Genomic DNA, 69,841 nt, shown 5'->3' with positions numbered 1-69,841 from the left:
CTGAGGCTCCGAGATGCAGAAACATCGATGGCAGCTGCAGAAATGAAGGGCTGCGTTGAATTGTCGAGAAGCAAGAACATAGCCAGCGCCTAAGTGTCTGGGAGTCAGCAGCTGCTGGACTTTTGCGATTGCCTTCACTGTGCACTGAATGCCACGACGGCATGGGCACGTTAAAACAACGAGCTGAGCAAGAGTCCCCGAAAGATCACGGCCGTCAGAAAGCAGCTTATATATTGCCCTGGAAAGAGCAGTGTTTTAGGAGTGTGCAGTAAAATCGTGTTTCTGGACAAGGGAGGCATAAGTGCGCTGCGCTCCTAAGCTATCTCCCTGCGAGACACACTGCCAAAGCTTTTCGCTATCATGCAGTCTAGTGCAGACGCACACTACGGCTATCGGCTGCTGTCCGAAGCGAAGCGCCAGTCGCCGGCGTCTTTCGGCTGAAGCAGCGCTTCGGAGCGTACGGCTGTTGTGTGCGCGAAGCAGCCGCTTCTCCTGCTCCGGGAGTCGGAGAGAGCGGTAGCTTGTACGAGGGCGAAGAACGAAGCCGCAGAGCACCGGACTTGTGTGCACAGCCTACGGGCTGCTAGAGGAAGGTGGCTGCACCTCCCTAACCTATCAATTCACAGCTGGCATGCTCTTTGGAGCTGGTCCAGGACAACTTTCATTGCTTATGGGTTCGTCCTGATACAGCCCCTCCTGGAAAACTCGTGCTCGTCCTCTGAGGCTCCGAGATGCAGAAACATCGATGGCAGCTGCAGAAATGAAGGGCTGCGTTGAGTTGTCGAGAAGCAAGAACATAGCCAGCGCCAAAGTGTCTGGGAGTCAGCAGCTGCTGCACTTTTGCGATTGCCTTCACTGTGCACTGATTGCCGAGACATGTGCACGCTAAAAAAACAAGGTGGGCAAGAGGAGGAAGAGAGTACGGGCATCAGAGAGCATCTGGCATCTTGTCCTGGAAACTGCAGTGTTTTTGGAGAGTACAGCAAATCCGTGTTTCTGGACAAGGGAGGCATAAGTGCGCTGCGCTCCTAAGCTATCTCCCTGCGAGACACACTGCCAAAGCTTTTCGCTATCATGCAGTCTAGTGCAGACGCACACTCCGGCTCTCCGGAGCTGTCCGAAGCCAAGCGCCGGTGGCCGGCGTCTTTCGGCTGAAGCTGCGCTTCGGAGCGTACGGCTGCCGCTCCGCTGTTGTGTGCGCGAAGCAGCCGCTTCTCCTGCTCCGGGAGCCGGACAGAGCGGTAGCTTGTACGAGGGCGAAGAACGAAGCCGCAGAGCACCGGGCTTCTGCGCGCACCCTAAGGACTGCTAGAGGACCGTGGTGGACACTCGCCTGCGTCTTCAATTCCATTCTAGCATCCTTATGGAAGGTGTTCCAGGACAATTTTCCTGAGTTTTGAATTCCTCCTGATGCAGCCCCTCCTGGGAAACTCGTGCTCGTCCTCTGAGGCTCCGAGTGCAGAGACCTCGATGGCAACTGCAGAAATGAAGCACTCCGTTGAGTTGTCGAGAAGCAAGAACATAGCCAGCGCCTTGTGTTTGGGAGTCAGCAGCTGCTGCACTTTTGCGATTGCCTTCACTGTGCACTGAATGCCACGACGGCATGGGCACGTTAAAACAACGAGCTGAGCAAGAGTCCCCGAAAGATCACGGCCGTCAGAAAGCAGCTTATATATTGCCCTGGAAAGAGCAGTGTTTTAGGAGTGTGCAGTAAAATCGTGTTTCTGGACAAGGGAGGCATAAGTGCGCTGCGCTCCTAAGCTATCTCCCTGCGAGACACACTGCCAAAGCTTTTCGCTATCATGCAGTCTAGTGCAGACGCACACTACGGCTATCGGCTGCTGTCCGAAGCGAAGCGCCAGTCGCCGGCGTCTTTCGGCTGAAGCAGCGCTTCGGAGCGTACGGCTGTTGTGTGCGCGAAGCAGCCGCTTCTCCTGCTCCGGGAGTCGGAGAGAGCGGTAGCTTGTACGAGGGCGAAGAACGAAGCTGCAGAGCACCGGACTTGTGTGCACAGCCTACGGGCTGCTAGAGGAAGGTGGCTGCACCTCCCTAACCTATCAATTCACAGCTGGCATGCTCTTTGGAGCTGGTCCAGGACAACTTTCATTGCTTATGGGTTCGTCCTGATAGAGCCCCTCCTGGAAAACTCGTGCTCGTCCTCTGAGGCTCCGAGATGCAGAAACATCGATGGCAGCTGCAGAAATGAAGGGCTGCGTTGAATTGTCGAGAAGCAAGAACATAGCCAGCGCCTAAGTGTCTGGGAGTCAGCAGCTGCTGCACTTTTGCGATTGCCTTCACTGTGCACTGAATGCCACGACGGCATGGGCACGTTAAAACAACGAGCTGAGCAAGAGTCCCCGAAAGATCACGGCCGTCAGAAAGCAGCTTATATATTGCCCTGGAAAGAGCAGTGTTTTAGGAGTGTGCAGTAAAATCGTGTTTCTGGACAAGGGAGGCATAAGTGCGCTGCGCTCCTAAGCTATCTCCCTGCGAGACACACTGCCAAAGCTTTTCGCTATCATGCAGTCTAGTGCAGACGCACACTACAGCTATCGGCTGCTGTCCGAAGCCAAGCGCCAGTCGCCGGCGTCTTTCGGCTGAAGCAGCGCTTCGGAGCGTACGGCTGTTGTGTGCGCGAAGCAGCCGCTTCTCCTGCTCCGGGAGTCGGAGAGAGCGGTAGCTTGTACGAGGGCGAAGAACGAAGCCGCAGAGCACCGGACTTGTGTGCACAGCCTACGGGCTGCTAGAGGAAGGTGGCTGCACCTCCCTAACCTATCAATTCACAGCTGGCATGCTCTTTGGAGCTGGTCCAGGACAACTTTCATTGCTTATGGGTTCGTCCTGATACAGCCCCTCCTGGAAAACTCGTGCTCGTCCTCTGAGGCTCCGAGATGCAGAAACATCGATGGCAGCTGCAGAAATGAAGGGCTGCGTTGAGTTGTCGAGAAGCAAGAACATAGCCAGCGCCAAAGTGTCTGGGAGTCAGCAGCTGCTGCACTTTTGCGATTGCCTTCACTGTGCACTGATTGCCGAGACATGTGCACGCTAAAAAAACAAGGTGGGCAAGAGGAGGAAGAGAGTACGGGCATCAGAGAGCATCTGGCATCTTGTCCTGGAAACTGCAGTGTTTTTGGAGAGTACAGCAAATCCGTGTTTCTGGACAAGGGAGGCATAAGTGCGCTGCGCTCCTAAGCTATCTCCCTGCGAGACACACTGCCAAAGCTTTTCGCTATCATGCAGTCTAGTGCAGACGCACACTCCGGCTCTCCGGAGCTGTCCGAAGCCAAGCGCCGGTGGCCGGCGTCTTTCGGCTGAAGCTGCGCTTCGGAGCGTACGGCTGCCGCTCCGCTGTTGTGTGCGCGAAGCAGCCGCTTCTCCTGCTCCGGGAGCCGGACAGAGCGGTAGCTTGTACGAGGGCGAAGAACGAAGCCGCAGAGCACCGGCCTTCTGCGCGCACCCTAAGGACTGCTAGAGGACCGTGGTGGACACTCGCCTGCGTCTTCAATTCCATTCTAGCATCCTTATGGAAGGTGTTCCAGGACAATTTTCCTGAATTTTGAATTCGTCCTGATGCAGCCCCTCCTGGGAAACTCGTGCTCGTCCTCTGAGGCTCCGAGTGCAGAGACCTCGATGGCAACTGCAGAAATGAAGCACTCCGTTGAGTTGTCGAGAAGCAAGAACATAGCCAGCGCCTTGTGTTTGGGAGTCAGCAGCTGCTGGACTTTTGCGATTGCCTTCACTGTGCACTGAATGCCACGACGGCATGGGCACGTTAAAACAACGCGCTGAGCAAGAGTCCCCGAAAGATCACGGCCGTCAGAAAGCAGCTTATATATTGCCCTGGAAAGAGCAGTGTTTTAGGAGTGTGCAGTAAAATCGTGTTTCTGGACAAGGGAGGCATAAGTGCGCTGCGCTCCTAAGCTATCTCCCTGCGAGACACACTGCCAAAGCTTTTCGTTATCCTGCAGTCTAGTGCAGACGCACACTACGGCTCTGGGCTGCTGTCCGAAGCCAAGCGCCGGTCGCCGGCGTCTTTCGGCTGAAGCAGCGCTTCGGAGCGTACGGCTGCCGCTCCGCTGCTGTGTGCGCGAAGCAGCCGCTTCTCCTGCTCCGGGAGCCGGACAGAGCGGTAGCTTGTACGAGGGCGAAGAACGAAGCCGCAGAGCACCGGCCTTCTGCGCGCACCCTAAGGACTGCGAGAGGACCGTGGTGGACACTCGCCTGCGTCTTCAATTCCATTCTAGCATCCTTATGGAAGGTGTTCCAGGATAATTTTCCTGAGTTTTGAATTCGTCCTGATGCAGCCCCTCCTGGGAAACTCCTGCTCGTCCTCTGAGGCTCCGAGTGCAGAGACCTCGATGGCAACTGCAGAAATGAAGCACTCCGTTGAGTTGTCGAGAAGCAAGAACATAGCCAGCGCCTTGTGTTTGGGAGTCAGCAGCTGCTGGACTTTTGCGATTGCCTTCACTGTGCACTGAATGCCACGACGGCATGGGCACGTTAAAACAACGAGCTGAGCAAGAGTCCCCGAAAGATCACGGCCGTCAGAAAGCAGCTTATATATTGCCCTGGAAAGAGCAGTGTTTTTGGAGTGTGCAGTAAAATCGTGTTTCTGGACAAGGGAGGCATAAGTGCGCTGCGCTCCTAAGCTATCTCCCTGCGAGACACACTGCCAAAGCTTTTCGCTATCATGCAGTCTAGTGCAGACGCACACTACGGCTATCGGCTGCTGTCCGAAGCGAAGCGCCGGTCGCCGGCGTCTTTCGGCTGAAGCAGCGCTTCAGAGCGTACGGCTGTTGTGTGCGCGAAGCAGCCGCTTCTCCTGCTCCGGGAGTCGGAGAGAGCGGTAGCTTGTACGAGGGCGAAGAACGAAGCTGCAGAGCACCGGACTTGTGTGCACAGCCTACGGGCTGCTAGAGGAAGGTGGCTGCACCTCCCTAACCTATCAATTCACAGCTGGCATGCTCTTTGGAGCTGGTCCAGGACAACTTTCATTGCTTATGGGTTCGTCCTGATACAGCCCCTCCTGGAAAACTCGTGCTCGTCCTCTGAGGCTCCGAGATGCAGAAACATCGATGGCAGCTGCAGAAATGAAGGGCTGCGTTGAATTGTCGAGAAGCAAGAACATAGCCAGCGCCTAAGTGTCTGGGAGTCAGCAGCTGCTGGACTTTTGCGATTGCCTTCACTGTGCACTGAATGCCACGACGGCATGGGCACGTTAAAACAACGAGCTGAGCAAGAGTCCCCGAAAGATCACGGCCGTCAGAAAGCAGCTTATATATTGCCCTGGAAAGAGCAGTGTTTTTGGAGTGTGCAGTAAAATCGTGTTTCTGGACAAGGGAGGCATAAGTGCGCTGCGCTCCTAAGCTATCTCCCTGCGAGACACACTGCCAAAGCTTTTCGCTATCATGCAGTCTAGTGCAGACGCACACTACGGCTATCGGCTGCTGTCCGAAGCGAAGCGCCGGTCGCCGGCGTCTTTCGGCTGAAGCAGCGCTTCGGAGCGTACGGCTGTTGTGTGCGCGAAGCAGACGCTTCTCCTGCTCCGGGAGCCGGACAGAGCGGTAGCTTGTACGAGGGCGAAGAACGAAGCTGCAGAGCACCGGACTTGTGTGCACAGCCTACGGGCTGCTAGAGGAAGGTGGCTGCACCTCCCTAACCTATCAATTCACAGCTGGCATGCTCTATGGAGCTGTTCCAGGACAACTTTCATTGCTTATGGGTTCGTCCTGATACAGCCCCTCCTGGGAAACTCGTGCTCGTCCCCTGAGGCTCCGAGATGCAGAAACATCGATGGCAGCTGCAGAAATGAAGGGCTGCGTTGAGTTGTCGAGAAGCAAGAACATAGCCAGCGCCTAAGTGTCTGGGAGTCAGCAGCTGCTGCACTTTTGCGATTGCCTTCACTGTGCACTGATTGCCGAGACATGTGCACGCTAAAAAAACAAGGTGGGCAAGAGGAGGAAGAGAGTACGGTCATCAGAGAGCATCTGGCATCTTGTCCTGGAAACTGCAGTGTTTTTGGAGAGTACAGCAAATCCGTGTTTCTGGACAAGGGAGGCATAAGTGCGCTGCGCTCCTAAGCTATCTCCCTGCGAGACACACTGCCAAAGCTTTTCGCTATCATGCAGTCTAGTGCAGACGCACACTCCGGCTCTCCGGAGCTGTCCGAAGCCAAGCGCCGGTGGCCGGCGTCTTTCGGCTGAAGCTGCGCTTCGGAGCGTACGGCTGCCGCTCCGCTGTTGTGTGCGCGAAGCAGCCGCTTCTCCTGCTCCGGGAGCCGGACAGAGCGGTAGCTTGTACGAGGGCGAAGAACGAAGCCGCAGAGCACCGGCCTTCTGCGCGCACCCTAAGGACTGCTAGAGGACCGTGGTGGACACTCGCCTGCGTCTTCAATTCCATTCTAGCATCCTTATGGAAGGTGTTCCAGGACAATTTTCCTGAGTTTTGAATTCGTCCTGATGCAGCCCCTCCTGGGAAACTCGTGCTCGTCCTCTGAGGCTCCGAGTGCAGAGACCTCGATGGCAACTGCAGAAATGAAGCACTCCGTTGAGTTGTCGAGAAGCAAGAACATAGCCAGCGCCTTGTGTTTGGGAGTCAGCAGCTGCTGCACTTTTGCGATTGCCTTCACTGTGCACTGAATGCCACGACGGCATGGGCACGTTAAAACAACGAGCTGAGCAAGAGTCCCCGAAAGATCACGGCCGTCAGAAAGCAGCTTATATATTGCCCTGGAAAGAGCAGTGTTTTAGGAGTGTGCAGTAAAATCGTGTTTCTGGACAAGGGAGGCATAAGTGCGCTGCGCTCCTAAGCTATCTCCCTGCGAGACACACTGCCAAAGCTTTTCGCTATCATGCAGTCTAGTGCAGACGCACACTACGGCTATCGGCTGCTGTCCGAAGCGAAGCGCCAGTCGCCGGCGTCTTTCGGCTGAAGCAGCGCTTCGGAGCGTACGGCTGTTGTGTGCGCGAAGCAGCCGCTTCTCCTGCTCCGGGAGTCGGAGAGAGCGGTAGCTTGTACGAGGGCGAAGAACGAAGCCGCAGAGCACCGGACTTGTGTGCACAGCCTACGGGCTGCTAGAGGAAGGTGGCTGCACCTCCCTAACCTATCAATTCACAGCTGGCATGCTCTTTGGAGCTGGTCCAGGACAACTTTCATTGCTTATGGGTTCGTCCTGATACAGCCCCTCCTGGAAAACTCGTGCTCGTCCTCTGAGGCTCCGAGATGCAGAAACATCGATGGCAGCTGCAGAAATGAAGGGCTGCGTTGAATTGTCGAGAAGCAAGAACATAGCCAGCGCCTAAGTGTCTGGGAGTCAGCAGCTGCTGCACTTTTGCAATTGCCTTCACTGTGCACTGAATGCCACGACGGCATGGGCACGTTAAAACAACGAGCTGAGCAAGAGTCCCCGAAAGATCACGGCCGTCAGAAAGCAGCTTATATATTGCCCTGGAAAGAGCAGTGTTTTAGGAGTGTGCAGTAAAATCGTGTTTCTGGACAAGGGAGGCATAAGTGCGCTGCGCTCCTAAGCTATCTCCCTGCGAGACACACTGCCAAAGCTTTTCGCTATCATGCAGTCTAGTGCAGACGCACACTACGGCTATCGGCTGCTGTCCGAAGCGAAGCGCCAGTCGCCGGCGTCTTTCGGCTGAAGCAGCGCTTCGGAGCGTACGGCTGTTGTGTGCGCGAAGCAGCCGCTTCTCCTGCTCCGGGAGTCGGAGAGAGCGGTAGCTTGTACGAGGGCGAAGAACGAAGCCGCAGAGCACCGGACTTGTGTGCACAGCCTACGGGCTGCTAGAGGAAGGTGGCTGCACCTCCCTAACCTATCAATTCACAGCTGGCATGCTCTTTGGAGCTGGTCCAGGACAACTTTCATTGCTTATGGGTTCGTCCTGATACAGCCCCTCCTGGAAAACTCGTGCTCGTCCTCTGAGGCTCCGAGATGCAGAAACATCGATGGCAGCTGCAGAAATGAAGGGCTGCGTTGAGTTGTCGAGAAGCAAGAACATAGCCAGCGCCAAAGTGTCTGGGAGTCAGCAGCTGCTGCACTTTTGCGATTGCCTTCACTGTGCACTGATTGCCGAGACATGTGCACGCTAAAAAAACAAGGTGGGCAAGAGGAGGAAGAGAGTACGGGCATCAGAGAGCATCTGGCATCTTGTCCTGGAAACTGCAGTGTTTTTGGAGAGTACAGCAAATCCGTGTTTCTGGACAAGGGAGGCATAAGTGCGCTGCGCTCCTAAGCTATCTCCCTGCGAGACACACTGCCAAAGCTTTTCGCTATCATGCAGTCTAGTGCAGACGCACACTCCGGCTCTCCGGAGCTGTCCGAAGCCAAGCGCCGGTGGCCGGCGTCTTTCGGCTGAAGCTGCGCTTCGGAGCGTACGGCTGCCGCTCCGCTGTTGTGTGCGCGAAGCAGCCGCTTCTCCTGCTCCGGGAGCCGGACAGAGCGGTAGCTTGTACGAGGGCGAAGAACGAAGCCGCAGAGCACCGGCCTTCTGCGCGCACCCTAAGGACTGCTAGAGGACCGTGGTGGACACTCGCCTGCGTCTTCAATTCCATTCTAGCATCCTTATGGAAGGTGTTCCAGGACAATTTTCCTGAATTTTGAATTCGTCCTGATGCAGCCCCTCCTGGGAAACTCGTGCTCGTCCTCTGAGGCTCCGAGTGCAGAGACCTCGATGGCAACTGCAGAAATGAAGCACTCCGTTGAGTTGTCGAGAAGCAAGAACATAGCCAGCGCCTTGTGTTTGGGAGTCAGCAGCTGCTGGACTTTTGCGATTGCCTTCACTGTGCACTGAATGCCACGACGGCATGGGCACGTTAAAACAACGCGCTGAGCAAGAGTCCCCGAAAGATCACGGCCGTCAGAAAGCAGCTTATATATTGCCCTGGAAAGAGCAGTGTTTTAGGAGTGTGCAGTAAAATCGTGTTTCTGGACAAGGGAGGCATAAGTGCGCTGCGCTCCTAAGCTATCTCCCTGCGAGACACACTGCCAAAGCTTTTCGTTATCCTGCAGTCTAGTGCAGACGCACACTACGGCTCTGGGCTGCTGTCCGAAGCCAAGCGCCGGTCGCCGGCGTCTTTCGGCTGAAGCAGCGCTTCGGAGCGTACGGCTGCCGCTCCGCTGCTGTGTGCGCGAAGCAGCCGCTTCTCCTGCTCCGGGAGCCGGACAGAGCGGTAGCTTGTACGAGGGCGAAGAACGAAGCCGCAGAGCACCGGCCTTCTGCGCGCACCCTAAGGACTGCGAGAGGACCGTGGTGGACACTCGCCTGCGTCTTCAATTCCATTCTAGCATCCTTATGGAAGGTGTTCCAGGATAATTTTCCTGAGTTTTGAATTCGTCCTGATGCAGCCCCTCCTGGGAAACTCCTGCTCGTCCTCTGAGGCTCCGAGTGCAGAGACCTCGATGGCAACTGCAGAAATGAAGCACTCCGTTGAGTTGTCGAGAAGCAAGAACATAGCCAGCGCCTTGTGTTTGGGAGTCAGCAGCTGCTGGACTTTTGCGATTGCCTTCACTGTGCACTGAATGCCACGACGGCATGGGCACGTTAAAACAACGAGCTGAGCAAGAGTCCCCGAAAGATCACGGCCGTCAGAAAGCAGCTTATATATTGCCCTGGAAAGAGCAGTGTTTTTGGAGTGTGCAGTAAAATCGTGTTTCTGGACAAGGGAGGCATAAGTGCGCTGCGCTCCTAAGCTATCTCCCTGCGAGACACACTGCCAAAGCTTTTCGCTATCATGCAGTCTAGTGCAGACGCACACTACGGCTATCGGCTGCTGTCCGAAGCGAAGCGCCGGTCGCCGGCGTCTTTCGGCTGAAGCAGCGCTTCGGAGCGTACGGCTGTTGTGTGCGCGAAGCAGCCGCTTCTCCTGCTCCGGGAGCCGGACAGAGCGGTAGCTTGTACGAGGGCGAAGAACGAAGCCGCAGAGCACCGGACTTGTGTGCACAGCCTACGGGCTGCTAGAGGAAGGTGGCTGCACCTCCCTAACCTATCAATTCACAGCTGGCATGCTCTTTGGAGCTGGTCCAGGACAACTTTCATTGCTTATGGGTTCGTCCTGATACAGCCCCTCCTGGGAAACTCGTGCTCGTCCCCTGAGGCTCCGAGATGCAGAAACATCGATGGCAGCTGCAGAAATGAAGGGCTGCGTTGAGTTGTCGAGAAGCAAGAACATAGCCAGCGCCAAAGTGTCTGGGAGTCAGCAGCTACTGCTCTTTTGCGATTGCCTTCACTGTGCACTGATTGCCGAGACATGTGCACGCTAAAAAAACAAGGTGGGCAAGAGGAGGAAGAGAGTACGGTCATCAGAGAGCATCTGGCATCTTGTCCTGGAAACTGCAGTGTTTTTGGAGAGTACAGCAAATCCGTGTTTCTGGACAAGGGAGGCATAAGTGCGCTGCGCTCCTAAGCTATCTCCCTGCGAGACACACTGCCAAAGCTTTTCGCTATCATGCAGTCTAGTGCAGACGCACACTCCGGCTCTCCGGAGCTGTCCGAAGCCAAGCGCCGGTGGCCGGCGTCTTTCGGCTGAAGCTGCGCTTCGGAGCGTACGGCTGCCGCTCCGCTGTTGTGTGCGCGAAGCAGCCGCTTCTCCTGCTCCGGGAGCCGGACAGAGCGGTAGCTTGTACGAGGGCGAAGAACGAAGCCGCAGAGCACCGGGCTTCTGCGCGCACCCTAAGGACTGCTAGAGGACCGTGGTGGACACTCGCCTGCGTCTTCAATTCCATTCTAGCATCCTTATGGAAGGTGTTCCAGGACAATTTTCCTGAATTTTGAATTCGTCCTGATGCAGCCCCTCCTGGGAAACTCGTGCTCGTCCTCTGAGGCTCCGAGTGCAGAGACCTCGATGGCAACTGCAGAAATGAAGCACTCCGTTGAGTTGTCGAGAAGCAGGAACATAGCCAGCGCCTTGTGTTTGGGAGTCAGCAGCTGCTGCACTTTTGCGATTGCCTTCACTGTGCACTGAATGCCACGACGGCATGGGCACGTTAAAACAACGAGCTGAGCAAGAGTCCCCGAAAGATCACGGCCGTCAGAAAGCAGCTTATATATTGCCCTGGAAAGAGCAGTGTTTTAGGAGTGTGCAGTAAAATCGTGTTTCTGGACAAGGGAGGCATAAGTGCGCTGCGCTCCTAAGCTATCTCCCTGCGAGACACACTGCCAAAGCTTTTCGCTATCATGCAGTCTAGTGCAGACGCACACTACGGCTATCGGCTGCTGTCCGAAGCGAAGCGCCAGTCGCCGGCGTCTTTCGGCTGAAGCAGCGCTTCGGAGCGTACGGCTGTTGTGTGCGCGAAGCAGCCGCTTCTCCTGCTCCGGGAGTCGGAGAGAGCGGTAGCTTGTACGAGGGCGAAGAACGAAGCCGCAGAGCACCGGACTTGTGTGCACAGCCTACGGGCTGCTAGAGGAAGGTGGCTGCACCTCCCTAACCTATCAATTCACAGCTGGCATGCTCTTTGGAGCTGGTCCAGGACAACTTTCATTGCTTATGGGTTCGTCCTGATACAGCCCCTCCTGGAAAACTCGTGCTCGTCCTCTGAGGCTCCGAGATGCAGAAACATCTATGGCAGCTGCAGAAATGAAGGGCTGCGTTGAATTGTCGAAAAGCAAGAACATAGCCAGCGCCTAAGTGTCTGGGAGTCAGCAGCTGCTGCACTTTTGCAATTGCCTTCACTGTGCACTGAATGCCACGACGGCATGGGCACGTTAAAACAACGAGCTGAGCAAGAGTCCCCGAAAGATCACGGCCGTCAGAAAGCAGCTTATATATTGCCCTGGAAAGAGCAGTGTTTTAGGAGTGTGCAGTAAAATCGTGTTTCTGGACAAGGGAGGCATAAGTGCGCTGCGCTCCTAAGCTATCTCCCTGCGAGACACACTGCCAAAGCTTTTCGCTATCATGCAGTCTAGTGCAGACGCACACTACGGCTATCGGCTGCTGTCCGAAGCGAAGCGCCAGTCGCCGGCGTCTTTCGGCTGAAGCAGCGCTTCGGAGCGTACGGCTGTTGTGTGCGCGAAGCAGCCGCTTCTCCTGCTCCGGGAGTCGGAGAGAGCGGTAGCTTGTACGAGGGCGAAGAACGAAGCCGCAGAGCACCGGACTTGTGTGCACAGCCTACGGGCTGCTAGAGGAAGGTGGCTGCACCTCCCTAACCTATCAATTCACAGCTGGCATGCTCTTTGGAGCTGTTCCAGGACAACTTTCATTGCTTATGGGTTCGTCCTGATACAGCCCCTCCTGGAAAACACGTGCTCGTCCTCTGAGGCTCCGAGATGCAGAAACATCGATGGCAGCTGCAGAAATGAAGGGCTGCGTTGAGTTGTCGAGAAGCAAGAACATAGCCAGCGCCAAAGTGTCTGGGAGTCAGCAGCTGCTGCACTTTTGCGATTGCCTTCACTGTGCACTGATTGCCGAGACATGTGCACGCTAAAAAAACAAGGTGGGCAAGAGGAGGAAGAGAGTACGGTCATCAGAGAGCATCTGGCATCTTGTCCTGGAAACTGCAGTGTTTTTGGAGAGTACAGCAAATCCGTGTTTCTGGACAAGGGAGGCATAAGTGCGCTGCGCTCCTAAGCTATCTCCCTGCGAGACACACTGCCAAAGCTTTTCGCTATCATGCAGTCTAGTGCAGACGCACACTCCGGCTCTCCGGAGCTGTCCGAAGCCAAGCGCCGGTGGCCGGCGTCTTTCGGCTGAAGCAGCGCTTCGGAGCGTAGGGCTGCCGCTCCGCTGTTGTGTGCGCGAAGCAGCCGCTTCTCCTGCTCCGGGAGCCGGACAGAGCGGTAGCTTGTACGAGGGCGAAGAACGAAGCCGCAGAGCACCGGGCTTCTGCGCGCACCCTAAGGACTGCTAGAGGACCGTGGTGGACACTCGCCTGCGTCTTCAATTCCATTCTAGCATCCTTATGGAAGGTGTTCCAGGACAATTTTCCTGAATTTTGAATTCGTCCTGATGCAGCCCCTCCTGGGAAACTCCTGCTCGTCCTCTGAGGCTCCGAGTGCAGAGACCTCGATGGCAACTGCAGAAATGAAGCACTCCGTTGAGTTGTCGAGAAGCAAGAACATAGCCAGCGCCAAAGTGTCTGGGAGTCAGCAGCTGCTGCACTTTTGCGATTGCCTTCACTGTGCACTGAATGCCACGACGGCATGGGCACGTTAAAACAACGCGCTGAGCAAGAGTCCCCGAAAGATCACGGCCGTCAGAAAGCAGCTTATATATTGCCCTGGAAAGAGCAGTGTTTTTGGAGTGTGCAGTAAAATCGTGTTTCTGGACAAGGGAGGCATAAGTGCGCTGCGCTCCTAAGCTATCTCCCTGCGAGACACACTGCCAAAGCTTTTCGCTATCATGCAGTCTAGTGCAGACGCACACTACGGCTATCGGCTGCTGTCCGAAGCGAAGCGCCGGTCGCCGGCGTCTTTCGGCTGAAGCAGCGCTTCGGAGCGTACGGCTGTTGTGTGCGCGAAGCAGCCGCTTCTCCTGCTCCGGGAGTCGGAGAGAGCGGTAGCTTGTACGAGGGCGAAGAACGAAGCCGCAGAGCACCGGACTTGTGTGCACAGCCTACGGGCTGCTAGAGGAAGGTGGCTGCACCTCCCTAACCTATCAATTCACAGCTGGCATGCTCTTTGGAGCTGGTCCAGGACAACTTTCATTGCTTATGGGTTCGTCCTGATACAGCCCCTCCTGGAAAACTCGTGCTCGTCCTCTGAGGCTCCGAGATGCAGAAACATCGATGGCAGCTGCAGAAATGAAGGGCTGCGTTGAGTTGTCGAGAAGCAAGAACATAGCCAGCGCCAAAGTGTCTGGGAGTCAGCAGCTGCTGCACTTTTGCGATTGCCTTCACTGTGCACTGATTGCCGAGACATGTGCACGCTAAAAAAACAAGGTGGGCAAGAGGAGGAAGAGAGTACGGTCATCAGAGAGCATCTGGCATCTTGTCCTGGAAACTGCAGTGTTTTTGGAGAGTACAGCAAATCCGTGTTTCTGGACAAGGGAGGCATAAGTGCGCTGCGCTCCTAAGCTATCTCCCTGCGAGACACACTGCCAAAGCTTTTCGCTATCATGCAGTCTAGTGCAGACGCACACTCCGGCTCTCCGGAGCTGTCCGAAGCCAAGCGCCGGTCGCCGGCGTCTTTCGGCTGAAGCAGCGCTTCGGAGCGTAGGGCTGCCGCTCCGCTGTTGTGTGCGCGAAGCAGCCGCTTCTCCTGCTCCGGGAGCCGGACAGAGCGGTAGCTTGTACGAGGGCGAAGAACGAAGCCGCAGAGCACCGGGCTTCTGCGCGCACCCTAAGGACTGCTAGAGGACCGTGGTGGACACTCGCCTGCGTCTTCAATTCCATTCTAGCATCCTTATGGAAGGTGTTCCAGGACAATTTTCCTGAGTTTTGAATTCGTCCTGATGCAGCCCCTCCTGGGAAACTCCTGCTCGTCCTCTGAGGCTCCGAGTGCAGAGACCTCGATGGCAACTGCGGAAATGAAGCACTCCGTTGAGTTGTCGAGAAGCAAGAACATAGCCAGCGCCTTGTGTTTGGGAGTCAGCAGCTGCTGGACTTTTGCGATTGCCTTCACTGTGCACTGAATGCCACGACGGCATGGGCACGTTAAAACAACGCGCTGAGCAAGAGTCCCCGAAAGATCACGGCCGTCAGAAAGCAGCTTATATATTGCCCTGGAAAGAGCAGTGTTTTTGGAGTGTGCAGTAAAATCGTGTTTCTGGACAAGGGAGGCATAAGTGCGCTGCGCTCCTAAGCTATCTCCCTGCGAGACACACTGCCAAAGCTTTTCGCTATCATGCAGTCTAGTGCAGACGCACACTACGGCTATCGGCTGCTGTCCGAAGCGAAGCGCCGGTCGCCGGCGTCTTTCGGCTGAAGCAGCGCTTCGGAGCGTACGGCTGTTGTGTGCGCGAAGCAGCCGCTTCTCCTGCTCCGGGAGCCGGACAGAGCGGTAGCTTGTACGAGGGCGAAGAACGAAGCTGCAGAGCACCGGACTTGTGTGCACAGCCTACGGGCTGCTAGAGGAAGGTGGCTGCACCTCCCTAACCTATCAATTCACAGCTGGCATGCTCTATGGAGCTGTTCCAGGACAACTTTCATTGCTTATGGGTTCGTCCTGATACAGCCCCTCCTGGAAAACTCGTGCTCGTCCCCTGAGGCTCCGAGATGCAGAAACATCGATGGCAGCTGCAGAAATGAAGGGCTGCGTTGAGTTGTCGAGAAGCAAGAACATAGCCAGCGCCAAAGTGTCTGGGAGTCAGCAGCTACTGCACTTTTGCGATTGCCTTCACTGTGCACTGATTGCCGAGACATGTGCACGCTAAAAAAACAAGGTGGGCAAGAGGAGGAAGAGAGTACGGTCATCAGAGAGCATCTGGCATCTTGTCCTGGAAACTGCAGTGTTTTTGGAGAGTACAGCAAATCCGTGTTTCTGGACAAGGGAGGCATAAGTGCGCTGCGCTCCTAAGCTATCTCCCTGCGAGACACACTGCCAAAGCTTTTCGCTATCATGCAGTCTAGTGCAGACGCACACTCCGGCTCTCCGGAGCTGTCCGAAGCCAAGCGCCGGTCGCCGGCGTCTTTCGGCTGAAGCTGCGCTTCGGAGCGTACGGCTGCCGCTCCGCTGTTGTGTGCGCGAAGCAGCCGCTTCTCCTGCTCCGGGAGCCGGACAGAGCGGTAGCTTGTACGAGGGCGAAGAACGAAGCCGCAGAGCACCGGGCTTCTGCGCGCACCCTAAGGACTGCTAGAGGACCGTGGTGGACACTCGCCTGCGTCTTCAATTCCATTCTAGCATCCTTATGGAAGGTGTTCCAGGACAATTTTCCTGAATTTTGAATTCGTCCTGATGCAGCCCCTCCTGGGAAACTCGTGCTCGTCCTCTGAGGCTCCGAGTGCAGAGACCTCGATGGCAACTGCAGAAATGAAGCACTCCGTTGAGTTGTCGAGAAGCAAGAACATAGCCAGCGCCTTGTGTTTGGGAGTCAGCAGCTGCTGCACTTTTGCGATTGCCTTCACTGTGCACTGAATGCCACGACGGCATGGGCACGTTAAAACAACGAGCTGAGCAAGAGTCCCCGAAAGATCACGGCCGTCAGAAAGCAGCTTATATATTGCCCTGGAAAGAGCAGTGTTTTAGGAGTGTGCAGTAAAATCGTGTTTCTGGACAAGGGAGGCATATATGCGCTGCGCTCCTAAGCTATCTCCCTGCGAGACACACTGCCAAAGCTTTTCGCTATCATGCAGTCTAGTGCAGACGCACACTACGGCTATCGGCTGCTGTCCGAAGCGAAGCGCCAGTCGCCGGCGTCTTTCGGCTGAAGCAGCGCTTCGGAGCGTACGGCTGTTGTGTGCGCGAAGCAGCCGCTTCTCCTGCTCCGGGAGTCGGAGAGAGCGGTAGCTTGTACGAGGGCGAAGAACGAAGCCGCAGAGCACCGGACTTGTGTGCACAGCCTACGGGCTGCTAGAGGAAGGTGGCTGCACCTCCCTAACCTATCAATTCACAGCTGGCATGCTCTTTGGAGCTGGTCCAGGACAACTTTCATTGCTTATGGGTTCGTCCTGATACAGCCCCTCCTGGAAAACTCGTGCTCGTCCTCTGAGGCTCCGAGATGCAGAAACATCGATGGCAGCTGCAGAAATGAAGGGCTGCGTTGAGTTGTCGAGAAGCAAGAACATAGCCAGCGCCAAAGTGTCTGGGAGTCAGCAGCTGCTGCACTTTTGCGATTGCCTTCACTGTGCACTGATTGCCGAGACATGTGCACGCTAAAAAAACAAGGTGGGCAAGAGGAGGAAGAGAGTACGGTCATCAGAGAGCATCTGGCATCTTGTCCTGGAAACTGCAGTGTTTTTGGAGAGTACAGCAAATCCGTGTTTCTGGACAAGGGAGGCATAAGTGCGCTGCGCTCCTAAGCTATCTCCCTGCGAGACACACTGCCAAAGCTTTTCGCTATCATGCAGTCTAGTGCAGACGCACACTCCGGCTCTCCGGAGCTGTCCGAAGCCAAGCGCCGGTGGCCGGCGTCTTTCGGCTGAAGCAGCGCTTCGGAGCGTAGGGCTGCCGCTCCGCTGTTGTGTGCGCGAAGCAGCCGCTTCTCCTGCTCCGGGAGCCGGACAGAGCGGTAGCTTGTACGAGGGCGAAGAACGAAGCCGCAGAGCACCGGCCTTCTGCGCGCACCCTAAGGACTGCTAGAGGACCGTGGTGGACACTCGCCTGCGTCTTCAATTCCATTCTAGCATCCTTATGGAAGGTGTTCCAGGACAATTTTCCTGAGTTTTGAATTCGTCCTGATGCAGCCCCTCCTGGGAAACTCCTGCTCGTCCTCTGAGGCTCCGAGTGCAGAGACCTCGATGGCAACTGCAGAAATGAAGCACTCCGTTGAGTTGTCGAGAAGCAAGAACATAGCCAGCGCCTTGTGTTTGGGAGTCAGCAGCTGCTGGACTTTTGCGATTGCCTTCACTGTGCACTGAATGCCACGACGGCATGGGCACGTTAAAACAACGCGCTGAGCAAGAGTCCCCGAAAGATCACGGCCGTCAGAAAGCAGCTTATATATTGCCCTGGAAAGAGCAGTGTTTTTGGAGTGTGCAGTAAAATCGTGTTTCTGGACAAGGGAGGCATAAGTGCGCTGCGCTCCTAAGCTATCTCCCTGCGAGACACACTGCCAAAGCTTTTCGCTATCATGCAGTCTAGTGCAGACGCACACTACGGCTATCGGCTGCTGTCCGAAGCGAAGCGCCGGTCGCCGGCGTCTTTCGGCTGAAGCAGCGCTTCGGAGCGTACGGCTGTTGTGTGCGCGAAGCAGCCGCTTCTCCTGCTCCGGGAGCCGGACAGAGCGGTAGCTTGTACGAGGGCGAAGAACGAAGCTGCAGAGCACCGGACTTGTGTGCACAGCCTACGGGCTGCTAGAGGAAGGTGGCTGCACCTCCCTAACCTATCAATTCACAGCTGGCATGCTCTATGGAGCTGTTCCAGGACAACTTTCATTGCTTATGGGTTCGTCCTGATACAGCCCCTCCTGGAAAACTCGTGCTCGTCCCCTGAGGCTCCGAGATGCAGAAACATCGATGGCAGCTGCAGAAATGAAGGGCTGCGTTGAGTTGTCGAGAAGCAAGAACATAGCCAGCGCCAAAGTGTCTGGGAGTCAGCAGCTACTGCACTTTTGCGATTGCCTTCACTGTGCACTGATTGCCGAGACATGTGCACGCTAAAAAAACAAGGTGGGCAAGAGGAGGAAGAGAGTACGGTCATCAGAGAGCATCTGGCATCTTGTCCTGGAAACTGCAGTGTTTTTGGAGAGTACAGCAAATCCGTGTTTCTGGACAAGGGAGGCATAAGTGCGCTGCGCTCCTAAGCTATCTCCCTGCGAGACACACTGCCAAAGCTTTTCGCTATCATGCAGTCTAGTGCAGACGCACACTCCGGCTCTCCGGAGCTGTCCGAAGCCAAGCGCCGGTCGCCGGCGTCTTTCGGCTGAAGCTGCGCTTCGGAGCGTACGGCTGCCGCTCCGCTGTTGTGTGCGCGAAGCAGCCGCTTCTCCTGCTCCGGGAGCCGGACAGAGCGGTAGCTTGTACGAGGGCGAAGAACGAAGCCGCAGAGCACCGGGCTTCTGCGCGCACCCTAAGGACTGCTAGAGGACCGTGGTGGACACTCGCCTGCGTCTTCAATTCCATTCTAGCATCCTTATGGAAGGTGTTCCAGGACAATTTTCCTGAATTTTGAATTCGTCCTGATGCAGCCCCTCCTGGGAAACTCGTGCTCGTCCTCTGAGGCTCCGAGTGCAGAGACCTCGATGGCAACTGCAGAAATGAAGCACTCCGTTGAGTTGTCGAGAAGCAAGAACATAGCCAGCGCCTTGTGTTTGGGAGTCAGCAGCTGCTGCACTTTTGCGATTGCCTTCACTGTGCACTGAATGCCACGACGGCATGGGCACGTTAAAACAACGAGCTGAGCAAGAGTCCCCGAAAGATCACGGCCGTCAGAAAGCAGCTTATATATTGCCCTGGAAAGAGCAGTGTTTTAGGAGTGTGCAGTAAAATCGTGTTTCTGGACAAGGGAGGCATAAGTGCGCTGCGCTCCTAAGCTATCTCCCTGCGAGACACACTGCCAAAGCTTTTCGCTATCATGCAGTCTAGTGCAGACGCACACTACGGCTATCGGCTGCTGTCCGAAGCGAAGCGCCAGTCGCCGGCGTCTTTCGGCTGAAGCAGCGCTTCGGAGCGTACGGCTGTTGTGTGCGCGAAGCAGCCGCTTCTCCTGCTCCGGGAGTCGGAGAGAGCGGTAGCTTGTACGAGGGCGAAGAACGAAGCCGCAGAGCACCGGACTTGTGTGCACAGCCTACGGGCTGCTAGAGGAAGGTGGCTGCACCTCCCTAACCTATCAATTCACAGCTGGCATGCTCTTTGGAGCTGGTCCAGGACAACTTTCATTGCTTATGGGTTCGTCCTGATACAGCCCCTCCTGGAAAACTCGTGCTCGTCCTCTGAGGCTCCGAGATGCAGAAACATCGATGGCAGCTGCAGAAATGAAGGGCTGCGTTGAGTTGTCGAGAAGCAAGAACATAGCCAGCGCCTAAGTGTCTGGGAGTCAGCAGCTGCTGCACTTTTGCGATTGCCTTCACTGTGCACTGATTGCCGAGACATGTGCACGCTAAAAAAACAAGGTGGGCAAGAGGAGGAAGAGAGTACGGTCATCAGAGAGCATCTGGCATCTTGTCCTGGAAACTGCAGTGTTTTTGGAGAGTACAGCAAATCCGTGTTTCTGGACAAGGGAGGCATAAGTGCGCTGCGCTCCTAAGCTATCTCCCTGCGAGACACACTGCCAAAGCTTTTCGCTATCATGCAGTCTAGTGCAGACGCACACTCCGGCTCTCCGGAGCTGTCCGAAGCCAAGCGCCGGTGGCCGGCGTCTTTCGGCTGAAGCTGCGCTTCGGAGCGTACGGCTGCCGCTCCGCTGTTGTGTGCGCGAAGCAGCCGCTTCTCCTGCTCCGGGAGCCGGACAGAGCGGTAGCTTGTACGAGGGCGAAGAACGAAGCCGCAGAGCACCGGGCTTCTGCGCGCACCCTAAGGACTGCTAGAGGACCGTGGTGGACACTCGCCTGCGTCTTCAATTCCATTCTAGCATCCTTATGGAAGGTGTTCCAGGACAATTTTCCTGAGTTTTGAATTCGTCCTGATGCAGCCCCTCCTGGGAAACTCGTGCTCGTCCTCTGAGGCTCCGAGTGCAGAGACCTCGATGGCAACTGCAGAAATGAAGCACTCCGTTGAGTTGTCGAGAAGCAAGAACATAGCCAGCGCCTTGTGTTTGGGAGTCAGCAGCTGCTGCACTTTTGCGATTGCCTTCACTGTGCACTGAATGCCACGACGGCATGGGCACGTTAAAACAACGCGCTGAGCAAGAGTCCCCGAAAGATCACGGCCGTCAGAAAGCAGCTTATATATTGCCCTGGAAAGAGCAGTGTTTTTGGAGTGTGCAGTAAAATCGTGTTTCTGGACAAGGGAGGCATAAGTGCGCTGCGCTCCTAAGCTATCTCCCTGCGAGACACACTGCCAAAGCTTTTCGCTATCCTGCAGTCTAGTGCAGACGCACACTACGGCTCTGGGCTGCTGTCCGAAGCCAAGCGCCGGTCGCCGGTGTCTTTCGGCTGAAGCAGCGCTTCGGAGCGTACGGCTGCCGCTCCGCTGCTGTGTGCGCGAAGCAGCCGCTTCTCCTGCTCCGGGAGCCGGACAGAGCGGTAGCTTGTACGAGGGCGAAGAACGAAGCCGCAGAGCACCGGGCTTCTGCGCGCACCCTAAGGACTGCTAGAGGACCGTGGTGGACACTCGCCTGCGTCTTCAATTCCATTCTAGCATCCTTATGGAAGGTGTTCCAGGACAATTTTCCTGAGTTTTGAATTCGTCCTGATGCAGCCCCTCCTGGGAAACTCGTGCTCGTCCTCTGAGGCTCCGAGTGCAGAGACCTCGATGGCAACTGCAGAAATGAAGCACTCCGTTGAGTTGTCGAGAAGCAAGAACATAGCCAGCGCCTTGTGTTTGGGAGTCAGCAGCTGCTGGACTTTTGCGATTGCCTTCACTGTGCACTGAATGCCACGACGGCATGGGCACGTTAAAACAACGAGCTGAGCAAGAGTCCCCGAAAGATCACGGCCGTCAGAAAGCAGCTTATATATTGCCCTGGAAAGAGCAGTGTTTTTGGAGTGTGCAGTAAAATCGTGTTTCTGGACAAGGGAGGCATAAGTGCGCTGCGCTCCTAAGCTATCTCCCTGCGAGACACACTGCCAAAGCTTTTCGCTATCATGCAGTCTAGTGCAGACGCACACTACGGCTATCGGCTGCTGTCCGAAGCGAAGCGCCAGTCGCCGGCGTCTTTCGGCTGAAGCAGCGCTTCGGAGCGTACGGCTGTTGTGTGCGCGAAGCAGCCGCTTCTCCTGCTCCGGGAGTCGGAGAGAGCGGTAGCTTGTACGAGGGCGAAGAACGAAGCCGCAGAGCACCGGACTTGTGTGCACAGCCTACGGGCTGCTAGAGGAAGGTGGCTGCACCTCCCTAACCTATCAATTCACAGCTGGCATGCTCTATGGAGCTGTTCCAGGACAACTTTCATTGCTTATGGGTTCGTCCTGATACAGCCCCTCCTGGGAAACTCGTGCTCGTCCCCTGAGGCTCCGAGATGCAGAAACATCGATGGCAGCTGCAGAAATGAAGGGCTGCGTTGAGTTGTCGAGAAGCAAGAACATAGCCAGCGCCTAGTGTCTGGGAGTCAGCAGCTGCTGCACTTTTGCGTTTGCCTTCACTGTGCACTGATTGCCGAGACATGTGCACGCTAAAAAAACAAGGTGGGCAAGAGGAGGAAGAGAGCACGGGCATCAGAGAGCATCTGGCATCTTGCCCTGGAAAGAGCAGTGTTTTTGGAGAGTGCAGCAAATCCGTGTTTCTGGACAAGGGAGGCATAAGTGCGCTGCGCTCCTAAGCTATCTCCCTGCGAGACACACTGCCAAAGCTTTTCGCTATGATGCAGTCTAGTGCAGACGCACACTACGGCTCTCGGCTGCTGTCCGAAGCTAAGCGCCGGGCGCCGGCGTCTTTCGGCTGAAGCAGCGCTTCGGAGCGTACGGCTCCCGCTCCGCTGTTGTGTGCGCGAAGCAGCCGCTTCTCCTGCTCCGGGAGCCGGACAGAGCGGTAGCTTGTACGAGGGCGAAGAACGAAGCCGAAGAGCACCGGGCTTCTGCGCGCACCCTAAGGACTGCTAGAGGACCATGGTGGCCGCTCGCCCGCCTCTTCAATTCCCTTCTAGCATCCTTATGGAAGGTGTTCCAGGACAATTCTCCTGAGTTTTGAATTCGTCCTGATGCAGCCCCTCGTGGGAAACTCCTGCTCGTCCTCTGAAACTCCGACATGCAGAGACCTCGATGGCAACTGCAGAAATGAAGGGCTGCGTTGAGTTGTCGAGACGCAAGAACATAGCCAGCGCCTTGTGTTTGGGAGTCAGCAGCACCTGGACTTTTGCGATTGCTTTCACTGTGCACTGAATGCCACGACGGCATGGGCACGTTAAAACAACGAGCTGAGCAAGAGTCCCCGAAAGATCACGGCCGTCAGAAAGCAGCTTATATATTGCCCTGGAAAGAGCAGTGTTTTAGGAGTGTGCAGTAAAATCGTGTTTCTGGACAAGGGAGGCATAAGTGCGCTGCGCTCCTAAGCTATCTCCCTGCGAGACACACTGCCAAAGCTTTTCGCTATGATGCAGTCTAGTGCAGACGCACACTACGGCTCTCGGCTGCTGTCCGAAGCCAAGCGCCGGTCGCCGGCGTCTTTCGGCTGAAGCAGCGCTTCGGAGCGTACGGCTGCCGCTCCGCTGCTGTGTGCGCGAAGCAGCCGCTTCTCCTGCTCCGGGAGCCGGACAGAGCGGTAGCTTGTACGAGGGCGAAGAACGAAGCCGAAGAGCACCGGGCTTCTGCGCGCACCCTAAGGACTGCTAGAGGACCATGGTGGCCGCTCGCCCGCCTCTTCAATTCCCTTCTAGCATCCTTATGGAAGGTGTTCCAGGACAATTTTCCTGAATTTTGAATTCGTCCTGATGCAGCCCCTCCTGGGAAACTCGTGCTCGTCCTCTGAGGCTCCGACATGCAGAGACCTCGATGGCAACTGCAGAAATGAAGGGCTGCGTTGAGTTGTCGAGAAGCAAGAACATAGCCAGCGCCTTGTGTTTGGGAGTCAGCAGCACCTGGACTTTTTCGATTGCCTTCACTGTGCACTGAATACCACGACGGCATGGGCACGTTAAAACAACGCGCTGAGCAAGAGTCCCGAAAGATCACGGCCGTCAGAAAGCAGCTTATATATTGCCCTGGAAAGAGCAGTGTTTTAGGAGTGTGCAGTAAAATCGTGTTTCTGGACAAGGGAGGCATAAGTGCGCTGCGCTCCTAAGCTATCTCCCTGCGAGACACACTGCCAAAGCTTTTCGCTATCATGCAGTCTAGTGCAGACGCACACTCCGGCTCTCCGGAGCTGTCCGAAGCCAAGCGCCGGTGGCCGGCGTCTTTCGGCTGAAGCAGCGCTTCGGAGCGTAGGGCTGCCGCTCCGCTGTTGTGTGCGCGAAGCAGCCGCTTCTCCTGCTCCGGGAGCCGGACAGAGCGGTAGCTTGTACGAGGGCGAAGAACGAAGCCGCAGAGCACCGGACTTGTGTGCACAGCCTACGGGCTGCTAGAGGAAGGTGGCTGCACCTCCCTAACCTATCAATTCACAGCTGGCATGCTCTATGGAGCTGTTCCAGGACAACTTTCATTGCTTATGGGTTCGTCCTGATACAGCCCCTCCTGGAAAACTCGTGCTCGTCCCCTGAGGCTCCGAGATGCAGAAACATCGATGGCAGCTGCAGAAATGAAGGGCTGCGTTGAGTTGTCGAGAAGCAAGAACATAGCCAGCGCCTAAGTGTCTGGGAGTCAGCAGCTGCTGGACTTTTGCGATTGCCTTCACTGTGCACTGATTGCCGAGACATGTGCACGCTAAAAAAACAAGGTGGGCAAGAGGAGGAAGAGAGTACGGGCATCAGAGAGCATCTGGCATCTTGTCCTGGAAACTGCAGTGTTTTTGGAGAGTACAGCAAATCCGTGTTTCTGGACAAGGGAGGCATAAGTGCGCTGCGCTCCTAAGCTATCTCCCTGCGAGACACACTGCCAAAGCTTTTCGCTATCATGCAGTCTAGTGCAGACGCACACTACGGCTCTCGGCTGCTGTCCGAAGCCAAGCGCCGGTCGCCGGCGTCTTTCGGCTGAAGCTGCGCTTCGGAGCGTACGGCTGCCGCTCCGCTCTTGTGTGCGCGAAGCAGCCGCTTCTCCTGCTCCGGGAGCCGGACAGAGCGGTAGCTTGTACGAGGGCGAAGAACGAAGCCGAAGAGCACCGGGCATCTGCGCGCACCCTAAGGACTGCTAGAGGACCATGGTGGCCGCTCGCCCGCTTCTTCAATTCCCTTCTATCATCCTTATGGAAAGTGTTCCAGGACAATTTTCCTGAATTTTGAATTCGTCCTGATGCAGCCCCTCGTGGGAAACTCGTGCTCGTCCTCTGAGTCTCCGACATGCAGAGACCTCGATGGCAACTGCAGAAATGAAGGGCTACGTTGAGTTGTCGAGAAGCAAGAACCTAGCCAGCGCCTTGTCTTTGGGAGTCAGCAGCACCTGGACTTTTTCGATTGCCTTCACTGTGCACTGAATACCACGACGGCATGGGCACGTTAAAACAACGCGCTGAGCAAGAGTCCCGAAAGATCACGGCCGTCAGAAAGCAGCTTATATATTGCCCTGGAAAGAGCAGTGTTTTAGGAGTGTGCAGTAAAATCGTGTTTCTGGACAAGGGAGGCATAAGTGCGCTGCGCTCCTAAGCTATCTCCCTGCGAGACACACTGCCAAAGCTTTTCGTTATCCTGCAGTCTAGTGCAGACGCACACTACGGCTCTGGGCTGCTGTCCGAAGCCAAGCGCCGGTCGCCGGCGTCTTTCGGCTGAAGCAGCGCTTCGGAGCGTAGGGCTGCCGCTCCGCTGCTGTGTGCGCGAAGCAGCCGCTTCTCCTGCTCCGGGAGCCGGACAGAGCGGTAGCTTGTACGAGGGCGAAGAACGAAGCCGCAGAGCACCGGGCTTCTGCGCGCACCCTAAGGACTGCTAGAGGACCGTGGTGGACACTCGCCTGCGTCTTCAATTCCATTCTAGCATCCTTATGGAAGGTGTTCCAGGACAATTTTCCTGAGTTTTGAATTCGTCCTGATGCAGCCCCTCCTGGGAAACTCCTGCTCGTCCTCTGAGGCTCCGAGTGCAGAGACCTCGATGGCAACTGCAGAAATGAAGCACTCCGTTGAGTTGTCGAGAAGCAAGAACATAGCCAGCGCCTTGTGTTTGGGAGTCAGCAGCTGCTGCACTTTTGCGATTGCCTTCACTGTGCACTGAATGCCACGACGGCATGGGCACGTTAAAACAACGAGCTGAGCAAGAGTCCCCGAAAGATCACGGCCGTCAGAAAGCAGCTTATATATTGCCCTGGAAAGAGCAGTGTTTTAGGAGTGTGCAGTAAAATCGTGTTTCTGGACAAGGGAGGCATAAGTGCGCTGCGCTCCTAAGCTATCTCCCTGCGAGACACACTGCCAAAGCTTTTCGCTATCATGCAGTCTAGTGCAGACGCACACTACGGCTCTCGGCTGCTGTCCGAAGCGAAGCGCCGGTCGCCGGCGTCTTTCGGCTGAAGCAGCGCTTCGGAGCGTACGGCTGTTGTGTGCGCGAAGCAGCCGCTTCTCCTGCTCCGGGAGCCGGACAGAGCGGTAGCTTGTACGAGGGCGAAGAACGAAGCTGCAGAGCACCGGACTTGTGTGCACAGCCTACGGGCTGCTAGAGGAAGGTGGCTGCACCTCCCTAACCTATCAATTCACAGCTGGCATGCTCTATGGAGCTGTTCCAGGACAACTTTCATTGCTTATGGGTTCGTCCTGATACAGCCCCTCCTGGGAAACTCGTGCTCGTCCCCTGAGGCTCCGAGATGCAGAAACATCGATGGCAGCTGCAGAAATGAAGGGCTGCGTTGAGTTGTCGAGAAGCAAGAACATAGCCAGCGCCAAAGTGTCTGGGAGTCAGCAGCTGCTGCACTTTTGCGATTGCCTTCACTGTGCACTGATTGCCGAGACATGTGCACGCTAAAAAAACAAGGTGGGCAAGAGGAGGAAGAGAGTACGGGCATCAGAGAGCATCTGGCATCTTGTCCTGGAAACTGCAGTGTTTTTGGAGAGTACAGCAAATCCGTGTTTCTGGACAAGGGAGGCATAAGTGCGCTGCGCTCCTAAGCTATCTCCCTGCGAGACACACTGCCAAAGCTTTTCGCTATCATGCAGTCTAGTGCAGACGCACACTCCGGCTCTCCGGAGCTGTCCGAAGCCAAGCGCCGGTCGCCGGCGTCTTTCGGCTGAAGCTGCGCTTCGGAGCGTACGGCTGCCGCTCCGCTGTTGTGTGCGCGAAGCAGCCGCTTCTCCTGCTCCGGGAGCCGGACAGAGCGGTAGCTTGTACGAGGGCGAAGAACGAAGCCGCAGAGCACCGGCCTTCTGCGCGCACCCTAAGGACTGCTAGAGGACCGTGGTGGACACTCGCCTGCGTCTTCAATTCCATTCTAGCATCCTTATGGAAGGTGTTCCAGGACAATTTTCCTGAGTTTTGAATTCCTCCTGATGCAGCCCCTCCTGGGAAACTCGTGCTCGTCCTCTGAGGCTCCGAGTGCAGAGACCTCGATGGCAACTGCAGAAATGAAGCACTCCGTTGAGTTGTCGAGAAGCAGGAACATAGCCAGCGCCTTTTGTTTGGGAGTCAGCAGCTGCTGCACTTTTGCGATTGCCTTCACTGTGCACTGAATGCCACGACGGCATGGGCACGTTAAAACAACGAGCTGAGCAAGAGTCCCCGAAAGATCACGGCCGTCAGAAAGCAGCTTATATATTGCCCTGGAAAGAGCAGTGTTTTAGGAGTGTGCAGTAAAATCGTGTTTCTGGACAAGGGAGGCATAAGTGCGCTGCGCTCCTAAGCTATCTCCCTGCGAGACACACTGCCAAAGCTTTTCGCTATCATGCAGTCTAGTGCAGACGCACACTACGGCTATCGGCTGCTGTCCGAAGCGAAGCGCCAGTCGCCGGCGTCTTTCGGCTGAAGCAGCGCTTCGGAGCGTACGGCTGTTGTGTGCGCGAAGCAGCCGCTTCTCCTGCTCCGGGAGTCGGAGAGAGCGGTAGCTTGTACGAGGGCGAAGAACGAAGCCGCAGAGCACCGGACTTGTGTGCACAGCCTACGGGCTGCTAGAGGAAGGTGGCTGCACCTCCCTAACCTATCAATTCACAGCTGGCATGCTCTTTGGAGCTGGTCCAGGACAACTTTCATTGCTTATGGGTTCGTCCTGATACAGCCCCTCCTGGAAAACTCGTGCTCGTCCCCTGAGGCTCCGAGATGCAGAAACATCGATGGCAGCTGCAGAAATGAAGGGCTGCGTTGAGTTGTCGAGAAGCAAGAACATAGCCAGCGCCTAAGTGTCTGGGAGTCAGCAGCTGCTGGACTTTTGCGATTGCCTTCACTGTGCACTGATTGCCGAGACATGTGCACGCTAAAAAAACAAGGTGGGCAAGAGGAGGAAGAGAGTACGGGCATCAGAGAGCATCTGGCATCTTGTCCTGGAAACTGCAGTGTTTTTGGAGAGTACAGCAAATCCGTGTTTCTGGACAAGGGAGGCATAAGTGCGCTGCGCTCCTAAGCTATCTCCCTGCGAGACACACTGCCAAAGCTTTTCGCTATGATGCAGTCTAGTGCAGACGCACACTACGGCTCTCGGCTGCTGTCCGAAGCCAAGCGCCGGTCGCCGGCGTCTTTCGGCTGAAGCTGCGCTTCGGAGCGTACGGCTGCCGCTCCGCTGTTGTGTGCGCGAAGCAGCCGCTTCTCCTGCTCCGGGAGCCGGACAGAGCGGTAGCTTGTACGAGGGCGAAGAACGAAGCCGCAGAGCACCGGGCTTCTGCGCGCACCCTAAGGACTGCTAGAGGACCGTGGTGGACACTCGCCTGCGTCTTCAATTCCATTCTAGCATCCTTATGGAAGGTGTTCCAGGACAATTTTCCTGAATTTTGAATTCGTCCTGATGCAGCCCCTCCTGGGAAACTCCTGCTCGTCCTCTGAGGCTCCGAGTGCAGAGACCTCGATGGCAACTGCAGAAATGAAGCACTCCGTTGAGTTGTCGAGAAGCAAGAACATAGCCAGCGCCTTGTGTTTGGGAGTCAGCAGCTGCTGCACTTTTGCGATTGCCTTCACTGTGCACTGAATGCCACGACGGCATGGGCACGTTAAAACAACGAGCTGAGCAAGAGTCCCCGAAAGATCACGGCCGTCAGAAAGCAGCTTATATATTGCCCTGGAAAGAGCAGTGTTTTAGGAGTGTGCAGTAAAATCGTGTTTCTGGACAAGGGAGGCATAAGTGCGCTGCGCTCCTAAGCTATCTCCCTGCGAGACACACTGCCAAAGCTTTTCGCTATCATGCAGTCTAGTGCAGACGCACACTACGGCTATCGGCTGCTGTCCGAAGCGAAGCGCCAGTCGCCGGCGTCTTTCGGCTGAAGCAGCGCTTCGGAGCGTACGGCTGTTGTGTGCGCGAAGCAGCCGCTTCTCCTGCTCCGGGAGTCGGAGAGAGCGGTAGCTTGTACGAGGGCGAAGAACGAAGCCGCAGAGCACCGGACTTGTGTGCACAGCCTACGGGCTGCTAGAGGAAGGTGGCTGCACCTCCCTAACCTATCAATTCACAGCTGGCATGCTCTTTGGAGCTGGTCCAGGACAACTTTCATTGCTTATGGGTTCGTCCTGATACAGCCCCTCCTGGAAAACTCGTGCTCGTCCTCTGAGGCTCCGAGATGCAGAAACATCGATGGCAGCTGCAGAAATGAAGGGCTGCGTTGAGTTGTCGAGAAGCAAGAACATAGCCAGCGCCAAAGTGTCTGGGAGTCAGCAGCTGCTGCACTTTTGCGATTGCCTTCACTGTGCACTGATTGCCGAGACATGTGCACGCTAAAAAAACAAGGTGGGCAAGAGGAGGAAGAGAGTACGGGCATCAGAGAGCATCTGGCATCTTGTCCTGGAAACTGCAGTGTTTTTGGAGAGTACAGCAAATCCGTGTTTCTGGACAAGGGAGGCATAAGTGCGCTGCGCTCCTAAGCTATCTCCCTGCGAGACACACTGCCAAAGCTTTTCGCTATCATGCAGTCTAGTGCAGACGCACACTCCGGCTCTCCGGAGCTGTCCGAAGCCAAGCGCCGGTGGCCGGCGTCTTTCGGCTGAAGCTGCGCTTCGGAGCGTACGTCTGCCGCTCCGCTCTTGTGTGCGCGAAGCAGCCGCTTCTCCTGCTCCGGGAGCCGGACAGAGCGGTAGCTTGTACGAGGGCGAAGAACGAAGCCGCAGAGCACCGGCCTTCTGCGCGCACCCTAAGGACTGCTAGAGGACCGTGGTGGACACTCGCCTGCGTCTTCAATTCCATTCTAGCATCCTTATGGAAGGTGTTCCAGGACAATTTTCCTGAATTTTGAATTCGTCCTGATGCAGCCCCTCCTGGGAAACTCCTGCTCGTCCTCTGAGGCTCCGAGTGCAGAGACCTCGATGGCAACTGCAGAAATGAAGCACTCCGTTGAGTTGTCGAGAAGCAAGAACATAGCCAGCGCCTTGTGTTTGGGAGTCAGCAGCTGCTGCACTTTTGCGATTGCCTTCACTGTGCACTGAATGCCACGACGGCATGGGCACGTTAAAACAACGCGCTGAGCAAGAGTCCCCGAAAGATCACGGCCGTCAGAAAGCAGCTTATATATTGCCCTGGAAAGAGCAGTGTTTTAGGAGTGTGCAGTAAAATCGTGTTTCTGGACAAGGGAGGCATAAGTGCGCTGCGCTCCTAAGCTATCTCCCTGCGAGACACACTGCCAAAGCTTTTCGTTATCCTGCAGTCTAGTGCAGACGCACACTACGGCTCTGGGCTGCTGTCCGAAGCCAAGCGCCGGTCGCCGGCGTCTTTCGGCTGAAGCAGCGCTTCCGAGCGTACGGCTGCCGCTCCGCTGCTGTGTGCGCGAAGCAGCCGCTTCTCCTGCTCCGGGAGCCGGACAGAGCGGTAGCTTGTACGAGGGCGAAGAACGAAGCCGCAGAGCACCGGGCTTCTGCGCGCACCCTAAGGACTGCTAGAGGACCGTGGTGGACACTCGCCTGCGTCTTCAATTCCATTCTAGCATCCTTATGGAAGGTGTTCCAGGACAATTTTCCTGAGTTTTGAATTCGTCCTGATGCAGCCCCTCCTGGGAAACTCCTGCTCGTCCTCTGAGGCTCCGAGTGCAGAGACCTCGATGGCAACTGCAGAAATGAAGCACTCCGTTGAGTTGTCGAGAAGCAAGAACATAGCCAGCGCCTTGTGTTTGGGAGTCAGCAGCTGCTGCACTTTTGCGATTGCCTTCACTGTGCACTGAATGCCACGACGGCATGGGCACGTTAAAACAACGAGCTGAGCAAGAGTCCCCGAAAGATCACGGCCGTCAGAAAGCAGCTTATATATTGCCCTGGAAAGAGCAGTGTTTTTGGAGTGTGCAGTAAAATCGTGTTTCTGGACAAGGGAGGCATAAGTGCGCTGCGCTCCTAAGCTATCTCCCTGCGAGACACACTGCCAAAGCTTTTCGCTATCATGCAGTCTAGTGCAGACGCACACTACGGCTATCGGCTGCTGTCCGAAGCGAAGCGCCAGTCGCCGGCGTCTTTCGGCTGAAGCAGCCCTTCGGAGCGTACGGCTGTTGTGTGCGCGAAGCAGCCGCTTCTCCTGCTCCGGGAGCCGGACAGAGCGGTAGCTTGTACGAGGGCGAAGAACGAAGCTGCAGAGCACCGGACTTGTGTGCACAGCCTACGGGCTGCTAGAGGAAGGTGGCTGCACCTCCCTAACCTATCAATTCACAGCTGGCATGCTCTTTGGAGCTGGTCCAGGACAACTTTCATTGCTTATGGGTTCGTCCTGATACAGCCCCTCCTGGAAAACTCGTGCTCGTCCTCTGAGGCTCCGAGATGCAGAAACATCGATGGCAGCTGCAGAAATGAAGGGCTGCATTGAGTTGTCGAGAAGCAGGAACATAGCCAGCGCCTAAGTGTCTGGGAGTCAGCAGCTGCTGGACTTTTGCGATTGCCTTCACTGTGCACTGATTGCCGAGACATGTGCACGCTAAAAAAACAAGGTGGTCAAGAGGAGGAAGAGAGTACGGGCATCAGAGAGCATCTGGCATCTTGTCCTGGAAACTGCAGTGTTTTTGGAGAGTACAGCAAATCCGTGTTTCTGGACAAGGGAGGCATAAGTGCGCTGCGCTCCTAAGCTATCTCCCTGCGAGACACACTGCCAAAGCTTTTCGCTATCATGCAGTCTAGTGCAGACGCACACTCCGGCTCTCCGGAGCTGTCCGAAGCCAAGCGCCGGTGGCCGGCGTCTTTCGGCTGAAGCTGCGCTTCGGAGCGTACGGCTGCCGCTCCGCTGTTGTGTGCGCGAAGCAGCCGCTTCTCCTGCTCCGGGAGCCGGACAGAGCGGTAGCTTGTACGAGGGCGAAGAACGAAGCCGCAGAGCACCGGCCTTCTGCGCGCACCCTAAGGACTGCTAGAGGACCGTGGTGGACACTCGCCTGCGTCTTCAATTCCATTCTAGCATCCTTATGGAAGGTGTTCCAGGACAATTTTCCTGAATTTTGAATTCGTCCTGATGCAGCCCCTCCTGGGAAACTCGTGCTCGTCCTCTGAGGCTCCGAGTGCAGAGACCTCGATGGCAACTGCAGAAATGAAGCACTCCGTTGAGTTGTCGAGAAGCAGGAACATAGCCAGCGCCTTTTGTTTGGGAGTCAGCAGCTGCTGCACTTTTGCGATTGCCTTCACTGTGCACTGAATGCCACGACGGCATGGGCACGTTAAAACAACGAGCTGAGCAAGAGTCCCCGAAAGATCACGGCCGTCAGAAAGCAGCTTATATATTGCCCTGGAAAGAGCAGTGTTTTAGGAGTGTGCAGTAAAATCGTGTTTCTGGACAAGGGAGGCATAAGTGCGCTGCGCTCCTAAGCTATCTCCCTGCGAGACACACTGCCAAAGCTTTTCGCTATCATGCAGTCTAGTGCAGACGCACACTACGGCTATCGGCTGCTGTCCGAAGCGAAGCGCCAGTCGCCGGCGTCTTTCGGCTGAAGCAGCGCTTCGGAGCGTACGGCTGTTGTGTGCGCGAAGCAGCCGCTTCTCCTGCTCCGGGAGTCGGAGAGAGCGGTAGCTTGTACGAGGGCGAAGAACGAAGCCGCAGAGCACCGGACTTCTGCGCGCACCCTAAGGACTGCTAGAGGACCGTGGTGGACACTCGCCTGCGTCTTCAATTCCATTCTAGCATCCTTATGGAAGGTGTTCCAGGACAATTTTCCTGAGTTTTGAATTCGTCCTGATGCAGCCCCTCCTGGGAAACTCCTGCTCGTCCTCTGAGGCTCCGAGTGCAGAGACCTCGATGGCAACTGCAGAAATGAAGCACTCCGTTGAGTTGTCGAGAAGCAAGAACATAGCCAGCGCCTTGTGTTTGGGAGTCAGCAGCTGCTGCACTTTTGCGATTGCCTTCACTGTGCACTGAATGCCACGACGGCATGGGCACGTTAAAACAACGAGCTGAGCAAGAGTCCCCGAAAGATCACGGCCGTCAGAAAGCAGCTTATATATTGCCCTGGAAAGAGCAGTGTTTTTGGAGTGTGCAGTAAAATCGTGTTTCTGGACAAGGGAGGCATAAGTGCGCTGCGCTCCTAAGCTATCTCCCTGCGAGACACACTGCCAAAGCTTTTCGCTATCATGCAGTCTAGTGCAGACGCACACTACGGCTATCGGCTGCTGTCCGAAGCGAAGCGCCAGTCGCCGGCGTCTTTCGGCTGAAGCAGCCCTTCGGAGCGTACGGCTGTTGTGTGCGCGAAGCAGCCGCTTCTCCTGCTCCGGGAGCCGGACAGAGCGGTAGCTTGTACGAGGGCGAAGAACGAAGCTGCAGAGCACCGGACTTGTGTGCACAGCCTACGGGCTGCTAGAGGAAGGTGGCTGCACCTCCCTAACCTATCAATTCACAGCTGGCATGCTCTTTGGAGCTGGTCCAGGACAACTTTCATTGCTTATGGGTTCGTCCTGATACAGCCCCTCCTGGAAAACTCGTGCTCGTCCTCTGAGGCTCCGAGATGCAGAAACATCGATGGCAGCTGCAGAAATGAAGGGCTGCATTGAGTTGTCGAGAAGCAGGAACATAGCCAGCGCCTAAGTGTCTGGGAGTCAGCAGCTGCTGGACTTTTGCGATTGCCTTCACTGTGCACTGATTGCCGAGACATGTGCACGCTAAAAAAACAAGGTGGTCAAGAGGAGGAAGAGAGTACGGGCATCAGAGAGCATCTGGCATCTTGTCCTGGAAACTGCAGTGTTTTTGGAGAGTACAGCAAATCCGTGTTTCTGGACAAGGGAGGCATAAGTGCGCTGCGCTCCTAAGCTATCTCCCTGCGAGACACACTGCCAAAGCTTTTCGCTATCATGCAGTCTAGTGCAGACGCACACTCCGGCTCTCCGGAGCTGTCCGAAGCCAAGCGCCGGTGGCCGGCGTCTTTCGGCTGAAGCTGCGCTTCGGAGCGTACGGCTGCCGCTCCGCTGTTGTGTGCGCGAAGCAGCCGCTTCTCCTGCTCCGGGAGCCGGACAGAGCGGTAGCTTGTACGAGGGCGAAGAACGAAGCCGCAGAGCACCGGCCTTCTGCGCGCACCCTAAGGACTGCTAGAGGACCGTGGTGGACACTCGCCTGCGTCTTCAATTCCATTCTAGCATCCTTATGGAAGGTGTTCCAGGACAATTTTCCTGAATTTTGAATTCGTCCTGATGCAGCCCCTCCTGGGAAACTCGTGCTCGTCCTCTGAGGCTCCGAGTGCAGAGACCTCGATGGCAACTGCAGAAATGAAGCACTCCGTTGAGTTGTCGAGAAGCAGGAACATAGCCAGCGCCTTTTGTTTGGGAGTCAGCAGCTGCTGCACTTTTGCGATTGCCTTCACTGTGCACTGAATGCCACGACGGCATGGGCACGTTAAAACAACGAGCTGAGCAAGAGTCCCCGAAAGATCACGGCCGTCAGAAAGCAGCTTATATATTGCCCTGGAAAGAGCAGTGTTTTAGGAGTGTGCAGTAAAATCGTGTTTCTGGACAAGGGAGGCATAAGTGCGCTGCGCTCCTAAGCTATCTCCCTGCGAGACACACTGCCAAAGCTTTTCGCTATCATGCAGTCTAGTGCAGACGCACACTACGGCTATCGGCTGCTGTCCGAAGCGAAGCGCCAGTCGCCGGCGTCTTTCGGCTGAAGCAGCGCTTCGGAGCGTACGGCTGTTGTGTGCGCGAAGCAGCCGCTTCTCCTGCTCCGGGAGTCGGAGAGAGCGGTAGCTTGTACGAGGGCGAAGAACGAAGCCGCAGAGCACCGGACTTGTGTGCACAGCCTAAGGACTGCTAGAGGACCGTGGTGGACACTCGCCTGCGTCTTCAATTCCATTCTAGCATCCTTATGGAAGGTGTTCCAGGACAATTTTCCTGAGTTTTGAATTCGTCCTGATGCAGCCCCTCCTGGGAAACTCGTGCTCGTCCTCTGAGGCTCCGAGTGCAGAGACCTCGATGGCAACTGCAGAAATGAAGCACTCCGTTGAGTTGTCGAGAAGCAAGAACATAGCCAGCGCCTTGTGTTTGGGAGTCAGCAGCTGCTGGACTTTTGCGATTGCCTTCACTGTGCACTGAATGCCACGACGGCATGGGCACGTTAAAACAACGAGCTGAGCAAGAGTCCCCGAAAGATCACGGCCGTCAGAAAGCAGCTTATATATTGCCCTGGAAAGAGCAGTGTTTTTGGAGTGTGCAGTAAAATCGTGTTTCTGGACAAGGGAGGCATAAGTGCGCTGCGCTCCTAAGCTATCTCCCTGCGAGACACACTGCCAAAGCTTTTCGCTATCATGCAGTCTAGTGCAGACGCACACTACGGCTATCGGCTGCTGTCCGAAGCGAAGCGCCGGTCGCCGGCGTCTTTCGGCTGAAGCAGCGCTTCGGAGCGTACGGCTGTTGTGTGCGCGAAGCAGCCGCTTCTCCTGCTCCGGGAGCCGGACAGAGCGGTAGCTTGTACGAGGGCGAAGAACGAAGCTGCAGAGCACCGGACTTGTGTGCACAGCCTACGGGCTGCTAGAGGAAGGTGGCTGCACCTCCCTAACCTATCAATTCACAGCTGGCATGCTCTATGGAGCTGTTCCAGGACAACTTTCATTGCTTATGGGTTCGTCCTGATACAGCCCCTCCTGGGAAACTCGTGCTCGTCCCCTGAGGCTCCGAGATGCAGAAACATCGATGGCAGCTGCAGAAATGAAGGGCTGCGTTGAGTTGTCGAGAAGCAAGAACATAGCCAGCGCCTAAGTGTCTGGGAGTCAGCAGCTGCTGCACTTTTGCGATTGCCTTCACTGTGCACTGATTGCCGAGACATGTGCACGCTAAAAAAACAAGGTGGGCAAGAGGAGGAAGAGAGTACGGGCATCAGAGAGCATCTGGCATCTTGTCCTGGAAACTGCAGTGTTTTTGGAGAGTACAGCAAATCCGTGTTTCTGGACAAGGGAGGCATAAGTGCGCTGCGCTCCTAAGCTATCTCCCTGCGAGACACACTGCCAAAGCTTTTCGCTATCATGCAGTCTAGTGCAGACGCACACTCCGGCTCTCCGGAGCTGTCCGAAGCCAAGCGCCGGTCGCCGGCGTCTTTCGGCTGAAGCAGCGCTTCGGAGCGTACGGCTGCCGCTCCGCTGTTGTGTGCGCGAAGCAGCCGCTTCTCCTGCTCCGGGAGCCGGACAGAGCGGTAGCTTGTACGAGGGCGAAGAACGAAGCCGCAGAGCACCGGGCTTCTGCGCGCACCCTAAGGACTGCTAGAGGACCGTGGTGGACACTCGCCTGCGTCTTCAATTCCATTCTAGCATCCTTATGGAAGGTGTTCCAGGACAATTTTCCTGAGTTTTGAATTCCTCCTGATGCAGCCCCTCCTGGGAAACTCCTGCTCGTCCTCTGAGGCTCCGAGTGCAGAGACCTCGATGGCAACTGCAGAAATGAAGCACTCCGTTGAGTTGTCGAGAAGCAGGAACATAGCCAGCGGCTTGTGTTTGGGAGTCAGCAGCTGCTGCACTTTTGCGATTGCCTTCACTGTGCACTGAATGCCACGACGGCATGGGCACGTTAAAACAACGAGCTGAGCAAGAGTCCCCGAAAGATCACGGCCGTCAGAAAGCAGCTTATATATTGCCCTGGGAAGAGTACTGTTTTAGGAGTGTGCAGTAAAATCGTGTTTCTGGACAAGGGAGGCATAAGTGCGCTGCGCTCCTAAGCTATCTCCCTGCGAGACACACTGCCAAAGCTTTTCGCTATCATGCAGTCTAGTGCAGACGCACACTACGGCTATCGGCTGCTGTCCGAAGCGAAGCGCCAGTCGCCGGCGTCTTTCGGCTGAAGCAGCGCTTCGGAGCGTACGGCTGTTGTGTGCGCGAAGCAGCCGCTTCTCCTGCTCCGGGAGTCGGAGAGAGCGGTAGCTTGTACGAGGGCGAAGAACGAAGCCGCAGAGCACCGGACTTGTGTGCACAGCCTACGGGCTGCTAGAGGAAGGTGGCTGCACCTCCCTAACCTATCAATTCACAGCTGGCATGCTCTTTGGAGCTGGTCCAGGACAACTTTCATTGCTTATGGGTTCGTCCTGATACAGCCCCTCCTGGAAAACTCGTGCTCGTCCCCTGAGGCTCCGAGATGCAGAAACATCGATGGCAGCTGCAGAAATGAAGGGCTGCGTTGAGTTGTCGAGAAGCAAGAACATAGCCAGCGCCTAAGTGTCTGGGAGTCAGCAGCTGCTGCACTTTTGCGATTGCCTTCACTGTGCACTGATTGCCGAGACATGTGCACGCTAAAAAAACAAGGTGGGCAAGAGGAGGAAGAGAGTACGGGCATCAGAGAGCATCTGGCATCTTGTCCTGGAAACTGCAGTGTTTTTGGAGAGTACAGCAAATCCGTGTTTCTGGACAAGGGAGGCATAAGTGCGCTGCGCTCCTAAGCTATCTCCCTGCGAGACACACTGCCAAAGCTTTTCGCTATCATGCAGTCTAGTGCAGACGCACACTACGGCTATCGGCTGCTGTCCGAAGCGAAGCGCCAGTCGCCGGCGTCTTTCGGCTGAAGCAGCGCTTCGGAGCGTACGGCTGTTGTGTGCGCGAAGCAGCCGCTTCTCCTGCTCCGGGAGTCGGAGAGAGCGGTAGCTTGTACGAGGGCGAAGAACGAAGCCGCAGAGCACCGGACTTGTGTGCACAGCCTAAGGACTGCTAGAGGACCGTGGTGGACACTCGCCTGCGTCTTCAATTCCATTCTAGCATCCTTATGGAAGGTGTTCCAGGACAATTTTCCTGAGTTTTGAATTCGTCCTGATGCAGCCCCTCCTGGGAAACTCGTGCTCGTCCTCTGAGGCTCCGAGTGCAGAGACCTCGATGGCAACTGCAGAAATGAAGCACTCCGTTGAGTTGTCGAGAAGCAAGAACATAGCCAGCGCCTTGTGTTTGGGAGTCAGCAGCTGCTGGACTTTTGCGATTGCCTTCACTGTGCACTGAATGCCACGACGGCATGGGCACGTTAAAACAACGAGCTGAGCAAGAGTCCCCGAAAGATCACGGCCGTCAGAAAGCAGCTTATATATTGCCCTGGAAAGAGCAGTGTTTTTGGAGTGTGCAGTAAAATCGTGTTTCTGGACAAGGGAGGCATAAGTGCGCTGCGCTCCTAAGCTATCTCCCTGCGAGACACACTGCCAAAGCTTTTCGCTATCATGCAGTCTAGTGCAGACGCACACTACGGCTATCGGCTGCTGTCCGAAGCGAAGCGCCGGTCGCCGGCGTCTTTCGGCTGAAGCAGCGCTTCGGAGCGTACGGCTGTTGTGTGCGCGAAGCAGCCGCTTCTCCTGCTCCGGGAGCCGGACAGAGCGGTAGCTTGTACGAGGGCGAAGAACGAAGCTGCAGAGCACCGGACTTGTGTGCACAGCCTACGGGCTGCTAGAGGAAGGTGGCTGCACCTCCCTAACCTATCAATTCACAGCTGGCATGCTCTATGGAGCTGTTCCAGGACAACTTTCATTGCTTATGGGTTCGTCCTGATACAGCCCCTCCTGGGAAACTCGTGCTCGTCCCCTGAGGCTCCGAGATGCAGAAACATCGATGGCAGCTGCAGAAATGAAGGGCTGCGTTGAGTTGTCGAGAAGCAAGAACATAGCCAGCGCCTAAGTGTCTGGGAGTCAGCAGCTGCTGCACTTTTGCGATTGCCTTCACTGTGCACTGATTGCCGAGACATGTGCACGCTAAAAAAACAAGGTGGGCAAGAGGAGGAAGAGAGTACGGGCATCAGAGAGCATCTGGCATCTTGTCCTGGAAACTGCAGTGTTTTTGGAGAGTACAGCAAATCCGTGTTTCTGGACAAGGGAGGCATAAGTGCGCTGCGCTCCTAAGCTATCTCCCTGCGAGACACACTGCCAAAGCTTTTCGCTATCATGCAGTCTAGTGCAGACGCACACTCCGGCTCTCCGGAGCTGTCCGAAGCCAAGCGCCGGTCGCCGGCGTCTTTCGGCTGAAGCAGCGCTTCGGAGCGTACGGCTGCCGCTCCGCTGTTGTGTGCGCGAAGCAGCCGCTTCTCCTGCTCCGGGAGCCGGACAGAGCGGTAGCTTGTACGAGGGCGAAGAACGAAGCCGCAGAGCACCGGGCTTCTGCGCGCACCCTAAGGACTGCTAGAGGACCGTGGTGGACACTCGCCTGCGTCTTCAATTCCATTCTAGCATCCTTATGGAAGGTGTTCCAGGACAATTTTCCTGAGTTTTGAATTCCTCCTGATGCAGCCCCTCCTGGGAAACTCGTGCTCGTCCTCTGAGGCTCCGAGTGCAGAGACCTCGATGGCAACTGCAGAAATGAAGCACTCCGTTGAGTTGTCGAGAAGCAGGAACATAGCCAGCGCCTTGTGTTTGGGAGTCAGCAGCTGCTGCACTTTTGCGATTGCCTTCACTGTGCACTGAATGCCACGACGGCATGGGCACGTTAAAACAACGAGCTGAGCAAGAGTCCCCGAAAGATCACGGCCGTCAGAAAGCAGCTTATATATTGCCCTGGGAAGAGTACTGTTTTAGGAGTGTGCAGTAAAATCGTGTTTCTGGACAAGGGAGGCATAAGTGCGCTGCGCTCCTAAGCTATCTCCCTGCGAGACACACTGCCAAAGCTTTTCGCTATCATGCAGTCTAGTGCAGACGCACACTACGGCTATCGGCTGCTGTCCGAAGCGAAGCGCCAGTCGCCGGCGTCTTTCGGCTGAAGCAGCGCTTCGGAGCGTACGGCTGTTGTGTGCGCGAAGCAGCCGCTTCTCCTGCTCCGGGAGTCGGAGAGAGCGGTAGCTTGTACGAGGGCGAAGAACGAAGCCGCAGAGCACCGGACTTGTGTGCACAGCCTACGGGCTGCTAGAGGAAGGTGGCTGCACCTCCCTAACCTATCAATTCACAGCTGGCATGCTCTTTGGAGCTGGTCCAGGACAACTTTCATTGCTTATGGGTTCGTCCTGATACAGCCCCTCCTGGAAAACTCGTGCTCGTCCCCTGAGGCTCCGAGATGCAGAAACATCGATGGCAGCTGCAGAAATGAAGGGCTGCGTTGAGTTGTCGAGAAGCAAGAACATAGCCAGCGCCTAAGTGTCTGGGAGTCAGCAGCTGCTGCACTTTTGCGATTGCCTTCACTGTGCACTGATTGCCGAGACATGTGCACGCTAAAAAAACAAGGTGGGCAAGAGGAGGAAGAGAGTACGGGCATCAGAGAGCATCTGGCATCTTGTCCTGGAAACTGCAGTGTTTTTGGAGAGTACAGCAAATCCGTGTTTCTGGACAAGGGAGGCATAAGTGCGCTGCGCTCCTAAGCTATCTCCCTGCGAGACACACTGCCAAAGCTTTTCGCTATCATGCAGTCTAGTGCAGACGCACACTCCGGCTCTCCGGAGCTGTCCGAAGCCAAGCGCCGGTCGCCGGCGTCTTTCGGCTGAAGCTGCGCTTCGGAGCGTACGGCTGCCGCTCCGCTGTTGTGTGCGCGAAGCAGCCGCTTCTCCTGCTCCGGGAGCCGGACAGAGCGGTAGCTTGTACGAGGGCGAAGAACGAAGCCGCAGAGCACCGGGCTTCTGCGCGCACCCTAAGGACTGCTAGAGGACCGTGGTGGACACTCGCCTGCGTCTTCAATTCCATTCTAGCCTCCTTATGGAAGGTGTTCCAGGACAATTTTCCTGAGTTTTGAATTCGTCCTGATGCAGCCCCTCCTGGGAAACTCCTGCTCGTCCTCTGAGGCTCCGAGTGCAGAGACCTCGATGGCAACTGCAGAAATGAAGCACTCCGTTGAGTTGTCGAGAAGCAAGAACATAGCCAGCGCCTTGTGTTTGGGAGTCAGCAGCTGCTGGACTTTTGCGATTGCCTTCACTGTGCACTGAATGCCACGACGGCATGGGCACGTTAAAACAACGAGCTGAGCAAGAGTCCCCGAAAGATCACGGCCGTCAGAAAGCAGCTTATATATTGCCCTGGAAAGAGCAGTGTTTTTGGAGTGTGCAGTAAAATCGTGTTTCTGGACAAGGGAGGCATAAGTGCGCTGCGCTCCTAAGCTATCTCCCTGCGAGACACACTGCCAAAGCTTTTCGCTATCATGCAGTCTAGTGCAGACGCACACTACGGCTATCGGCTGCTGTCCGAAGCGAAGCGCCGGTCGCCGGCGTCTTTCGGCTGAAGCAGCGCTTCGGAGCGTACGGCTGTTGTGTGCGCGAAGCAGCCGCTTCTCCTGCTCCGGGAGTCGGAGAGAGCGGTAGCTTGTACGAGGGCGAAGAACGAAGCTGCAGAGCACCGGACTTGTGTGCACAGCCTACGGGCTGCTAGAGGAAGGTGGCTGCACCTCCCTAACCTATCAATTCACAGCTGGCATGCTCTATGGAGCTGTTCCAGGACAACTTTCATTGCTTATGGGTTCGTCCTGATACAGCCCCTCCTGGAAAACTCGTGCTCGTCCCCTGAGGCTCCGAGATGCAGAAACATCGATGGCAGCTGCAGAAATGAAGGGCTGCGTTGAGTTGTCGAGAAGCAAGAACATAGCCAGCGCCAAAGTGTCTGGGAGTCAGCAGCTACTGCACTTTTGCGATTGCCTTCACTGTGCACTGATTGCCGAGACATGTGCACGCTAAAAAAACAAGGTGGGCAAGAGGAGGAAGAGAGTACGGTCATCAGAGAGCATCTGGCATCTTGTCCTGGAAACTGCAGTGTTTTTGGAGAGTACAGCAAATCCGTGTTTCTGGACAAGGGAGGCATAAGTGCGCTGCGCTCCTAAGCTATCTCCCTGCGAGACACACTGCCAAAGCTTTTCGCTATCATGCAGTCTAGTGCAGACGCACACTCCGGCTCTCCGGAGCTGTCCGAAGCCAAGCGCCGGTGGCCGGCGTCTTTCGGCTGAAGCTGCGCTTCGGAGCGTACGGCTGCCGCTCCGCTGTTGTGTGCGCGAAGCAGCCGCTTCTCCTGCTCCGGGAGCCGGACAGAGCGGTAGCTTGTACGAGGGCGAAGAACGAAGCCGCAGAGCACCGGGCTTCTGCGCGCACCCTAAGGACTGCTAGAGGACCGTGGTGGACACTCGCCTGCGTCTTCAATTCCATTCTAGCATCCTTATGGAAGGTGTTCCAGGACAATTTTCCTGAGTTTTGAATTCGTCCTGATGCAGCCCCTCCTGGGAAACTCCTGCTCGTCCTCTGAGGCTCCGAGTGCAGAGACCTCGATGGCAACTGCAGAAATGAAGCACTCCGTTGAGTTGTCGAGAAGCAAGAACATAGCCAGCGCCTTGTGTTTGGGAGTCAGCAGCTGCTGCACTTTTGCGATTGCCTTCACTGTGCACTGAATGCCACGACGGCATGGGCACGTTAAAACAACGAGCTGAGCAAGAGTCCCCGAAAGATCACGGCCGTCAGAAAGCAGCTTATATATTGCCCTGGAAAGAGCAGTGTTTTAGGAGTGTGCAGTAAAATCGTGTTTCTGGACAAGGGAGGCATAAGTGCGCTGCGCTCCTAAGCTATCTCCCTGCGAGACACACTGCCAAAGCTTTTCGCTATCATGCAGTCTAGTGCAGACGCACACTACGGCTATCGGCTGCTGTCCGAAGCGAAGCGCCAGTCGCCGGCGTCTTTCGGCTGAAGCAGCGCTTCGGAGCGTACGGCTGTTGTGTGCGCGAAGCAGCCGCTTCTCCTGCTCCGGGAGTCGGAGAGAGCGGTAGCTTGTACGAGGGCGAAGAACGAAGCCGCAGAGCACCGGACTTGTGTGCACAGCCTACGGGCTGCTAGAGGAAGGTGGCTGCACCTCCCTAACCTATCAATTCACAGCTGGCATGCTCTTTGGAGCTGGTCCAGGACAACTTTCATTGCTTATGGGTTCGTCCTGATACAGCCCCTCCTGGAAAACTCGTGCTCGTCCTCTGAGGCTCCGAGATGCAGAAACATCGATGGCAGCTGCAGAAATGAAGGGCTGCGTTGAATTGTCGAGAAGCAAGAACATAGCCAGCGCCTAAGTGTCTGGGAGTCAGCAGCTGCTGGACTTTTGCGATTGCCTTCACTGTGCACTGAATGCCACGACGGCATGGGCACGTTAAAACAACGAGCTGAGCAAGAGTCCCCGAAAGATCACGGCCGTCAGAAAGCAGCTTATATATTGCCCTGGAAAGAGCAGTGTTTTAGGAGTGTGCAGTAAAATCGTGTTTCTGGACAAGGGAGGCATAAGTGCGCTGCGCTCCTAAGCTATCTCCCTGCGAGACACACTGCCAAAGCTTTTCGCTATCATGCAGTCTAGTGCAGACGCACACTACGGCTATCGGCTGCTGTCCGAAGCGAAGCGCCAGTCGCCGGCGTCTTTCGGCTGAAGCAGCGCTTCGGAGCGTACGGCTGTTGTGTGCGCGAAGCAGCCGCTTCTCCTGCTCCGGGAGTCGGAGAGAGCGGTAGCTTGTACGAGGGCGAAGAACGAAGCCGCAGAGCACCGGACTTGTGTGCACAGCCTACGGGCTGCTAGAGGAAGGTGGCTGCACCTCCCTAACCTATCAATTCACAGCTGGCATGCTCTTTGGAGCTGTTCCAGGACAACTTTCATTGCTTATGGGTTCGTCCTGATACAGCCCCTCCTGGAAAACTCGTGCTCGTCCTCTGAGGCTCCGAGATGCAGAAACATCGATGGCAGCTGCAGAAATGAAGGGCTGCGTTGAGTTGTCGAGAAGCAAGAACATAGCCAGCGCCAAAGTGTCTGGGAGTCAGCAGCTGCTGCACTTTTGCGATTGCCTTCACTGTGCACTGATTGCCGAGACATGTGCACGCTAAAAAAACAAGGTGGGCAAGAGGAGGAAGAGAGTACGGTCATCAGAGAGCATCTGGCATCTTGTCCTGGAAACTGCAGTGTTTTTGGAGAGTACAGCAAATCCGTGTTTCTGGACAAGGGAGGCATAAGTGCGCTGCGCTCCTAAGCTATCTCCCTGCGAGACACACTGCCAAAGCTTTTCGCTATCATGCAGTCTAGTGCAGACGCACACTCCGGCTCTCCGGAGCTGTCCGAAGCCAAGCGCCGGTGGCCGGCGTCTTTCGGCTGAAGCTGCGCTTCGGAGCGTACGGCTGCCGCTCCGCTGTTGTGTGCGCGAAGCAGCCGCTTCTCCTGCTCCGGGAGCCGGACAGAGCGGTAGCTTGTACGAGGGCGAAGAACGAAGCCGCAGAGCACCGGCCTTCTGCGCGCACCCTAAGGACTGCTAGAGGACCGTGGTGGACACTCGCCTGCGTCTTCAATTCCATTCTAGCATCCTTATGGAAGGTGTTCCAGGACAATTTTCCTGAGTTTTGAATTCCTCCTGATGCAGCCCCTCCTGGGAAACTCGTGCTCGTCCTCTGAGGCTCCGAGTGCAGAGACCTCGATGGCAACTGCAGAAATGAAGCACTCCGTTGAGTTGTCGAGAAGCAAGAACATAGCCAGCGCCTTGTGTTTGGGAGTCAGCAGCTGCTGGACTTTTGCGATTGCCTTCACTGTGCACTGAATGCCACGACGGCATGGGCACGTTAAAACAACGAGCTGAGCAAGAGTCCCCGAAAGATCACGGCCGTCAGAAAGCAGCTTATATATTGCCCTGGAAAGAGCAGTGTTTTAGGAGTGTGCAGTAAAATCGTGTTTCTGGACAAGGGAGGCATAAGTGCGCTGCGCTCCTAAGCTATCTCCCTGCGAGACACACTGCCAAAGCTTTTCGCTATCATGCAGTCTAGTGCAGACGCACACTACGGCTATCGGCTGCTGTCCGAAGCGAAGCGCCAGTCGCCGGCGTCTTTCGGCTGAAGCAGCGCTTCGGAGCGTACGGCTGTTGTGTGCGCGAAGCAGCCGCTTCTCCTGCTCCGGGAGTCGGAGAGAGCGGTAGCTTGTACGAGGGCGAAGAACGAAGCTGCAGAGCACCGGACTTGTGTGCACAGCCTACGGGCTGCTAGAGGAAGGTGGCTGCACCTCCCTAACCTATCAATTCACAGCTGGCATGCTCTTTGGAGCTGGTCCAGGACAACTTTCATTGCTTATGGGTTCGTCCTGATACAGCCCCTCCTGGAAAACTCGTGCTCGTCCTCTGAGGCTCCGAGATGCAGAAACATCGATGGCAGCTGCAGAAATGAAGGGCTGCGTTGAATTGTCGAGAAGCAAGAACATAGCCAGCGCCTAAGTGTCTGGGAGTCAGCAGCTGCTGGACTTTTGCGATTGCTTTCACTGTGCACTGAATGCCACGACGGCATGGGCACGTTAAAACAACGCGCTGAGCAAGAGTCCCCGAAAGATCACGGCCGTCAGAAAGCAGCTTATATATTGCCCTGGAAAGAGCAGTGTTTTAGGAGTGTGCAGTAAAATCGTGTTTCTGGACAAGGGAGGCATAAGTGCGCTGCGCTCCTAAGCTATCTCCCTGCGAGACACACTGCCAAAGCTTTTCGTTATCCTGCAGTCTAGTGCAGACGCACACTACGGCTCTGGGCTGCTGTCCGAAGCCAAGCGCCGGTCGCCGGCGTCTTTCGGCTGAAGCAGCGCTTCCGAGCGTACGGCTGCCGCTCCGCTGTTGTGTGCGCGAAGCAGCCGCTTCTCCTGCTCCGGGAGCCGGACAGAGCGGTAGCTTGTACGAGGGCGAAGAACGAAGCCGCAGAGCACCGGGCTTCTGCGCGCACCCTAAGGACTGCTAGAGGACCGTGGTGGACACTCGCCTGCGTCTTCAATTCCATTCTAGCATCCTTATGGAAGGTGTTCCAGGACAATTTTCCTGAGTTTTGAATTCGTCCTGATGCAGCCCCTCCTGGGAAACTCCTGCTCGTCCTCTGAGGCTCCGAGTGCAGAGACCTCGATGGCAACTGCAGAAATGAAGCACTCCGTTGAGTTGTCGAGAAGCAAGAACATAGCCAGCGCCTTGTGTTTGGGAGTCAGCAGCTGCTGCACTTTTGCGATTGCCTTCACTGTGCACTGAATGCCACGACGGCATGGGCACGTTAAAACAACGAGCTGAGCAAGAGTCCCCGAAAGATCACGGCCGTCAGAAAGCAGCTTATATATTGCCCTGGAAAGAGCAGTGTTTTAGGAGTGTGCAGTAAAATCGTGTTTCTGGACAAGGGAGGCATAAGTGCGCTGCGCTCCTAAGCTATCTCCCTGCGAGACACACTGCCAAAGCTTTTCGCTATCATGCAGTCTAGTGCAGACGCACACTACGGCTATCGGCTGCTGTCCGAAGCGAAGCGCCAGTCGCCGGCGTCTTTCGGCTGAAGCAGCCCTTCGGAGCGTACGGCTGTTGTGTGCGCGAAGCAGCCGCTTCTCCTGCTCCGGGAGCCGGACAGAGCGGTAGCTTGTACGAGGGCGAAGAACGAAGCTGCAGAGCACCGGACTTGTGTGCACAGCCTACGGGCTGCTAGAGGAAGGTGGCTGCACCTCCCTAACCTATCAATTCACAGCTGGCATGCTCTTTGGAGCTGGTCCAGGACAACTTTCATTGCTTATGGGTTCGTCCTGATACAGCCCCTCCTGGAAAACTCGTGCTCGTCCTCTGAGGCTCCGAGATGCAGAAACATCGATGGCAGCTGCAGAAATGAAGGGCTGCGTTGAGTTGTCGAGAAGCAGGAACATAGCCAGCGCCTAAGTGTCTGGGAGTCAGCAGCTGCTGGACTTTTGCGATTGCCTTCACTGTGCACTGATTGCCGAGACATGTGCACGCTAAAAAAACAAGGTGGTCAAGAGGAGGAAGAGAGTACGGGCATCAGAGAGCATCTGGCATCTTGTCCTGGAAACTGCAGTGTTTTTGGAGAGTACAGCAAATCCGTGTTTCTGGACAAGGGAGGCATAAGTGCGCTGCGCTCCTAAGCTATCTCCCTGCGAGACACACTGCCAAAGCTTTTCGCTATCATGCAGTCTAGTGCAGACGCACACTCCGGCTCTCCGGAGCTGTCCGAAGCCAAGCGCCGGTGGCCGGCGTCTTTCGGCTGAAGCTGCGCTTCGGAGCGTACGGCTGCCGCTCCGCTGTTGTGTGCGCGAAGCAGCCGCTTCTCCTGCTCCGGGAGCCGGACAGAGCGGTAGCTTGTACGAGGGCGAAGAACGAAGCCGCAGAGCACCGGCCTTCTGCGCGCACCCTAAGGACTGCTAGAGGACCGTGGTGGACACTCGCCTGCGTCTTCAATTCCATTCTAGCATCCTTATGGAAGGTGTTCCAGGACAATTTTCCTGAATTTTGAATTCGTCCTGATGCAGCCCCTCCTGGGAAACTCCTGCTCGTCCTCTGAGGCTCCGAGTGCAGAGACCTCGATGGCAACTGCAGAAATGAAGCACTCCGTTGAGTTGTCGAGAAGCAGGAACATAGCCAGCGCCTTTTGTTTGGGAGTCAGCAGCTGCTGCACTTTTGCGATTGCCTTCACTGTGCACTGAATGCCACGACGGCATGGGCACGTTAAAACAACGAGCTGAGCAAGAGTCCCCGAAAGATCACGGCCGTCAGAAAGCAGCTTATATATTGCCCTGGAAAGAGCAGTGTTTTAGGAGTGTGCAGTAAAATCATGTTTCTGGACAAGGGAGGCATAAGTGCGCTGCGCTCCTAAGCTATCTCCCTGCGAGACACACTGCCAAAGCTTTTCGCTATCATGCAGTCTAGTGCAGACGCACACTACGGCTATCGGCTGCTGTCCGAAGCGAAGCGCCAGTCGCCGGCGTCTTTCGGCTGAAGCAGCGCTTCGGAGCGTACGGCTGTTGTGTGCGCGAAGCAGCCGCTTCTCCTGCTCCGGGAGTCGGAGAGAGCGGTAGCTTGTACGAGGGCGAAGAACGAAGCCGCAGAGCACCGGACTTGTGTGCACAGCCTAAGGACTGCTAGAGGACCGTGGTGGACACTCGCCTGCGTCTTCAATTCCATTCTAGCATCCTTATGGAAGGTGTTCCAGGACAATTTTCCTGAGTTTTGAATTCGTCCTGATGCAGCCCCTCCTGGGAAACTCGTGCTCGTCCTCTGAGGCTCCGAGTGCAGAGACCTCGATGGCAACTGCAGAAATGAAGCACTCCGTTGAGTTGTCGAGAAGCAAGAACATAGCCAGCGCCTTGTGTTTGGGAGTCAGCAGCTGCTGGACTTTTGCGATTGCCTTCACTGTGCACTGAATGCCACGACGGCATGGGCACGTTAAAACAACGAGCTGAGCAAGAGTCCCCGAAAGATCACGGCCGTCAGAAAGCAGCTTATATATTGCCCTGGAAAGAGCAGTGTTTTTGGAGTGTGCAGTAAAATCGTGTTTCTGGACAAGGGAGGCATAAGTGCGCTGCGCTCCTAAGCTATCTCCCTGCGAGACACACTGCCAAAGCTTTTCGCTATCATGCAGTCTAGTGCAGACGCACACTACGGCTATCGGCTGCTGTCCGAAGCGAAGCGCCGGTCGCCGGCGTCTTTCGGCTGAAGCAGCGCTTCGGAGCGTACGGCTGTTGTGTGCGCGAAGCAGCCGCTTCTCCTGCTCCGGGAGCCGGACAGAGCGGTAGCTTGTACGAGGGCGAAGAACGAAGCTGCAGAGCACCGGACTTGTGTGCACAGCCTACGGGCTGCTAGAGGAAGGTGGCTGCACCTCCCTAACCTATCAATTCACAGCTGGCATGCTCTATGGAGCTGTTCCAGGACAACTTTCATTGCTTATGGGTTCGTCCTGATACAGCCCCTCCTGGGAAACTCGTGCTCGTCCCCTGAGGCTCCGAGATGCAGAAACATCGATGGCAGCTGCAGAAATGAAGGGCTGCGTTGAGTTGTCGAGAAGCAAGAACATAGCCAGCGCCTAAGTGTCTGGGAGTCAGCAGCTGCTGCACTTTTGCGATTGCCTTCACTGTGCACTGATTGCCGAGACATGTGCACGCTAAAAAAACAAGGTGGGCAAGAGGAGGAAGAGAGTACGGGCATCAGAGAGCATCTGGCATCTTGTCCTGGAAACTGCAGTGTTTTTGGAGAGTACAGCAAATCCGTGTTTCTGGACAAGGGAGGCATAAGTGCGCTGCGCTCCTAAGCTATCTCCCTGCGAGACACACTGCCAAAGCTTTTCGCTATCATGCAGTCTAGTGCAGACGCACACTCCGGCTCTCCGGAGCTGTCCGAAGCCAAGCGCCGGTTGCCGGCGTCTTTCGGCTGAAGCAGCGCTTCGGAGCGTACGGCTGCCGCTCCGCTGTTGTGTGCGCGAAGCAGCCGCTTCTCCTGCTCCGGGAGCCGGACAGAGCGGTAGCTTGTACGAGGGCGAAGAACGAAGCCGCAGAGCACCGGGCTTCTGCGCGCACCCTAAGGACTGCTAGAGGACCGTGGTGGACACTCGCCTGCGTCTTCAATTCCATTCTAGCATCCTTATGGAAGGTGTTCCAGGACAATTTTCCTGAGTTTTGAATTCGTCCTGATGCAGCCCCTCCTGGGAAACTCGTGCTCGTCCTCTGAGGCTCCGAGTGCAGAGACCTCGATGGCAACTGCAGAAATGAAGCACTCCGTTGAGTTGTCCAGAAGCAGGAACATAGCCAGCGCCTTGTGTTTGGGAGTCAGCAGCTGCTGCACTTTTGCGATTGCCTTCACTGTGCACTGAATGCCACGACGGCATGGGCACGTTAAAACAACGAGCTGAGCAAGAGTCCCCGAAAGATCACGGCCGTCAGAAAGCAGCTTATATATTGCCCTGGGAAGAGTACTGTTTTAGGAGTGTGCAGTAAAATCGTGTTTCTGGACAAGGGAGGCATAAGTGCGCTGCGCTCCTAAGCTATCTCCCTGCGAGACACACTGCCAAAGCTTTTCGCTATCATGCAGTCTAGTGCAGACGCACACTACGGCTATCGGCTGCTGTCCGAAGCGAAGCGCCAGTCGCCGGCGTCTTTCGGCTGAAGCAGCACTTCGGAGCGTACGGCTGTTGTGTGCGCGAAGCAGCCGCTTCTCCTGCTCCGGGAGTCGGAGAGAGCGGTAGCTTGTACGAGGGCGAAGAACGAAGCCGCAGAGCACCGGACTTGTGTGCACAGCCTACGGGCTGCTAGAGGAAGGTGGCTGCACCTCCCTAACCTATCAATTCACAGCTGGCATGCTCTTTGGAGCTGGTCCAGGACAACTTTCATTGCTTATGGGTTCGTCCTGATACAGCCCCTCCTGGAAAACTCGTGCTCGTCCCCTGAGGCTCCGAGATGCAGAAACATCGATGGCAGCTGCAGAAATGAAGGGCTGCGTTGAGTTGTCGAGAAGCAAGAACATAGCCAGCGCCTAAGTGTCTGGGAGTCAGCAGCTGCTGCACTTTTGCGATTGCCTTCACTGTGCACTGATTGCCGAGACATGTGCACGCTAAAAAAACAAGGTGGGCAAGAGGAGGAAGAGAGTACGGGCATCAGAGAGCATCTGGCATCTTGTCCTGGAAACTGCAGTGTTTTTGGAGAGTACAGCAAATCCGTGTTTCTGGACAAGGGAGGCATAAGTGCGCTGCGCTCCTAAGCTATCTCCCTGCGAGACACACTGCCAAAGCTTTTCGCTATCATGCAGTCTAGTGCAGACGCACACTCCGGCTCTCCGGAGCTGTCCGAAGCCAAGCGCCGGTCGCCGGCGTCTTTCGGCTGAAGCTGCGCTTCGGAGCGTACGGCTGCCGCTCCGCTGTTGTGTGCGCGAAGCAGCCGCTTCTCCTGCTCCGGGAGCCGGACAGAGCGGTAGCTTGTACGAGGGCGAAGAACGAAGCCGCAGAGCACCGGGCTTCTGCGCGCACCCTAAGGACTGCTAGAGGACCGTGGTGGACACTCGCCTGCGTCTTCAATTCCATTCTAGCATCCTTATGGAAGGTGTTCCAGGACAATTTTCCTGAGTTTTGAATTCGTCCTGATGCAGCCCCTCCTGGGAAACTCGTGCTCGTCCTCTGAGGCTCCGAGTGCAGAGACCTCGATGGCAACTGCAGAAATGAAGCACTCCGTTGAGTTGTCGAGAAGCAAGAACATAGCCAGCGCCTTGTGTTTGGGAGTCAGCAGCTGCTGGACTTTTGCGATTGCCTTCACTGTGCACTGAATGCCACGACGGCATGGGCACGTTAAAACAACGAGCTGAGCAAGAGTCCCCGAAAGATCACGGCCGTCAGAAAGCAGCTTATATATTGCCCTGGAAAGAGCAGTGTTTTTGGAGTGTGCAGTAAAATCGTGTTTCTGGACAAGGGAGGCATAAGTGCGCTGCGCTCCTAAGCTATCTCCCTGCGAGACACACTGCCAAAGCTTTTCGCTATCATGCAGTCTAGTGCAGACGCACACTACGGCTATCGGCTGCTGTCCGAAGCGAAGCGCCGGTCGCCGGCGTCTTTCGGCTGAAGCAGCGCTTCGGAGCGTACGGCTGTTGTGTGCGCGAAGCAGCCGCTTCTCCTGCTCCGGGAGTCGGAGAGAGCGGTAGCTTGTACGAGGGCGAAGAACGAAGCTGCAGAGCACCGGACTTGTGTGCACAGCCTACGGGCTGCTAGAGGAAGGTGGCTGCACCTCCCTAACCTATCAATTCACAGCTGGCATGCTCTATGGAGCTGTTCCAGGACAACTTTCATTGCTTATGGGTTCGTCCTGATACAGCCCCTCCTGGAAAACTCGTGCTCGTCCCCTGAGGCTCCGAGATGCAGAAACATCGATGGCAGCTGCAGAAATGAAGGGCTGCGTTGAGTTGTCGAGAAGCAAGAACATAGCCAGCGCCAAAGTGTCTGGGAGTCAGCAGCTACTGCACTTTTGCGATTGCTTTCACTGTGCACTGATTGCCGAGACATGTGCACGCTAAAAAAACAAGGTGGGCAAGAGGAGGAAGAGAGTACGGTCATCAGAGAGCATCTGGCATCTTGTCCTGGAAACTGCAGTGTTTTTGGAGAGTACAGCAAATCCGTGTTTCTGGACAAGGGAGGCATAAGTGCGCTGCGCTCCTAAGCTATCTCCCTGCGAGACACACTGCCAAAGCTTTTCGCTATCATGCAGTCTAGTGCAGACGCACACTCCGGCTCTCCGGAGCTGTCCGAAGCCAAGCGCCGGTGGCCGGCGTCTTTCGGCTGAAGCTGCGCTTCGGAGCGTACGGCTGCCGCTCCGCTGTTGTGTGCGCGAAGCAGCCGCTTCTCCTGCTCCGGGAGCCGGACAGAGCGGTAGCTTGTACGAGGGCGAAGAACGAAGCCGCAGAGCACCGGGCTTCTGCGCGCACCCTAAGGACTGCTAGAGGACCGTGGTGGACACTCGCCTGCGTCTTCAATTCCATTCTAGCATCCTTATGGAAGGTGTTCCAGGACAATTTTCCTGAGTTTTGAATTCGTCCTGATGCAGCCCCTCCTGGGAAACTCCTGCTCGTCCTCTGAGGCTCCGAGTGCAGAGACCTCGATGGCAACTGCAGAAATGAAGCACTCCGTTGAGTTGTCGAGAAGCAAGAACATAGCCAGCGCCTTGTGTTTGGGAGTCAGCAGCTGCTGCACTTTTGCGATTGCCTTCACTGTGCACTGAATGCCACGACGGCATGGGCACGTTAAAACAACGAGCTGAGCAAGAGTCCCCGAAAGATCACGGCCGTCAGAAAGCAGCTTATATATTGCCCTGGAAAGAGCAGTGTTTTAGGAGTGTGCAGTAAAATCGTGTTTCTGGACAAGGGAGGCATAAGTGCGCTGCGCTCCTAAGCTATCTCCCTGCGAGACACACTGCCAAAGCTTTTCGCTATCATGCAGTCTAGTGCAGACGCACACTACGGCTATCGGCTGCTGTCCAAAGCGAAGCGCCAGTCGCCGGCGTCTTTCGGCTGAAGCAGCGCTTCGGAGCGTACGGCTGTTGTGTGCGCGAAGCAGCCGCTTCTCCTGCTCCGGGAGTCGGAGAGAGCGGTAGCTTGTACGAGGGCGAAGAACGAAGCCGCAGAGCACCGGACTTGTGTGCACAGCCTACGGGCTGCTAGAGGAAGGTGGCTGCACCTCCCTAACCTATCAATTCACAGCTGGCATGCTCTTTGGAGCTGGTCCAGGACAACTTTCATTGCTTATGGGTTCGTCCTGATACAGCCCCTCCTGGAAAACTCGTGCTCGTCCTCTGAGGCTCCGAGATGCAGAAACATCGATGGCAGCTGCAGAAATGAAGGGCTGCGTTGAATTGTCGAGAAGCAAGAACATAGCCAGCGCCTAAGTGTCTGGGAGTCAGCAGCTGCTGCACTTTTGCGATTGCCTTCACTGTGCACTGATTGCCGAGACATGTGCACGCTAAAAAAACAAGGTGGGCAAGAGGAGGAAGAGAGTACGGGCATCAGAGAGCATCTGGCATCTTGTCCTGGAAACTGCAGTGTTTTTGGAGAGTACAGCAAATCCGCGTTTCTGGACAAGGGAGGCATAAGTGCGCTGCGCTCCTAAGCTATCTCCCTGCGAGACACACTGCCAAAGCTTTTCGCTATCATGCAGTCTAGTGCAGACGCACACTCCGGCTCTCCGGAGCTGTCCGAAGCCAAGCGCCGGTCGCCGGCGTCTTTCGGCTGAAGCTGCGCTTCGGAGCGTACGGCTGCCGCTCCGCTGTTGTGTGCGCGAAGCAGCCGCTTCTCCTGCTCCGGGAGCCGGACAGAGCGGTAGCTTGTACGAGGGCGAAGAACGAAGCCGCAGAGCACCGGGCTTCTGCGCGCACCCTAAGGACTGCTAGAGGACCGTGGTGGACACTCGCCTGCGTCTTCAATTCCATTCTAGCATCCTTATGGAAGGTGTTCCAGGACAATTTTCCTGAGTTTTGAATTCGTCCTGATGCAGCCCCTCCTGGGAAACTCCTGCTCGTCCTCTGAGGCTCCGAGTGCAGAGACCTCGATGGCAACTGCAGAAATGAAGCACTCCGTTGAGTTGTCGAGAAGCAAGAACATAGCCAGCGCCTTGTGTTTGGGAGTCAGCAGCTGCTGGACTTTTGCGATTGCCTTCACTGTGCACTGAATGCCACGACGGCATGGGCACGTTAAAACAACGAGCTGAGCAAGAGTCCCCGAAAGATCACGGCCGTCAGAAAGCAGCTTATATATTGCCCTGGAAAGAGCAGTGTTTTTGGAGTGTGCAGTAAAATCGTGTTTCTGGACAAGGGAGGCATAAGTGCGCTGCGCTCCTAAGCTATCTCCCTGCGAGACACACTGCCAAAGCTTTTCGCTATCATGCAGTCTAGTGCAGACGCACACTACGGCTATCGGCTGCTGTCCGAAGCGAAGCGCCGGTCGCCGGCGTCTTTCGGCTGAAGCAGCGCTTCGGAGCGTACGGCTGTTGTGTGCGCGAAGCAGCCGCTTCTCCTGCTCCGGGAGTCGGAGAGAGCGGTAGCTTGTACGAGGGCGAAGAACGAAGCTGCAGAGCACCGGACTTGTGTGCACAGCCTACGGGCTGCTAGAGGAAGGTGGCTGCACCTCCCTAACCTATCAATTCACAGCTGGCATGCTCTATGGAGCTGTTCCAGGACAACTTTCATTGCTTATGGGTTCGTCCTGATACAGCCCCTCCTGGAAAACTCGTGCTCGTCCCCTGAGGCTCCGAGATGCAGAAACATCGATGGCAGCTGCAGAAATGAAGGGCTGCGTTGAGTTGTCGAGAAGCAAGAACATAGCCAGCGCCAAAGTGTCTGGGAGTCAGCAGCTACTGCACTTTTGCGATTGCTTTCACTGTGCACTGATTGCCGAGACATGTGCACGCTAAAAAAACAAGGTGGGCAAGAGGAGGAAGAGAGTACGGTCATCAGAGAGCATCTGGCATCTTGTCCTGGAAACTGCACTGTTTTTGGAGAGTACAGCAAATCCGTGTTTCTGGACAAGGGAGGCATAAGTGCGCTGCGCTCCTAAGCTATCTCCCTGCGAGACACACTGCCAAAGCTTTTCGCTATCATGCAGTCTAGTGCAGACGCACACTCCGGCTCTCCGGAGCTGTCCGAAGCCAAGCGCCGGTGGCCGGCGTCTTTCGGCTGAAGCTGCGCTTCGGAGCGTACGGCTGCCGCTCCGCTGTTGTGTGCGCGAAGCAGCCGCTTCTCCTGCTCCGGGAGCCGGACAGAGCGGTAGCTTGTACGAGGGCGAAGAACGAAGCCGCAGAGCACCGGGCTTCTGCGCGCACCCTAAGGACTGCTAGAGGACCGTGGTGGACACTCGCCTGCGTCTTCAATTCCATTCTAGCATCCTTATGGAAGGTGTTCCAGGACAATTTTCCTGAGTTTTGAATTCGTCCTGATGCAGCCCCTCCTGGGAAACTCCTGCTCGTCCTCTGAGGCTCCGAGTGCAGAGACCTCGATGGCAACTGCAGAAATGAAGCACTCCGTTGAGTTGTCGAGAAGCAAGAACATAGCCAGCGCCTTGTGTTTGGGAGTCAGCAGCTGCTGCACTTTTGCGATTGCCTTCACTGTGCACTGAATGCCACGACGGCATGGGCACGTTAAAACAACGAGCTGAGCAAGAGTCCCCGAAAGATCACGGCCGTCAGAAAGCAGCTTATATATTGCCCTGGAAAGAGCAGTGTTTTAGGAGTGTGCAGTAAAATCGTGTTTCTGGACAAGGGAGGCATAAGTGCGCTGCGCTCCTAAGCTATCTCCCTGCGAGACACACTGCCAAAGCTTTTCGCTATCATGCAGTCTAGTGCAGACGCACACTACGGCTATCGGCTGCTGTCCGAAGCGAAGCGCCAGTCGCCGGCGTCTTTCGGCTGAAGCAGCGCTTCGGAGCGTACGGCTGTTGTGTGCGCGAAGCAGCCGCTTCTCCTGCTCCGGGAGTCGGAGAGAGCGGTAGCTTGTACGAGGGCGAAGAACGAAGCCGCAGAGCACCGGACTTGTGTGCACAGCCTACGGGCTGCTAGAGGAAGGTGGCTGCACCTCCCTAACCTATCAATTCACAGCTGGCATGCTCTTTGGAGCTGGTCCAGGACAACTTTCATTGCTTATGGGTTCGTCCTGATACAGCCCCTCCTGGAAAACTCGTGCTCGTCCTCTGAGGCTCCGAGATGCAGAAACATCGATGGCAGCTGCAGAAATGAAGGGCTGCGTTGAATTGTCGAGAAGCAAGAACATAGCCAGCGCCTAAGTGTCTGGGAGTCAGCAGCTGCTGGACTTTTGCGATTGCCTTCACTGTGCACTGAATGCCACGACGGCATGGGCACGTTAAAACAACGAGCTGAGCAAGAGTCCCCGAAAGATCACGGCCGTCAGAAAGCAGCTTATATATTGCCCTGGAAAGAGCAGTGTTTTAGGAGTGTGCAGTAAAATCGTGTTTCTGGACAAGGGAGGCATAAGTGCGCTGCGCTCCTAAGCTATCTCCCTGCGAGACACACTGCCAAAGCTTTTCGCTATCATGCAGTCTAGTGCAGACGCACACTACGGCTATCGGCTGCTGTCCGAAGCGAAGCGCCAGTCGCCGGCGTCTTTCGGCTGAAGCAGCGCTTCGGAGCGTACGGCTGTTGTGTGCGCGAAGCAGCCGCTTCTCCTGCTCCGGGAGTCGGAGAGAGCGGTAGCTTGTACGAGGGCGAAGAACGAAGCCGCAGAGCACCGGACTTGTGTGCACAGCCTACGGGCTGCTAGAGGAAGGTGGCTGCACCTCCCTAACCTATCAATTCACAGCTGGCATGCTCTTTGGAGCTGGTCCAGGACAACTTTCATTGCTTATGGGTTCGTCCTGATACAGCCCCTCCTGGAAAACTCGTGCTCGTCCTCTGAGGCTCCGAGATGCAGAAACATCGATGGCAGCTGCAGAAATGAAGGGCTGCGTTGAGTTGTCGAGAAGCAAGAACATAGCCAGCGCCAAAGTGTCTGGGAGTCAGCAGCTGCTGCACTTTTGCGATTGCCTTCACTGTGCACTGATTGCCGAGACATGTGCACGCTAAAAAAACAAGGTGGGCAAGAGGAGGAAGAGAGTACGGTCATCAGAGAGCATCTGGCATCTTGTCCTGGAAACTGCAGTGTTTTTGGAGAGTACAGCAAATCCGTGTTTCTGGACAAGGGAGGCATAAGTGCGCTGCGCTCCTAAGCTATCTCCCTGCGAGACACACTGCCAAAGCTTTTCGCTATCATGCAGTCTAGTGCAGACGCACACTCCGGCTCTCCGGAGCTGTCCGAAGCCAAGCGCCGGTGGCCGGCGTCTTTCGGCTGAAGCTGCGCTTCGGAGCGTACGGCTGCCGCTCCGCTGTTGTGTGCGCGAAGCAGCCGCTTCTCCTGCTCCGGGAGCCGGACAGAGCGGTAGCTTGTACGAGGGCGAAGAACGAAGCCGCAGAGCACCGGGCTTCTGCGCGCACCCTAAGGACTGCTAGAGGACCGTGGTGGACACTCGCCTGCGTCTTCAATTCCATTCTAGCATCCTTATGGAAGGTGTTCCAGGACAATTTTCCTGAGTTTTGAATTCCTCCTGATGCAGCCCCTCCTGGGAAACTCGTGCTCGTCCTCTGAGGCTCCGAGTGCAGAGACCTCGATGGCAACTGCAGAAATGAAGCACTCCGTTGAGTTGTCGAGAAGCAAGAACATAGCCAGCGCCTTGTGTTTGGGAGTCAGCAGCTGCTGGACTTTTGCGATTGCCTTCACTGTGCACTGAATGCCACGACGGCATGGGCACGTTAAAACAACGAGCTGAGCAAGAGTCCCCGAAAGATCACGGCCGTCAGAAAGCAGCTTATATATTGCCCTGGAAAGAGCAGTGTTTTAGGAGTGTGCAGTAAAATCGTGTTTCTGGACAAGGGAGGCATAAGTGCGCTGCGCTCCTAAGCTATCTCCCTGCGAGACACACTGCCAAAGCTTTTCGCTATCATGCAGTCTAGTGCAGACGCACACTACGGCTATCGGCTGCTGTCCGAAGCGAAGCGCCAGTCGCCGGCGTCTTTCGGCTGAAGCAGCGCTTCGGAGCGTACGGCTGTTGTGTGCGCGAAGCAGCCGCTTCTCCTGCTCCGGGAGTCGGAGAGAGCGGTAGCTTGTACGAGGGCGAAGAACGAAGCTGCAGAGCACCGGACTTGTGTGCACAGCCTACGGGCTGCTAGAGGAAGGTGGCTGCACCTCCCTAACCTATCAATTCACAGCTGGCATGCTCTTTGGAGCTGGTCCAGGACAACTTTCATTGCTTATGGGTTCGTCCTGATACAGCCCCTCCTGGAAAACTCGTGCTCGTCCTCTGAGGCTCCGAGATGCAGAAACATCGATGGCAGCTGCAGAAATGAAGGGCTGCGTTGAATTGTCGAGAAGCAAGAACATAGCCAGCGCCTAAGTGTCTGGGAGTCAGCAGCTGCTGGACTTTTGCGATTGCTTTCACTGTGCACTGAATGCCACGACGGCATGGGCACGTTAAAACAACGAGCTGAGCAAGAGTCCCCAAAAGATCACGGCCGTCAGAAAGCAGCTTATATATTGCCCTGGAAAGAGCAGTGTTTTTGGAGTGTGCAGTAAAATCGTGTTTCTGGACAAGGGAGGCATAAGTGCGCTGCGCTCCTAAGCTATCTCCCTGCGAGACACACTGCCAAAGCTTTTCGCTATCATGCAGTCTAGTGCAGACGCACACTACGGCTATCGGCTGCTGTCCGAAGCGAAGCGCCGGTCGCCGGCGTCTTTCGGCTGAAGCAGCGCTTCGGAGCGTACGGCTGTTGTGTGCGCGAAGCAGACGCTTCTCCTGCTCCGGGAGCCGGACAGAGCGGTAGCTTGTACGAGGGCGAAGAACGAAGCTGCAGAGCACCGGACTTGTGTGCACAGCCTACGGGCTGCTAGAGGAAGGTGGCTGCACCTCCCTAACCTATCAATTCACAGCTGGCATGCTCTATGGAGCTGTTCCAGGACAACTTTCATTGCTTATGGGTTCGTCCTGATACAGCCCCTCCTGGGAAACTCGTGCTCGTCCCCTGAGGCTCCGAGATGCAGAAACATCGATGGCAGCTGCAGAAATGAAGGGCTGCGTTGAGTTGTCGAGAAGCAAGAACATAGCCAGCGCCTAAGTGTCTGGGAGTCAGCAGCTGCTGCACTTTTGCGATTGCCTTCACTGTGCACTGATTGCCGAGACATGTGCACGCTAAAAAAACAAGGTGGGCAAGAGGAGGAAGAGAGTACGGGCATCAGAGAGCATCTGGCATCTTGTCCTGGAAACTGCAGTGTTTTTGGAGAGTACAGCAAATCCGTGTTTCTGGACAAGGGAGGCATAAGTGCGCTGCGCTCCTAAGCTATCTCCCTGCGAGACACACTGCCAAAGCTTTTCGCTATCATGCAGTCTAGTGCAGACGCACACTCCGGCTCTCCGGAGCTGTCCGAAGCCAAGCGCCGGTGGCCGGCGTCTTTCGGCTGAAGCTGCGCTTCGGAGCGTAGGGCTGCCGCTCCGCTGTTGTGTGCGCGAAGCAGCCGCTTCTCCTGCTCCGGGAGCCGGACAGAGCGGTAGCTTGTACGAGGGCGAAGAACGAAGCCGCAGAGCACCGGCCTTCTGCGCGCACCCTAAGGACTGCTAGAGGACCGTGGTGGACACTCGCCTGCGTCTTCAATTCCATTCTAGCATCCTTATGGAAGGTGTTCCAGGACAATTTTCCTGAATTTTGAATTCGTCCTGATGCAGCCCCTCCTGGGAAACTCCTGCTCGTCCTCTGAGGCTCCGAGTGCAGAGACCTCGATGGCAACTGCAGAAATGAAGCACTCCGTTGAGTTGTCGAGAAGCAAGAACATAGCCAGCGCCTTGTGTTTGGGAGTCAGCAGCTGCTGCACTTTTGCGATTGCCTTCACTGTGCACTGAATGCCACGACGGCATGGGCACGTTAAAACAACGCGCTGAGCAAGAGTCCCCGAAAGATCACGGCCGTCAGAAAGCAGCTTATATATTGCCCTGGAAAGAGCAGTGTTTTAGGAGTGTGCAGTAAAATCGTGTTTCTGGACAAGGGAGGCATAAGTGCGCTGCGCTCCTAAGCTATCTCCCTGCGAGACACACTGCCAAAGCTTTTCGTTATCCTGCAGTCTAGTGCAGACGCACACTACGGCTCTGGGCTGCTGTCCGAAGCCAAGCGCCGGTCGCCGGCGTCTTTCGGCTGAAGCTGCGCTTCGGAGCGTACGGCTGCCGCTCCGCTGTTGTGTGCGCGAAGCAGCCGCTTCTCCTGCTCCGGGAGCCGGACAGAGCGGTAGCTTGTACGAGGGCGAAGAACGAAGCCGCAGAGCACCGGGCTTCTGCGCGCACCCTAAGGACTGCTAGAGGACCGTGGTGGACACTCGCCTGCGTCTTCAATTCCATTCTAGCATCCTTATGGAAGGTGTTCCAGGACAATTTTCCTGAGTTTTGAATTCGTCCTGATGCAGCCCCTCCTGGGAAACTCGTGCTCGTCCTCTGAGGCTCCGAGTGCAGAGACCTCGATGGCAACTGCAGAAATGAAGCACTCCGTTGAGTTGTCGAGAAGCAAGAACATAGCCAGCGCCTTGTGTTTGGGAGTCAGCAGCTGCTGGACTTTTGCGATTGCCTTCACTGTGCACTGAATGCCACGACGGCATGGGCACGTTAAAACAACGAGCTGAGCAAGAGTCCCCGAAAGATCACGGCCGTCAGAAAGCAGCTTATATATTGCCCTGGAAAGAGCAGTGTTTTTGGAGTGTGCAGTAAAATCGTGTTTCTGGACAAGGGAGGCATAAGTGCGCTGCGCTCCTAAGCTATCTCCCTGCGAGACACACTGCCAAAGCTTTTCGCTATCATGCAGTCTAGTGCAGACGCACACTACGGCTATCGGCTGCTGTCCGAAGCGAAGCGCCGGTCGCCGGCGTCTTTCGGCTGAAGCAGCGCTTCGGAGCGTACGGCTGTTGTGTGCGCGAAGCAGCCGCTTCTCCTGCTCCGGGAGTCGGAGAGAGCGGTAGCTTGTACGAGGGCGAAGAACGAAGCTGCAGAGCACCGGACTTGTGTGCACAGCCTACGGGCTGCTAGAGGAAGGTGGCTGCACCTCCCTAACCTATCAATTCACAGCTGGCATGCTCTATGGAGCTGTTCCAGGACAACTTTCATTGCTTATGGGTTCGTCCTGATACAGCCCCTCCTGGAAAACTCGTGCTCGTCCCCTGAGGCTCCGAGATGCAGAAACATCGATGGCAGCTGCAGAAATGAAGGGCTGCGTTGAGTTGTCGAGAAGCAAGAACATAGCCAGCGCCAAAGTGTCTGGGAGTCAGCAGCTACTGCACTTTTGCGATTGCTTTCACTGTGCACTGATTGCCGAGACATGTGCACGCTAAAAAAACAAGGTGGTCAAGAGGAGGAAGAGAGTACGGTCATCAGAGAGCATCTGGCATCTTGTCCTGGAAACTGCAGTGTTTTTGGAGAGTACAGCAAATCCGTGTTTCTGGACAAGGGAGGCATAAGTGCGCTGCGCTCCTAAGCTATCTCCCTGCGAGACACACTGCCAAAGCTTTTCGCTATCATGCAGTCTAGTGCAGACGCACACTCCGGCTCTCCGGAGCTGTCCGAAGCCAAGCGCCGGTGGCCGGCGTCTTTCGGCTGAAGCTGCGCTTCGGAGCGTACGGCTGCCGCTCCGCTGTTGTGTGCGCGAAGCAGCCGCTTCTCCTGCTCCGGGAGCCGGACAGAGCGGTAGCTTGTACGAGGGCGAAGAACGAAGCCGCAGAGCACCGGGCTTCTGCGCGCACCCTAAGGACTGCTAGAGGACCGTGGTGGACACTCGCCTGCGTCTTCAATTCCATTCTAGCATCCTTATGGAAGGTGTTCCAGGACAATTTTCCTGAGTTTTGAATTCGTCCTGATGCAGCCCCTCCTGGGAAACTCCTGCTCGTCCTCTGAGGCTCCGAGTGCAGAGACCTCGATGGCAACTGCAGAAATGAAGCACTCCGTTGAGTTGTCGAGAAGCAAGAACATAGCCAGCGCCTTGTGTTTGGGAGTCAGCAGCTGCTGCACTTTTGCGATTGCCTTCACTGTGCACTGAATGCCACGACGGCATGGGCACGTTAAAACAACGAGCTGAGCAAGAGTCCCCGAAAGATCACGGCCGTCAGAAAGCAGCTTATATATTGCCCTGGAAAGAGCAGTGTTTTAGGAGTGTGCAGTAAAATCGTGTTTCTGGACAAGGGAGGCATAAGTGCGCTGCGCTCCTAAGCTATCTCCCTGCGAGACACACTGCCAAAGCTTTTCGCTATCATGCAGTCTAGTGCAGACGCACACTACGGCTATCGGCTGCTGTCCAAAGCGAAGCGCCAGTCGCCGGCGTCTTTCGGCTGAAGCAGCGCTTCGGAGCGTACGGCTGTTGTGTGCGCGAAGCAGCCGCTTCTCCTGCTCCGGGAGTCGGAGAGAGCGGTAGCTTGTACGAGGGCGAAGAACGAAGCCGCAGAGCACCGGACTTGTGTGCACAGCCTACGGGCTGCTAGAGGAAGGTGGCTGCACCTCCCTAACCTATCAATTCACAGCTGGCATGCTCTTTGGAGCTGGTCCAGGACAACTTTCATTGCTTATGGGTTCGTCCTGATACAGCCCCTCCTGGAAAACTCGTGCTCGTCCTCTGAGGCTCCGAGATGCAGAAACATCGATGGCAGCTGCAGAAATGAAGGGCTGCGTTGAATTGTCGAGAAGCAAGAACATAGCCAGCGCCTAAGTGTCTGGGAGTCAGCAGCTGCTGCACTTTTGCAATTGCCTTCACTGTGCACTGAATGCCACGACGGCATGGGCACGTTAAAACAACGAGCTGAGCAAGAGTCCCCGAAAGATCACGGCCGTCAGAAAGCAGCTTATATATTGCCCTGGAAAGAGCAGTGTTTTAGGAGTGTGCAGTAAAATCGTGTTTCTGGACAAGGGAGGCATAAGTGCGCTGCGCTCCTAAGCTATCTCCCTGCGAGACACACTGCCAAAGCTTTTCGCTATCATGCAGTCTAGTGCAGACGCACACTACGGCTATCGGCTGCTGTCCGAAGCGAAGCGCCAGTCGCCGGCGTCTTTCGGCTGAAGCAGCGCTTCGGAGCGTACGGCTGTTGTGTGCGCGAAGCAGCCGCTTCTCCTGCTCCGGGAGTCGGAGAGAGCGGTAGCTTGTACGAGGGCGAAGAACGAAGCCGCAGAGCACCGGACTTGTGTGCACAGCCTACGGGCTGCTAGAGGAAGGTGGCTGCACCTCCCTAACCTATCAATTCACAGCTGGCATGCTCTTTGGAGCTGGTCCAGGACAACTTTCATTGCTTATGGGTTCGTCCTGATACAGCCCCTCCTGGAAAACTCGTGCTCGTCCTCTGAGGCTCCGAGATGCAGAAACATCGATGGCAGCTGCAGAAATGAAGGGCTGCGTTGAGTTGTCGAGAAGCAAGAACATAGCCAGCGCCAAAGTGTCTGGGAGTCAGCAGCTGCTGCACTTTTGCGATTGCCTTCACTGTGCACTGATTGCCGAGACATGTGCACGCTAAAAAAACAAGGTGGGCAAGAGGAGGAAGAGAGTACGGGCATCAGAGAGCATCTGGCATCTTGTCCTGGAAACTGCAGTGTTTTTGGAGAGTACAGCAAATCCGCGTTTCTGGACAAGGGAGGCATAAGTGCGCTGCGCTCCTAAGCTATCTCCCTGCGAGACACACTGCCAAAGCTTTTCGCTATCATGCAGTCTAGTGCAGACGCACACTCCGGCTCTCCGGAGCTGTCCGAAGCCAAGCGCCGGTCGCCGGCGTCTTTCGGCTGAAGCTGCGCTTCGGAGCGTACGGCTGCCGCTCCGCTGTTGTGTGCGCGAAGCAGCCGCTTCTCCTGCTCCGGGAGCCGGACAGAGCGGTAGCTTGTACGAGGGCGAAGAACGAAGCCGCAGAGCACCGGGCTTCTGCGCGCACCCTAAGGACTGCTAGAGGACCGTGGTGGACACTCGCCTGCGTCTTCAATTCCATTCTAGCATCCTTATGGAAGGTGTTCCAGGACAATTTTCCTGAGTTTTGAATTCGTCCTGATGCAGCCCCTCCTGGGAAACTCCTGCTCGTCCTCTGAGGCTCCGAGTGCAGAGACCTCGATGGCAACTGCAGAAATGAAGCACTCCGTTGAGTTGTCGAGAAGCAAGAACATAGCCAGCGCCTTGTGTTTGGGAGTCAGCAGCTGCTGGACTTTTGCGATTGCCTTCACTGTGCACTGAATGCCACGACGGCATGGGCACGTTAAAACAACGAGCTGAGCAAGAGTCCCCGAAAGATCACGGCCGTCAGAAAGCAGCTTATATATTGCCCTGGAAAGAGCAGTGTTTTTGGAGTGTGCAGTAAAATCGTGTTTCTGGACAAGGGAGGCATAAGTGCGCTGCGCTCCTAAGCTATCTCCCTGCGAGACACACTGCCAAAGCTTTTCGCTATCATGCAGTCTAGTGCAGACGCACACTACGGCTATCGGCTGCTGTCCGAAGCGAAGCGCCGGTCGCCGGCGTCTTTCGGCTGAAGCAGCGCTTCGGAGCGTACGGCTGTTGTGTGCGCGAAGCAGCCGCTTCTCCTGCTCCGGGAGTCGGAGAGAGCGGTAGCTTGTACGAGGGCGAAGAACGAAGCTGCAGAGCACCGGACTTGTGTGCACAGCCTACGGGCTGCTAGAGGAAGGTGGCTGCACCTCCCTAACCTATCAATTCACAGCTGGCATGCTCTATGGAGCTGTTCCAGGACAACTTTCATTGCTTATGGGTTCGTCCTGATACAGCCCCTCCTGGAAAACTCGTGCTCGTCCCCTGAGGCTCCGAGATGCAGAAACATCGATGGCAGCTGCAGAAATGAAGGGCTGCGTTGAGTTGTCGAGAAGCAAGAACATAGCCAGCGCCAAAGTGTCTGGGAGTCAGCAGCTACTGCACTTTTGCGATTGCTTTCACTGTGCACTGATTGCCGAGACATGTGCACGCTAAAAAAACAAGGTGGGCAAGAGGAGGAAGAGAGTACGGTCATCAGAGAGCATCTGGCATCTTGTCCTGGAAACTGCACTGTTTTTGGAGAGTACAGCAAATCCGTGTTTCTGGACAAGGGAGGCATAAGTGCGCTGCGCTCCTAAGCTATCTCCCTGCGAGACACACTGCCAAAGCTTTTCGCTATCATGCAGTCTAGTGCAGACGCACACTCCGGCTCTCCGGAGCTGTCCGAAGCCAAGCGCCGGTGGCCGGCGTCTTTCGGCTGAAGCTGCGCTTCGGAGCGTACGGCTGCCGCTCCGCTGTTGTGTGCGCGAAGCAGCCGCTTCTCCTGCTCCGGGAGCCGGACAGAGCGGTAGCTTGTACGAGGGCGAAGAACGAAGCCGCAGAGCACCGGGCTTCTGCGCGCACCCTAAGGACTGCTAGAGGACCGTGGTGGACACTCGCCTGCGTCTTCAATTCCATTCTAGCATCCTTATGGAAGGTGTTCCAGGACAATTTTCCTGAGTTTTGAATTCGTCCTGATGCAGCCCCTCCTGGGAAACTCCTGCTCGTCCTCTGAGGCTCCGAGTGCAGAGACCTCGATGGCAACTGCAGAAATGAAGCACTCCGTTGAGTTGTCGAGAAGCAAGAACATAGCCAGCGCCTTGTGTTTGGGAGTCAGCAGCTGCTGCACTTTTGCGATTGCCTTCACTGTGCACTGAATGCCACGACGGCATGGGCACGTTAAAACAACGAGCTGAGCAAGAGTCCCCGAAAGATCACGGCCGTCAGAAAGCAGCTTATATATTGCCCTGGAAAGAGCAGTGTTTTAGGAGTGTGCAGTAAAATCGTGTTTCTGGACAAGGGAGGCATAAGTGCGCTGCGCTCCTAAGCTATCTCCCTGCGAGACACACTGCCAAAGCTTTTCGCTATCATGCAGTCTAGTGCAGACGCACACTACGGCTATCGGCTGCTGTCCGAAGCGAAGCGCCAGTCGCCGGCGTCTTTCGGCTGAAGCAGCGCTTCGGAGCGTACGGCTGTTGTGTGCGCGAAGCAGCCGCTTCTCCTGCTCCGGGAGTCGGAGAGAGCGGTAGCTTGTACGAGGGCGAAGAACGAAGCCGCAGAGCACCGGACTTGTGTGCACAGCCTACGGGCTGCTAGAGGAAGGTGGCTGCACCTCCCTAACCTATCAATTCACAGCTGGCATGCTCTTTGGAGCTGGTCCAGGACAACTTTCATTGCTTATGGGTTCGTCCTGATACAGCCCCTCCTGGAAAACTCGTGCTCGTCCTCTGAGGCTCCGAGATGCAGAAACATCGATGGCAGCTGCAGAAATGAAGGGCTGCGTTGAATTGTCGAGAAGCAAGAACATAGCCAGCGCCTAAGTGTCTGGGAGTCAGCAGCTGCTGGACTTTTGCGATTGCCTTCACTGTGCACTGAATGCCACGACGGCATGGGCACGTTAAAACAACGAGCTGAGCAAGAGTCCCCGAAAGATCACGGCCGTCAGAAAGCAGCTTATATATTGCCCTGGAAAGAGCAGTGTTTTAGGAGTGTGCAGTAAAATCGTGTTTCTGGACAAGGGAGGCATAAGTGCGCTGCGCTCCTAAGCTATCTCCCTGCGAGACACACTGCCAAAGCTTTTCGCTATCATGCAGTCTAGTGCAGACGCACACTACGGCTATCGGCTGCTGTCCGAAGCGAAGCGCCAGTCGCCGGCGTCTTTCGGCTGAAGCAGCGCTTCGGAGCGTACGGCTGTTGTGTGCGCGAAGCAGCCGCTTCTCCTGCTCCGGGAGTCGGAGAGAGCGGTAGCTTGTACGAGGGCGAAGAACGAAGCCGCAGAGCACCGGACTTGTGTGCACAGCCTACGGGCTGCTAGAGGAAGGTGGCTGCACCTCCCTAACCTATCAATTCACAGCTGGCATGCTCTTTGGAGCTGGTCCAGGACAACTTTCATTGCTTATGGGTTCGTCCTGATACAGCCCCTCCTGGAAAACTCGTGCTCGTCCTCTGAGGCTCCGAGATGCAGAAACATCGATGGCAGCTGCAGAAATGAAGGGCTGCGTTGAGTTGTCGAGAAGCAAGAACATAGCCAGCGCCAAAGTGTCTGGGAGTCAGCAGCTGCTGCACTTTTGCGATTGCCTTCACTGTGCACTGATTGCCGAGACATGTGCACGCTAAAAAAACAAGGTGGGCAAGAGGAGGAAGAGAGTACGGTCATCAGAGAGCATCTGGCATCTTGTCCTGGAAACTGCAGTGTTTTTGGAGAGTACAGCAAATCCGTGTTTCTGGACAAGGGAGGCATAAGTGCGCTGCGCTCCTAAGCTATCTCCCTGCGAGACACACTGCCAAAGCTTTTCGCTATCATGCAGTCTAGTGCAGACGCACACTCCGGCTCTCCGGAGCTGTCCGAAGCCAAGCGCCGGTGGCCGGCGTCTTTCGGCTGAAGCTGCGCTTCGGAGCGTACGGCTGCCGCTCCGCTGTTGTGTGCGCGAAGCAGCCGCTTCTCCTGCTCCGGGAGCCGGACAGAGCGGTAGCTTGTACGAGGGCGAAGAACGAAGCCGCAGAGCACCGGGCTTCTGCGCGCACCCTAAGGACTGCTAGAGGACCGTGGTGGACACTCGCCTGCGTCTTCAATTCCATTCTAGCATCCTTATGGAAGGTGTTCCAGGACAATTTTCCTGAGTTTTGAATTCCTCCTGATGCAGCCCCTCCTGGGAAACTCGTGCTCGTCCTCTGAGGCTCCGAGTGCAGAGACCTCGATGGCAACTGCAGAAATGAAGCACTCCGTTGAGTTGTCGAGAAGCAAGAACATAGCCAGCGCCTTGTGTTTGGGAGTCAGCAGCTGCTGGACTTTTGCGATTGCCTTCACTGTGCACTGAATGCCACGACGGCATGGGCACGTTAAAACAACGAGCTGAGCAAGAGTCCCCGAAAGATCACGGCCGTCAGAAAGCAGCTTATATATTGCCCTGGAAAGAGCAGTGTTTTAGGAGTGTGCAGTAAAATCGTGTTTCTGGACAAGGGAGGCATAAGTGCGCTGCGCTCCTAAGCTATCTCCCTGCGAGACACACTGCCAAAGCTTTTCGCTATCATGCAGTCTAGTGCAGACGCACACTACGGCTATCGGCTGCTGTCCGAAGCGAAGCGCCAGTCGCCGGCGTCTTTCGGCTGAAGCAGCGCTTCGGAGCGTACGGCTGTTGTGTGCGCGAAGCAGCCGCTTCTCCTGCTCCGGGAGTCGGAGAGAGCGGTAGCTTGTACGAGGGCGAAGAACGAAGCTGCAGAGCACCGGACTTGTGTGCACAGCCTACGGGCTGCTAGAGGAAGGTGGCTGCACCTCCCTAACCTATCAATTCACAGCTGGCATGCTCTTTGGAGCTGGTCCAGGACAACTTTCATTGCTTATGGGTTCGTCCTGATACAGCCCCTCCTGGAAAACTCGTGCTCGTCCTCTGAGGCTCCGAGATGCAGAAACATCGATGGCAGCTGCAGAAATGAAGGGCTGCGTTGAATTGTCGAGAAGCAAGAACATAGCCAGCGCCTAAGTGTCTGGGAGTCAGCAGCTGCTGGACTTTTGCGATTGCTTTCACTGTGCACTGAATGCCACGACGGCATGGGCACGTTAAAACAACGAGCTGAGCAAGAGTCCCCAAAAGATCACGGCCGTCAGAAAGCAGCTTATATATTGCCCTGGAAAGAGCAGTGTTTTTGGAGTGTGCAGTAAAATCGTGTTTCTGGACAAGGGAGGCATAAGTGCGCTGCGCTCCTAAGCTATCTCCCTGCGAGACACACTGCCAAAGCTTTTCGCTATCATGCAGTCTAGTGCAGACGCACACTACGGCTATCGGCTGCTGTCCGAAGCGAAGCGCCGGTCGCCGGCGTCTTTCGGCTGAAGCAGCGCTTCGGAGCGTACGGCTGTTGTGTGCGCGAAGCAGACGCTTCTCCTGCTCCGGGAGCCGGACAGAGCGGTAGCTTGTACGAGGGCGAAGAACGAAGCTGCAGAGCACCGGACTTGTGTGCACAGCCTACGGGCTGCTAGAGGAAGGTGGCTGCACCTCCCTAACCTATCAATTCACAGCTGGCATGCTCTATGGAGCTGTTCCAGGACAACTTTCATTGCTTATGGGTTCGTCCTGATACAGCCCCTCCTGGGAAACTCGTGCTCGTCCCCTGAGGCTCCGAGATGCAGAAACATCGATGGCAGCTGCAGAAATGAAGGGCTGCGTTGAGTTGTCGAGAAGCAAGAACATAGCCAGCGCCTAAGTGTCTGGGAGTCAGCAGCTGCTGCACTTTTGCGATTGCCTTCACTGTGCACTGATTGCCGAGACATGTGCACGCTAAAAAAACAAGGTGGGCAAGAGGAGGAAGAGAGTACGGGCATCAGAGAGCATCTGGCATCTTGTCCTGGAAACTGCAGTGTTTTTGGAGAGTACAGCAAATCCGTGTTTCTGGACAAGGGAGGCATAAGTGCGCTGCGCTCCTAAGCTATCTCCCTGCGAGACACACTGCCAAAGCTTTTCGCTATCATGCAGTCTAGTGCAGACGCACACTCCGGCTCTCCGGAGCTGTCCGAAGCCAAGCGCCGGTGGCCGGCGTCTTTCGGCTGAAGCTGCGCTTCGGAGCGTAGGGCTGCCGCTCCGCTGTTGTGTGCGCGAAGCAGCCGCTTCTCCTGCTCCGGGAGCCGGACAGAGCGGTAGCTTGTACGAGGGCGAAGAACGAAGCCGCAGAGCACCGGCCTTCTGCGCGCACCCTAAGGACTGCTAGAGGACCGTGGTGGACACTCGCCTGCGTCTTCAATTCCATTCTAGCATCCTTATGGAAGGTGTTCCAGGACAATTTTCCTGAATTTTGAATTCGTCCTGATGCAGCCCCTCCTGGGAAACTCCTGCTCGTCCTCTGAGGCTCCGAGTGCAGAGACCTCGATGGCAACTGCAGAAATGAAGCACTCCGTTGAGTTGTCGAGAAGCAAGAACATAGCCAGCGCCTTGTGTTTGGGAGTCAGCAGCTGCTGCACTTTTGCGATTGCCTTCACTGTGCACTGAATGCCACGACGGCATGGGCACGTTAAAACAACGCGCTGAGCAAGAGTCCCCGAAAGATCACGGCCGTCAGAAAGCAGCTTATATATTGCCCTGGAAAGAGCAGTGTTTTAGGAGTGTGCAGTAAAATCGTGTTTCTGGACAAGGGAGGCATAAGTGCGCTGCGCTCCTAAGCTATCTCCCTGCGAGACACACTGCCAAAGCTTTTCGTTATCCTGCAGTCTAGTGCAGACGCACACTACGGCTCTGGGCTGCTGTCCGAAGCCAAGCGCCGGTCGCCGGCGTCTTTCGGCTGAAGCAGCGCTTCCGAGCGTACGGCTGCCGCTCCGCTGCTGTTTGCGCGAAGCAGCCGCTTCTCCTGCTCCGGGAGCCGGACAGAGCGGTAGCTTGTACGAGGGCGAAGAACGAAGCCGCAGAGCACCGGGCTTCTGCGCGCACCCTAAGGACTGCTAGAGGACCGTGGTGGAC

This window comes from Lonchura striata, chromosome 27 (assembly GCF_050655825.1).
Source record: "Lonchura striata isolate lonStrDom1 chromosome 27, ASM5065582v1, whole genome shotgun sequence".
NCBI classification, from domain to species: Eukaryota; Metazoa; Chordata; class Aves; order Passeriformes; family Estrildidae; genus Lonchura; species Lonchura striata.
This window is presented reverse-complemented; position numbering follows the sequence as displayed.